Source organism: Mytilus californianus, unplaced genomic scaffold (assembly GCF_021869535.1).
Source record: "Mytilus californianus isolate M0D057914Y unplaced genomic scaffold, xbMytCali1.0.p SCAF_13, whole genome shotgun sequence".
Lineage (NCBI taxonomy): Eukaryota > Metazoa > Mollusca > Bivalvia > Mytilida > Mytilidae > Mytilus > Mytilus californianus.
Window position 1 is genome coordinate 5,821,893 of NW_026262615.1, and position 70,240 is coordinate 5,892,132.

General features: G+C 32.7%; 3 protein-coding genes and 1 long non-coding RNA gene across 6 annotated transcripts; 3 read left to right on the forward strand and 1 right to left on the reverse strand.

The window, feature by feature from the left end:
- Positions 1-6,959: 6,959 nt before the first annotated feature.
- On the forward strand, positions 6,960-23,132 carry LOC127723066 (delta-like protein C). 3 transcript variants are annotated; one of them, XM_052229506.1, is made up of 10 exons: positions 6,960-7,167; positions 8,933-9,040; positions 9,736-9,843; positions 14,226-14,333; positions 15,490-15,597; positions 16,126-16,233; positions 16,919-17,007; positions 18,293-18,386; positions 19,894-20,110; positions 22,283-23,132. In XM_052229506.1, the coding sequence occupies exons 1-10, from the start codon at positions 6,969-6,971 to the stop codon at positions 22,290-22,292; spliced, it is 1,149 nt and encodes a 382-aa protein (XP_052085466.1). In that variant the 5' UTR covers positions 6,960-6,968; the 3' UTR covers positions 22,293-23,132. The 3 variants fall into 3 exon arrangements, with proteins under 3 accessions (XP_052085466.1, XP_052085468.1, XP_052085467.1); XM_052229508.1 differs by lacking the exon at positions 14,226-14,333; XM_052229507.1 differs by lacking the exon at positions 9,736-9,843.
- A 9,436-nt stretch (positions 23,133-32,568) lies between these two features.
- Positions 32,569-34,300, reverse strand: LOC127723063 (uncharacterized). Its single transcript, XM_052229500.1, has one exon. It carries the CDS (start codon positions 34,167-34,169, stop codon positions 32,649-32,651), a length of 1,521 nt encoding a protein of 506 aa, XP_052085460.1. The 5' UTR covers positions 34,170-34,300; the 3' UTR covers positions 32,569-32,648.
- A 9,548-nt stretch (positions 34,301-43,848) lies between these two features.
- Positions 43,849-51,734, forward strand: LOC127723070 (methyltransferase N6AMT1-like). The gene is made up of 6 exons (XM_052229512.1): positions 43,849-44,017; positions 45,238-45,324; positions 48,591-48,681; positions 49,363-49,446; positions 50,396-50,537; positions 50,972-51,734. The coding sequence occupies exons 1-6, from the start codon at positions 43,884-43,886 to the stop codon at positions 51,082-51,084; spliced, it is 651 nt and encodes a 216-aa protein (XP_052085472.1). The 5' UTR covers positions 43,849-43,883; the 3' UTR covers positions 51,085-51,734.
- Positions 51,735-51,784: 50 nt separating this feature from the next.
- On the forward strand, positions 51,785-54,168 carry LOC127723075 (uncharacterized). The gene is made up of 2 exons (XR_007991841.1): positions 51,785-53,113; positions 53,616-54,168. It is a non-coding gene; the product is annotated as an uncharacterized LOC127723075 (long non-coding RNA).
- The last annotated feature ends 16,072 nt before the right edge of the window (positions 54,169-70,240 follow it).

Consider the following 70,240-nt stretch of genomic DNA (forward strand, 5'->3'; position numbering starts at 1 on the left):
GATGATATTTTTTCGTTAAAAAATAAAAAAAAAAATTCTAATTATACTGCCGAAATTTACCAAAAGAAACTTGAAAACTTTAAATAAATCAAATGTAAACAGTAATAACTGTCCTTTCCTAGATTTAGATATTTAAGTTTTACACGGGAAACTAAAAGTTACGACAAAAGGGACAATTTTTCGTTCCCTATTGTTAATTTTCCTTTTTTTGATGATGATGATGTTTCTGTGGCACTATCTTACGGTGTTTATATATCTCAACTCAATCGCTATGCCCGTTTCTGTTGTGACGTTTTGGATTTTAATGAACGTATTCTATGTATTACTGGTAAATTATTAAGTCATTTAGGTCAGTTTCAATTTATAATGTTTGTCATATTTTAATTGATTTTCAACTTTGATTGAGTAAACTATTCTTAACTTTAAAATGCTAAGGTAACTGTCAATAAGCCCTGTAGTTATTAACGGAAAATGTCACTTATGTGATGAAAATAATTTTGAAACTCTTGAGCATTTATTTTATCAATGTAACTATGTAACGAAAATCTTTTAACAATATGCATTCAATAGAATTTAAGAAGGATGCATACTCAAATTAGAACATTTTATAAGAAAAAGGATTTAATTTCTCAAACTGTTGTTCAAAATTCCTTGACCACCTTGGTGCTCTCGAAATTGGATCTGGTGTGAAATAAGTTATGGGAAAACTGATTTTCCGAGATTGGGGAGGGAAAGGCGAAAAAAAAAGGGCATACTTCAGTCTACTAGTTTTTGCATTCAATGATTGAAAGTAAGAGAGGACCATATCCCCCCATCAGAAAAATTACTGTATTACCACGTGACTTATTGAAGAACATTTTCAGATACTGTCCTTGTTATAACAAAACTAACTTTTTTTTGCGACATTGGTATTTTTAAATGACAGATTTTAAGTCTCAGTTTATGTTATCTGAATATTTCTTTGCTTCTTGTCTAGACTCAAGATTTTTACAGTTTTAACTATAGGCAATATAATATGGCTTCTTCAATATCCTACCCGTATCAGACCCAGACACCAATATAATCCCGAGAGCTCTGACTGATATTGATAGCATCACGATTGACTGATACAAAACACTTGCCGTTGATTTTATTACATATAAAATGTACTTGTATTTACTGCTAAGTATATAATAAATTGTATATAAAATCTACTTTTGGTAACTTGGTGTTAACCACAGCATGTCTTTCGAGTTTTATTGTCCTGTTTGGCTACAGCTTCATCGGTGTATGCACACTATCATAACCTTTGTTTTAAAATTAACAACTAGATCACATGCAAAGCGTTTATAATAGCCCACATAATTTCAATGGTTATTTTGGTGATGATGATTAAAATGCATCCGTCTAAAAGTCAAGTATTTTAACCAGAAAAGTACTTAAATTAATAAACAGGGTGATGATATATAATTTTGTTGTATAAATTTATGATATGATAATTAGAAAAGTAAAATTAGTAATTGAAGTATATTGCATAACTGCTGTTTATATTCATTATAGCTGCGCGTCATTAGAATATATCCCGATACTTAAATCAGAAATATAACTTCTTGCTAATAAAAGTTACATGTACAGTTCGCATGTGTTTATATCACCATCCCTGACAAATCTGTTTGACCGAGAGACAAAACGTCTTTGTCTTAGACTGCTCTTACTAAGAAGTAAAGCAGTAAATACCATTTTTTGGTATTAGATATGACTCATATTTAAATTTCTTTAATGATATAAGTCTTGGCCTTTCGACAAAAGAAGCTAATATGTAAGAAGGCGTCTTTAAAACCAATCGATTACAATTACAAATGTGAGATGCATATGCCTCTATTTAAAATCTCCAAAGAAAAAGAGGATTATTATCATTTAGATATTAAATAATTTTACTGTTATATAAATATACCGCTCGCATTCCACTTAAAAAATCTTTGAATATTTTTTGTAAAAAAGCATGTACGAGGTATTCCAGTTCTATCTTCTCATACACAAGCAACACAAGCTCTCTAGAAGCAACATGTGACAACAAATATATACGGAATATGAAAAAAAATCTTATTTTCAGATGAATTCAAAGAAAGGCAATTAATTAAACCTTGCAATTGAATATCTATCAAATAGGGACTAACAAATAAAAGCTACGAATTGTGGTTAATCCGAGTTAATAGGTCAGGTATTATCACCGTCCATTAAAAATTCATTTATATACCGTGGTAATTACAATGGTCATGAATAGCACAAAATAGGAAAGGAATCAGATGATAACTTACCATGGAAATTGTATTTTTTTCCTAAAAATTGAGAAGCGAGAATAAGCCACTTTGTTATGAAATTTGTAGAATGTACTTCATATTTGATTTATTGTCCCCCTCCTTTATAAAACTCTTGAAACTAAATTGTTTTGTTATGAAAACTTGAGAATTGGTGGAGTTTTTTTATATCTTTATTGGATGTAAACTTAAAGGCGTTATTGTAAAATGTGAGCAATATCCCTGATTAAATAACCCTATAACACTACAAATTCATACCATTTCGCTCATTTTGGGGTTCCATCGATTATAGCAGGTTATTTACTCGACTTAGGAGCGCTAACAATTTATTTATAGATTTAAGCGAAAATCAGGAAAACTATGAGTTATAACAAGTATTCTTTTAGTTATTTTCCTTTTAACATTTCTAGATTGTTGAACCGTTTCGATGAAGTGAATATGCAGTCTGACATATCACGATTCATAAGAAATAAAGCATCACTTTCAAACAACTACGAACAGTTCTTTAATGTACATCTTTTTTTCATGTTTCCCTCGCTCCATGTATTTGGATTCAGAACAATATGTCCGATATTAATGTACTTTTGCTTGTTAAATCCATCACGTTCTTAATGTCAGAAAAAATGTTGAATTTGAAGCCATATTCATGTTACGTATTGATAAAACCATCCAGCAAATGAATGATTTTTGTTAGTCTTTATATTATTAGGAATAATGTGGCTTTAAATTCAAATAAGGATTCATCATTTACTATTTTGGGAGAGCATTAACAATTTTATTTTTCTGACATTGAATTGTTATGGTAGCAGTGCACGCGGTATTGTCATGATGTCACAGAAGCAGGGGTTTGAATGCGAAAAGAACAAAAAGTTGCTAACGAAATATTGTAGATCAAAATTGTTAATCTAAATTTGAGACGGAGCATATATATTTTATGGTTTAAGTCCTGTATAACCAGGAGTTATCCGATGGAGATCTTCTGTCGTAAAGTTGTCACATGTTTAGACTTATTTGTATATATATATATATGTATGTGCTGGCTTGAAACAGTTTAGAATATAAATTGTACATGAATAACGTTTTAGACATGAATATGAAAGTTTCATTACTCTTGATTTCCATTTTGTAACAATTAGTATATTTCACGATATCTTGATTTATCATAGAGATTTACGGAAGGCGAAATTTCCTGTTTAAAGAGAAAGCCACTTTGCCTAATTGTTTTCTGTGTAATGTGATGATTGTCAGTTTGATATATCATATATCTATTTATTAAAACATAGATAAATTTTAGATTGAGAGGCAAATGAAACAAGGGGATTGTGAAATGGAGCACAATCAAACATTTATTATTTATGATAATAACACAGCGGAATTTAAAGAAGATGGTTATTATAGCGAATTACAAACACAAACTTCTTGTAGCTCTGACATATATGAAAGTGTAGATGAAAAGCAAACGAATATCACTCGTTGTACTTTACCACGTAAAGATTTGAACAGCAGTTATATAAAGACAACGACTTTTAAAGTTCAGCGAGGAAATGTTTGTTATTTCGTAAATGATTTTCTGAAGACTGTTTGTTGTAAATAACCTCTTTTTTATAATGAATTTTCTTTATTGTAACAAATAGACTAGCACAACATGTATGAGCAAAGGTATACAGAATGGCATATTCACACAAAGGAAGTATTAAATAATAAAACAACAATTGAATATATAATGGTGCAACAATAGGTTGAACATAAAAAATTATCTAATAACAATGGAGTCTAATTCGTTCTTGCAATATCTATTTGTGGTGTTTAAATCAAAATTCGACATTTATTAATTATTCTATAATAGGGGCCCAGGGACTCCAGTATTTGTTATATTTCTCAACAGAGAGGTTTTTAAATGAAATGTATATTTCTAAGTTAAGGTTTTCCTTTAAGTAGTTTTTAAAGCATTTAAATTTGGCAATACTTCTTGTTATTTTGTTCGGTAAATATAGTGTTTTGTAAGCAGAATAATCTTATTTTTAACAAAATTCAAATTTAACATTTTCGTAGTTACCAAATAGAATAATCTTAATATTCAAAGGCAGTTCAATATTTGTCATTTCAAAAATCCAGTTTTTTAGTACATGCCAGAGACTGGCGACCATCGGACAGCTCCAAAATAAATGTTCTATGGTCTCTGGTTCTTCTTTGCAAATTTTACATATGTTGCTACTATTTATTTTCATCTTGAAAAGTAGTGAACTAGTTCCTAAAATTCTATGGATAATTCTATATTGGAACCAGCGAAGCTTAGTTTTTTTAGTATACTTTGTACACGAAGTGTGTATTTTTGTCCAGTTAATACCAGTCATATTAAGATGGTTCTCCCATTTTTCCTTTGCAGCAAAAGTAATATATCTCTCATTCAATACTTTATACATGTCCTTTGAACCTTTTTTTGATTCAAAGAAAATACTTATATTGAAAGGTAGTATTGTTTGAAGTTTTTTCTCCTTTACTGATCGTGTTTAACCACTCATTTAGCGAGTGTGCTATTCCATAATAATGTAAAACATTTGGCCTAAATTGATATAATTAACCTCTTGATGCATATGAGTTATCATGTTATGAATCATATGATTTGCATTAACAATATCTACATATCCATGAATATGATTTGTTTGTTATTATTTCTTTCCTTGTTTTCCACACCAATTGCCGCGACTACTTTCATAAACCTATGTAAACACTGTGTCGATTTAACTTCCATTGATACATTCATACGGGATACACGAACGGTAAATTTATATAAAATAAAACCAAATGTTTGGTTTGACAATTATAAGGTTGAAACAGATTTTTCTACATGGTACTGACGTGTTAAATGGGTCGATTCACTCACAAACTTAACCTGGACTTTGTTTAATTGTTATGTGATTGGAAATCATTGCAAATTGCCTTATTTAATATCAATCATAAAACATAAAGTCATGTTTGTTAGTGCATCGGCCTAATTCACACAGCTTTTATATCATTGATTGCAATCAATTACTGTGACTTCCCAGTGGAATAAAAACCGATGATTTCACATGTGAACTTAACTCGATAATTTCACTTCTCTGACGCCAATTAACAATGGGTGATGGGTGTTTTCCAGACGTTTCAAGGCAAATTGTGTTATTCGGTCACTCGTTGAATCTTTTCTTTACTTGAACTTTTCGCTTAGTTATTCTATAATTACCTCTGGAAAAAATGTTGTTTATAAAGTTTTAGTTGCTGTTGCATTTATTGACTCATTTATGCATCTTTTTTTTCCATATCTAAGAGGGGTGGCCGAAGAGTCTAAGAAGTCAAACTACTGTATCACCAGCCTGTCAACACTGAGGTTGTGAGTTCAAACACCACACGTGGAAGCTGCATTCGACTTCAATCTTAAATGACTAGGATTTTCAGCTTTCCTTCGAAAGTCGGTGATTCTCTCTGGGTACTCCGGATTCCTCCACTAAAAAAAAATTACCTCCACGTGTTAAACACAAATCAATCAGTCAATCAATCCATATCTAAAAATAAATCTAACAATACAAATATAGCTTTGTACTGATTGAATAAACCTTTAATTGTACTAAATTATGTTGGTATTATTCAGTATAAAGTTTTGACTGATGGAGAGCCCAATACAAAACTGTGCCTCATGGTAAGAGTTTATCATAATTTGTTTAACTATCTTTTATCAGAAAAAACAAAAGATGACAGATAAATAGTTAATTATATAGATATTTTAATGTTTGTCGTCAATCCTAAAGGGACCACCATTTGATTTTCAGGAGCAGGTTGATTATTTTTGGCAAACGGGAAATGCGTTTTAACCTGTTGCTAGTTCGACTTCTATATTTTGCGCATAATTATCTGTTCAATCCAAACCAGGTTAGAATCCTCGTTTCCAAATTCAACCTGCCACCCACCTTTTTTCTTCCCCTTAAAAAACATTAAATTGTCGTCCCCTAAAAATGCTCTATCAACAGTCGACATCAATTCTGCTGGGTTATTCAATGTTCTAATTTAGGATTTAAAACTTCGCTTATCAATGAAAGAGAACATTAAAAATATGGATATGCGGTTTATTGAATTTGAAATTATAATTGATACACTGTGGTAATAATAATTGATACCCTGTGGTAATATCAACGTTATTGAAGTTCGAGTATAGAACAAACACAACAAGGCTTGCGTTTCACAGAAATGTGGAGGACTTGTGATTCCAATGAAGTCTTATACTCTATCAAATGATGAAAGTATCTCTGGTCATACAAAGCAACTCGTACGAACTTATTTGAAGCGTACGCAAGATGAACTGACAGTACATTAATTTTGTATTTAATATTAGACTGGAAACGAGCATAAATATCGCATAAATGTTTTTGTTTCTGTTCATATGAGAATCGCGATTAGAAAATGCACAATCATCAAACTTTGATATTTTTAATATATAGAGAGTTAGCAACTTATATGCATGTATAAAATGATGTAAAACATTGATAATTACTTTCCTTCTCTAGACTATTATTCTTTACAATCAAAATGATCTATGGAGATATATCTTGTAATTGGTTTGAGGAAAGAAGGAAAACGACAATTTCACAAATAAAAACGAATGCATTACACATATTTTATCATCTTAATCTTTTTACAATGAGAAAAAAATGTATAATTGTAGTGTTGAATAATACATCGGTATGTGAGTTGGCCATATGGTCTGCGTGGACAGATTGCAGTGTTTCATGTGGAAATGGTACACAATATAGACAGAGACAACAGAATGGAACATTACAGGAATGTAATCATAAAGCTGAGAATGATACAAGAACATGCACTAATAACTATTGCCAAGGTACGTGTAGTTAAGTTATTAATTATCAATAATTTGAATATCATAAATATAAGTGGAGGTCCAAGGAAACTTCAAAATGGACAAGTCTATAAAACTGTCAAAACAAAACGCTCGACTATATCAAACCACCTGGATAACTGGAAACCAAATGTTTTATTCCTGATTTGCTAAGACATTTTCCGTAGATAATAACTGATTAACCTTTGTTTTATAGCTAGCTAAACCGTCCACTTGAATGACAGTTGCATATAATTATGTTATATTGACAAAATTGTGTCAATAACCCAACCATACCATAACTGGACAAAGCGACAATACTTGAGATCTAGGCGTCAACATTGTGTCAAACTACACCTTTGATTTACAATATAACTAAATAAGATAATCTAAACAACCGTGTAAGTTTTTCTCACTGTTGAAGGTTATGAGGTTGCATATGATTGCTTACATCCACTTTATTTGAACTTTGGTGGATAGTTGTCTTAAAAGCAATCATACAACATTTCCGTATTTTTATATAGATACACAATTAAAAATATTTTCGTTTGTAGTTGATAATAAATATAATATATAAAACATAATGACATGAACACACACTGCCGAATATTTTCACATTAAGTAGAATTTCAATACTTGGGTACACGAAATAAATGAAAATAACACTACAAAAAATGCTTGCGTCCGAAGCGCTCTCCTGAACCTACCTGCATCAGATACTTATTCTTGTCGACTTGTTTCTTCATTCATATGAAACTGAACGTATACATGAGTTTCTCAGGAAAAATGAAAAGAAGCTAGCATTATCCTTTAATGTCACGTTCCGCTGTAAAGATGATGTCCTCTCACTAAATATTCCAAAGTTGATTGACTATGTTGAACAGATCGATCACATCAAATTTGAACTTGAATACTGTATTATTTCTCGTGATTTGAGCAAAAGTTACATGTTCGTGGGTTCTTAAATTCGTGGATTTTAGTTTCTTAAAAAATCGAGTAGACCATTGAAACCATCAGAAACGAAGATTCTTGAAATTAATCATCTGTGGTTTTATAATGATTCGGGACATTGCAAAATTATGAGTTCCAAATGTTAACTTCCTATTTGAATGTAGCAACATTCCAGAAGCGCCTGCAAATGGGGTATATCTCATTGTTGATACGATATCCTAGAAACTGCGTTTCGTATTATAAATGTCTTGATAAAAGGTTTCTGTTTACATGGAATCTATTCAAACAACGATTCCAAGCCGTAAAGTTGAACTTATCCCTACGACCATAAAGAAAAATCTGCGTCCTCTTTTCCACGGTCACATGAGATTTGTCCACGGAATTGTCCACATTATGAGCAACACCGCGGGAGCCATTAGTGGAGAAGGATATGCTTACGTCTGGAACACCTGAGACTACTCCCAGTTTAAGTTGGGGTCGTGTTGCTTTGGTTTTAGTTTTCTATGTAGCATTTTGTGAACTTTCGTCTATTTTAATAGTGTTTTAACCATGGCGTTGTCAGTTTTTTTAACTTATGATTTTTGAAAGTGTCTTGGTATTTTCTGCCTCTTATTATAACATAGGTCAATAGTTTGTCTTTTGAATTGTTTCATACTTTATTATACCGGCTTTTATAAGTAACTGTACATAATAGGATTAACAGATTGTAATTTGTCATACGGTATCATCATTGTGATTAGGAATTTGGTAGATAAATGTATCATGACCGCATATCACTTTTATATTAACTTCTTAATTAGTTAATAATTTATTACAGGAGAAGCACGTGTCAGTAGTCCGTGTTTAAATGGAGGAACTTGTATAACAGCCGGATGTACACATTCCTGTATATGCCCAGAAGGTTTCGCGGGGTTAATATGCGAAGGTAATTCTGATTTGAAGTTTTACACTGAGTAACATTCGGGAAACTTCCACTATAAAGTCTGATTTTTCAAAAGGCAACACTTTTCTGAAAACAAACGAAAGAAAGATGTAAATAACTCAATAACTTTTTGACAAAATAACCAGAAGAAATATTTAATGCTGGAAAAGTATACCACTTTTGCACGGTTTGAAGAAATAAGAAAAAGGCACAATTAATAGTTTAGACATCAAGGTAGAAATAGCAAAATATTATGTTTGCTTTAAGATCATCAATAGTGTTAAAAGCATTTATTAAATACTTATGTACTAAAGCAACGACTTTTCATATTTAGTTACTGGAATTATTTCCAGCGCAATCAGATTAGAAAATAAAGTTTTTTATTTGTCTTTTAGAATTAATTGACACGCCAAGAGAAGATCGCGTTGTTATGATAAAAAAAGAAATTCTAGTATATTTATGTATTAAACACAATTTTAAGTACAAAAAAAAAACATTAATAGTATAATAGATCATGTTAAACCTTTAATGGTGCATACATATATAACCCTGAGGTAACTGCAAAATTTTCCAAAATAATGATTATAAGTCTCCGCAAATTTGTGAAGAGGTCAAGGTAAAAGCGATTCCAATCCTGATATATCTAAGGATTTTGATATCGTGATTGCACTGCAATACTATTATTTTCTGTTTATTAGTCACACCATGCTCCAGTTCACCTTGTTTGAATGGGGGAACATGCAAACCAGCTGAAAGTAGTTATAAGTGTTTTTGTCCAACAGGATATTCTGGAAACCAATGTCAAGGTTTGTTACGATGGAATATTTTGTCAATATATTGGTCGACAGTGGGTGTGTTGTATTCACGATGGCACAAAATATACAACAACAAAACCATTGTTTCTTTGAAAATAAGTATCAAACTTTCATTTACGAAAAAATCATTTCGTTCATGTCAACGAATAATAATAATCGGTAGTAGGTACAGGCGGTGCGTAAATGCTGAAGTGCGCATGCAAAGATATATATCAGTATTTTCAAATTACTTAATCAAACATAAAAAGAGACGGGAATGCTCAGGTGGCAATAACAAATGAAAATCAATGAAATATTTAATTCCTTCTACGAATCATATTATATCTCTGAATCAAAAGAAATAAAAGATATTTTTATAATATTTAAAGCAGAAATAAAAAATATTGTTGAGGTTAATAATGCTAATAAAAGAAAAAATAACAGATTTATTTCAAAAACCCTAAACTACATAAACCAATCATGAAAGTTTTAACTTTGATATAATTATATAATAAAATATATTTATGTATTACCAAAACAACAAGTAGGTCACATGACTCGAGCATTCTAGGTGACTCACATATATGTTCTTTCCCAAACCAGACACATGTTTAAGAGAAAATTATAATAATGTATTCATATACTTATTTTCATTTTCTTGTAGCTTTGTGTTGTATATTTTGATGTATGTATAATCGTGTCTACCTGGGTATTTTGTATACTTAAACAGAACTTTACAACAAATCATAATACCTCACAGTCTAAAAAGCAGTGCAAACTTATTAAAGCTTATGCTACAAAAATGAATAAGAATACAATTAACTTACCGGTTAATATATGACAATTTGTTGATATATATTCCGTAAGCATTCAAATTATCCAGAATATCAAATTATAACTGATGATGGCAAACACGCTGGTTAAATTTACTAATGTGAAAAACCATTAACGGATGGAAATGAACTACTCCGGTTAACATGACATCTTTAATATTGTAATGTAATATATCGATGTACTTTTATTAGATATTCTCCCTGGATACCTTATAACTAATATATCAATTCTACTTAGTACAATGATGTACACTAAGTAAATTGTTAACAGCAATAGAGTGCAATAAAATATAATATGCTCTTATAATATACTCGATAATGGAGTGTGTGTCCGAGCGAGAACTTCTCTATGTTCATTACTTGAGGAATATTTATCTGAAACTCATATTTCACTATTCAGCCCCATTCTACTATTTAGTCAGACGTCAGGCGCTACCCTGATATACCTTGTCTTTTGTTTTTGTGCTCTGGTTTTGTGACGGATTGCTTTTGCCGTCTTTAGCCGAACAGATTTATCTTTTTTTACCTTATCCAACTCCTGTGTGCTGGTTCATATTCTGGACGCCAGTCTTTGCTCCTTTCAATTGGAAATACGGATAACCAAAAACAATAATGAAATTGCGAAATTGAAAAATACTAAATACTAAACTAGTTCAAAGGGTATCTACACGTCTCAATCTTCAAAATCGCTTATCTAAAAATACTACAATCGCTAACATATTTGATAATAAAAATCGTGGTACCCCTTCTATCAATGACTTACATGTCCCCGTCTTTCCAGCAACAATACGGTAAGGTCCACATTTAAAGGCCGCACATTTTCCTTACATTTTGAAACTGATATAAACTGAAAAACTAACAGTGTTATCTATTTACTCACATGAAACAAAGTGGGATGCGGTATTCAGTACGTAGGAGAAACTGGACGCTATTTGTCAAAACGCACGCAAAAACACCTTTATCGTTTTAAAAGACCCCATAAATTCAAAAGTATCATTTATCAACACCTTAAGAAGCACAATCGTCCTATTAAATATTTAACAGTTCAACCTTTAGAAGTAGTAAATAAGCAGCCTGGGGAATCTCATTCAAAGTTTGTACGATCACGAAAAATAATTGAATTAAATTGGATTAAAAAATTACAGACAGTTTATCCTCTCGGTCTTAATGATAATATCATTGGAATTGGTAATATATCAAGAACCGATTCTGTTAACATTTTGGATATAGTTTCTAAAACTGTTCGTAAAAGCCGTTCTCATGGGCGTAGAATAAATCGCAATCAAAGAAAATTTCGTACCAACAATATAAATATTTCGGACCTAATTTCTATTTAAAAAAACCACGGCAGATATTATCTGTTAACCAAGCTCTGTTCTTTACCTGTAAATAAATTACATCAAATATTAGAGGATTGCAAAACAATTCCATATTGCAGTCCTAAGTATGAAATCGTCCAAATTATAATTGCATATTGTTATTCAAAACTGTTTCCCAAGATTGATCGCCCTGAAGATCATAAAAAAAACATTTAATTAAAATCAAATATGTCAATAAAGGTTTTGATTTTGTAAATATTGCCGGTATTTTTAATGATCATTCTGTTAAGGAACAAATTCCTGGTTATTTTGATAATACTGAACTCCCTCTTATTTGTTATGTTTACAAAAAATCTACCCGTTTGTGTTTAATTATAGCAAAGTGTGTAAAGATGTAAATATCAGTGCCAATACACCTACGTCATGAAATTGCAGTATTTCCGAATACATTTATGGCCCCAGTTCCCATGTTATAACAGGAGACCTTAAGATCGTTCGTGACCGAGAGTTGAATTCATTCCTCAGTAAAGGACTTAAATATCGTCCCCCGTCAATTATTAATTGGAATAAGTGTCGTTACATCATCCACGACTCACTCGATTTACTTACTGCTCGAATGGATAAAACAAGAAAACGCTGACTAGAAATCCTTAGATTCTTTTTTTTTAATTCAGTAATGAACATAGTTGATATACGTATACAACATTTTAAAGAACATTTTACTCCTAACAACAACCATAAAAACCCTATTTCTCGTATCAAACATAAGCTAAAAGAATTCGCCAAGGAATTTTTATTTTGTCCCGGCTAATAAGGCTGCCAATAATATCATTATTGTTTGACGTAAATTTTACATTGAGGTTCTGCAAAATGAAAATCACGAATTCACCAACATTCCAATTGACTCCATTTTCAGAAAGTGACATCTGTTACAAACACAAACTAATAGCTACTTCTTTACAAGCAGAACCAAATACAATGAAAGTTCCAACCATGTACTGGCTTCCGAAGCTGCACAAAACACCTTACAAATATAGATTTATTTCATCTTCAAGCCATTGTTTCACTACTAAACTGTCTACTCTACTTACTAGTACACTTGGTACAATCAAAAACCTGGTAATAAATTGTTCCAATAAGGCCTTTGAAAATAGTGGAATTAATTACTTTTGGAGTGTCAAAAATTCGTTGGGAGTACTTGATAAATTACATGCTTATATTGGTAATTTCGAATCTGTTCAAAGTTCTGATTTTTCTACCCTATATACCACTTTGCCCCATAATCTAATTAAGAAAAATTCACACACCTAATTTAACAATAATCTTTACAAATCACAAAAATGTCGGCATTGACCTCAAAAGCTAACCAAACCTTTAAACAGACTTATTCAGAAGGGATATAGTTACGATACTGTTGTCAGTTCATTAAAGATGGCATATTTTGGTATTAACATTGATCCACTCATAGGGTCTTTGCATCGGAAATTAACACATTTATTCTAAAACCAGTTTTGGCATGATACGGGTTATGTTCTCATATATTTTATGATGGTATGATACTAAACCCCTAACGGGAGGGATTGTGCTTGATTTTCATATGATGAAGACATAATCTTTCAATCAGTTTAATTGAAGTCTGGAGCTGGCATGTCAGTAACTCCTAGTAGTCCTTTGTTAATTTATATATCATTGTCATTTTACTTAGTTTCTTTTGTTGCCTATTCTGACATTGGACTCGGACTTCTTTTAAACTGAGTTTTACTGTGCGTATTGCTGTGTGTTTGTTTTTTCTACATTAGCTAGAGGTATAGGAGGAGGGTTGAGATCTCACTAAACATGTTTAATCCCGCCGCATTTTTGCGCCTGTCCCAAATCAGGAGCCTCTGGCCTTTGTTAGTCTTGTACGATTTTTAATTTTAGTTCATTTATATGTTTTGGAGTTTAGTATGACGTCCATTTTCACTGAACTAGTACACATTTTTGTTTATGGGCCAGCTGAAGCCCGCCTCCGGGTGCGGGATTTTCTCGCTGTGTTGAAGACCCATCGGTGGCCTTCGGCTGTTTTTTTGCTTTTTTTATCGGGTTGTTGTCTCTTTGACACATTCCCCATTTCCATTCTCAATTTTAATCATGTTAAAAAAAGAAAAATCAGAGATCAAGATAACAACGATTCCAATCCGGAAATATCTAAGGATTTCGAAATGATGATTGCACTGCAATACTATTATTTTCTTTTTTTTAGTCACACCATGCTCCAGTTCACCTTGTTTGAATGGGGGAACATGCAAACCAGCTGGAAGTAGTTATAAGTGTTCATGTCCAACTGGATATTCTGGAAACCAATGTCAAGGTTTGTAACGATGGAATATGTTGTCAATATATTGGTCGACAATGGGTTTATTGTAATCACGATGGCATAAAATATACAACAACAACAAAAAAACATTGAACAACTAAATAAAATACATTTTTGTTTCCATGGAAAATAAGTATTAAACTTTCGTTTACAAAAAAAAAATCATTTCGTTCATTTTTTTGTAATTTCGTATAACCGGAAGATATATTTTAATTCTGGAAAAGTATATTATTTTTGGTCTGGAACAAAAAAAATTCTAATGCAAAGATCGAGGAATCTAAGAACACATGCTTTACAATTTTTAATCGAAAAAGATCAACTAAATAGTAATCAAAAAAGATTGTATATTGATTACATCATTTCGGATAAAACAGAGTAATCCCGAAACAGAGGTTCATATACAAAAAAACGAAGTCGCTGACCCCTTTTTTGATAACACTACCTTTTTTAAGTTCATGAAATACCTCGCCAAAACAATATTCATAATAATATACCGGTAGAAATGTATAGACTGGTTGGTCTGAAAAGGCCTTAGCTAGATACATCTTTTCATTAGCCGTTAAAGAATCTAAAATAGACTATTGGTAATTTCATTCTTCATATTTTAAAATGAAAATAACGCCAAATTTTTCTATTCAATTTCAATTGTTTAGGACATTGTCAGCCGATGACAACGTTTTTGGTGTATGCTTTGTGCTTTGGAAATATTACCAATAATGAAGTTGGTGTTTACTTAAAGGTCAGGTCAGACATAGTGTTAAAATCACTTAATGAATTCTTATTAACTAAAATGCCTAATTCCCTAATTGATATAATGGCAATTGTATCAATCTAGTTAGATTGAAAATAAAGATTGCTTTCTGGTCTATTAGAGTAAATATACACTCCGTTAGAAGAACGCTGTTATTGTTATATATCCATGAAAAACTTTCACTCAATAAAACGTAAATAGTATAATAGATTTTGTTTTGTCTACTTTGGCACATGTCCATTTATCATATTGAGGGAACTACAGAATTTCCCGATACAATTATTATTATGATCTTTAAAAAATTATCAATGGGTCGACGCAAACACAATTTAAATCATTACATATCATAGCATTTTGATGTAATGATTTCATTCCAATACTTTAATTTTACTTGCTTAGTTTCACCATGCCACAGTTCACCTTGTTGGAATAGGGGAACATGCTCACCAACTAGAAGTAGTTTCGTGTGTTCCTGTCCAATTGGATACTTTGGAAAACAATGTCAAGGTTTGTAAGGATGGAATGTTTGATCAATACATTTGTCGACAGCGGGTTGATTGTATTCACGATGGAACAAAATATGCAAAAAATCTTTTAAAAGAATGAAATATTACAACTACTTCACCCAACAACTTTCCTATTAAAAATAAGTATTTATCATTTCATGCATGTCAACGAATAACAACAATCGGTAGTAGGTACAGGCGGTGCGTAAATTCTGAAGTACGCATGTAAAGTTATATGCCTGTATTTTTAAATTCCTTAATCAAACGTAAAGACTGACGGGGCTGCTAAAGTGGCAATAACAAATGAAAAGCAATGAAAGACAGAGTAAACCATAATTAATAGAACATAACTTTCAAACAAACAACATTACGAAATCATTGGCGCATGACAAATAATTACCCTGAGGTTACTGGAAAATTTTCAGAAATAATGATTGTTATACTGTTAGCAACAATTTCAATCCCGATATACCATAACATCATTTTTATATAATGATAGCACTCCAATTCTATCGTTTTATTTTTCTAGCCACACCATGCTACAATTCACCGTGTCTGCATGGGGGAACATGCACACCAAGTGGAGGCACTTTTGTTTGTTCCTGTCAAACTGGATACGTGGGAAACCAATGTCAAAGTTTGTTACGATGCAATTTTTGCTAAACATTTTAGTCGACAGTGCGGTTTATTGAATTTACTATGGCACAAATGTTTAAAAAAAGACACCTAAAAGAAATAAGAAATTAATACTACTTTATCCAGCAACTTCATCAAATCAGCTTTTGGTTCTATTGAAAATAAGTGAGAAACTGTTTATAACAAAACGATTTATGCATTCATATCTACGAATAACAACAATAAATAGAAGTAACAGGTGGTAGGTAAATGATGCAGTACGCAAGACAGTTTTTAAATTCCTAAATCAAACATTTAAAGGATCGGGGATACTCAGATGTCAATTACAAACTAAAAAGCGACGAAAGGTAGTAAAGACCATTAGTGATAGAAAAAAAACAAACAAACAACATTCCACAAAAATACCTAGCAATTTTATAACTAAGAGCATTACAAAATCTTTAAGAAAAACAAAAAAAGGTGTGTGATATCCGTCTCGTTTTTGATGCTACATACGGTGACCTTGATGAACAGTTTATCGTTTTGGTTAGCGTTTGTGTAATATAGAAAGACATATATAAATGTATTAATAGATCTTTTTATTTGGTTTTTTTTTTTATTGTGCTCTCATTGTGGGAAAGCATTTTTCCTTTACTCATTCCGTCGACAATTTCGTTCTGTTCTTATTCTTGAATTGCATTTTTCAGTTAAACCCTCTTGTTCGTATGGTTGGAAGATGCATAACAACAACTGTTATTACTTTAGTGGTACCAGCACATCTTGGATAGCTGCCAAGGTTGTAAATATTTGTTTACTTTGAGTATTTACAATTAAACGTTTGAATACAATTATTCAAGCATTCGACCATCACTTGGAAACAACAGGAAACAAATGTATGAATCCATAATAAATGAATTATAAAATTATAAGATAAAAAGGTAATGGACCTTTAAAGAATCATTCATATACATCTAATTCTACAACTCTTGATATTTATCCACTCGAGTTGGTTAGATATTTATTCACTCGAGTTGGTTAGCTATTTAAATTCTTGAACGCGAGGTTTACCAAACATTTTCAAATTTGAAAGTTAAACTATTTAGCTTTATGTTGAGACTTATTACCTTCTTTAATCTTTATTTGTTTCTATAGTTTGGTAACAATTACACTCATAATTTGCTTTATCGCATATAGCAAGACATAACAATAGACTACACTTATACTGGAAATAAGAAGATTGGCATCTTTACTTGAAGATATGTGTAAAATACAATACAATACAGTTTATCTATGTATACATGTGCGTATTTCTGTGTGTTTGTTTATTCTGCATTGGCTAGAGATATAGGGGAAGGGTTGAGATCTCACAAAACATGTTTAACCCCGCCGCATTTTTGCACCTGTCCCAAGTCAGGAGCCTCTGTCCTTTGTTAGTCTTCTAATTTTTTAAATTTTAGTTCATTTTTATGTTTAGGAGTTTAGTATGACGTCCATTTTCACTTAACTAGTATACATTTTACTTCGGGGCCAACTGAAGCCCGCCTCCGAGTGCGGGATTTTCTCGCTGCGTTGAAGACCATTGGTGGCCTTCGCCTGTTATCTGCTCTTTGGTCGGGTTGTTGTCTCTTTGACACATTCCCCATTTACATTCTCAATTTTAATTTTATACATGTGTTATATAAAACATCCTGACTTTTGCTTGGCTGAACATAACACTTCTCAATGGTTGATCGATTTTTTTTATAAAAAAGAAGAACGATGAAAATCTCGAATGTTGTTTTTTTTTAAAGATAGTGATAACGGTAATAAACGTTTACGTTTCCTTAGGAACCAGATTTATTTTAACCACATTTAGGAAACCGACATTGCCACATTGATAATGTTTAGGAAAGCATAATTCTGTGGTCAGTAATTCGTTTATTATATTCCTTCTCATTATAGTTGTCTTTTGTTTGTTTGACTTTTGGTGGTCACCATTTCTCCTACATTTTGCTGTGGAATGCAAGAAACTTAACACAGATGTTTACTTTTACGTTGAGTTGTGCATATTTGTTTTAATAAATATAAGGATGTATTTTCAGAGAGCTTGCTATCGGTATAATAGTATGCTTGCAGAAGCAACAACAAGTAGTGAGATAAGGTTTCTTAAGACAAATGCAGAAAGGGATGGAAAAAGTAAGTACCTGCAATTGTAAAAGTGCACTGTTTAGTAATTTTTTTTTACCAAAAAACAAATTTAAGGATCTAGAAATGAAATCTACTAAAACACAAAAAATAATAACTATATAAACAAAATTAAATAAGTGTATATAAAATGTGTATTGGGAACTTGTCTAAAAGGTTTACGTTCTAAATACTAACTAATGGATAATCTGAAACTCTTAAATAAACATAATACATCTCACTATTTTAATGTTCACTTAAACCGCTTAAAGTTTGACAGTCACTTTTAAAGATTAAGTTTGCTCTTGGTAGCGAAGTCTATTAAATGGCATACACTAGTGTTTCAATAAGGTTTTTCAAAACTATCTGTATTTTGTATTCATTCCCATGATTTATCCATGTACCATTTAAGCCATGATCAGTGAATAAAAATGAATCAATTATAATCACAGCATATCTTTTCTTATATTTATTAAACTTTTAAACTTTGCATTGAATAATACTAAAATTGTATTGATTGCGTGCGTCCAAAAAGCCTTTCTGGTTTTATCTTCATTTAGAGCGTACTAAATATAGTTAGTTCTGGAATCATTCGTCGTAAACACTGACACTAGAACTTTACCATTATAAAACTACATCAGAGTACAGTCATAATTCAAAATAGTAGGCAACTGTAGTAAACGCAATGTTGTAAGATCATTTAATCATTCTGCTATTCCAGCAGGAGTTTTATGGTTTTACACTCGTACATGTTTTGTTTTAAGTTTGGCTTACAAAACTGGTCTAGAACGAACTTAACGTGCGCAATTATCTGTATATGTTTTATCTTCAACATAGTAATATTTTATTTGTCTTTGCAACTGTTTTGATTTGAGCGCCACTAATAAGTACAATAATCGCTAGTCTGTTTTGATTTGAGCGCCACTAATAAGTACAATAATCGCTAGTCTGTTTTGATTTGAGCGCCTCTAATAAGTACAATAATCGCTCGTCTATTTTGATTTGAGCGCCATTAATAAGTACAATAATCGCTCGTCTGTTTTGATATGAGCCCCACTAATAAGTACAATAATCGCTCGTCTGTTTTGATTTGAGCGCCACTAATAAGTACAATAATCGCTCGTCTGTTTTGATTTGAGCGCCACTAATAAGTACAATAATTGCTAGTCTGTTTTGATTTGAGCGCCACTAATAAGTAGAATAATCGCTAGTCTGTTTTGATTTGAGCGCCACTAATAAGTACAATAATCGCTCGTCTGTTTTGATTTGAGCCCCACTCATAAGTACAATAATTGCTAGTCTGTTTTAATTTGAGCGCCACTAATAAGTACAATAATCGCTAGTCTGTTTTGATTTGAGTGCCACTAATAAGTACAATAATCGCTCGTCTGTTTTGATTTGAGCGCCACTAATAAGTACAATAATCGCTCATCTGGCGTACCAAATTAAAAGCCTGGTATTTTTTATGAGATTTTATATTATTGAAATACATATATTACTCTCAAACAAATATTTTCAGCTTTTTGGCTTGGTGGATCAGATCTGGTTAGAGAAGGTGCATGGGTGTGGACAACAAGTGGACAGAGATTTACAGTAACGGATTGGCATAGACGTACTATACATGAACCAAACAATCAAAATGGAAACGAACATTGTTTGAATATTAATGAAAGATTGGACTATGAATGGAATGATGGACAATGTTCAGAAAGTAATAACTACATATGCAAAAAACCGTTAGTACATTCTTAATTGTTATACATTATATTTGTAAATAACATACCTGATATTTTGCCGCTTTCTTGTCTATCGACCAAAGTCGATCCAACAACAGACAAATTCGAAACGTCCCAAACGTTCCAGCCCAAGTCGATCCGGCAAATATTTCAAGTCGATCAAGCCCCATTTTGAAAAATATTCACAAAGAATAAAAATAATATATATGATTTGCAGTTCAAAAACATACAAAAATTTGTAAAACCTACTCAAATTGAGATATGTTGTCAGGAATATGACAGTTGTTTTCCATTCGTTTGATGTGTTTTACCTGATGATTTTGCCATTTGATAAGGAACTTTCCGTTTTGAATTTTCCTATGAGTTCGGTATTTTTGTTGTTTTACGATTTTCTAATTGGATTAATCATCATTACTAATTCCTAAAAGTAAAAATATTCCTTCGATTATCCATCGACGACATTTTCACAAAGTTTTCATTTCCTTTCGATTTTTGCGTAATTATCATTATTTTACTATGGGGGCCTAATCGACTTGGGGCCAGAACGACTTGGTCCGGATCAACATGTGCCGATTCAATGCAGAATTCAATTAAGAAAAAAAGTAAATGTATACCGGTAGTTATTACATCTACGTTTTGATCACACTAAGGATGATTCATAGTTCTGCTGATATTCATAAAAAAAATTAAAGTTTTAGATTGTGTATCCAACCATACTTAACAACATGTAAACTGTTTCTTAGAAATTTGCAGAATCGTGCGTTCTGTACGCTTCAGCTGTATCTCTATATAAATTTGAGTTGCCATCATACGATCTTTGCATCCTTTTATTGAAAAATTATATATTATTGATAAGTGGTGTTGCTAGTCTTCCTCACTCCAATTTTTGTTTTGTTTTTGGCTGCAATGTGTATCTTTGTCAGAGGCAAAACTATTAAAAAAAGTAAGACGAAGAATACCAAAGAGACATTTAAACTGATAAGTCGAAAATAAACAGATAACATCATGGCTAAAAAAGAAAAAGACAAAAAGACAAACAATAGTACACCAAACACAACATAGAAAACCAAAGAGTGAGCAACGCGAATCCCACCAAAAGCTTTGGGTGATCTGAGGTGCTCAGGAAGAGTAAGCAGATCTTGATTCACATGTGGCTTCCGTCGTGTTGCTCATGTTAGAACAAACCCGATGATAAGTCTAAATGGGTAGGTCACATTCGGGGAATAGGGGACGGGATTGTAGTAACGACCATTGGAACATACCCGTTCTCATTTATGAAACAGATATTCCATCACAATGAACCAACTCGTGATGGCGTTCGTAAAATATACACATCGACAAGTTCAACTTAACAACTTGGAAATCTTGGTTTAATATCTTCCTTGTGAGCAGCAACCCTATATAAAGGAAATCACGATAGGAAATACAAGCCCTGGAATATCGTATCAACTAGGAGATATATACTCCGTATGCAGGCGCTGCTGGAATGTGACTATATAAAAATTCACAATTGGAAAGCTGAAATCATCTCTTTTGTCGAAAAGTTTTGTTTTCAACCCACCATCATTTTCAATTTTTAGATGTAAGTCATGATATGACACAGACTTAACTGTATTAGTTGTATCCTTTATCTCCAGTTTGATGGGGTAGATGCGTTAAACATAGTCACCAAATTTTGAATTATTTAGTGAGAGACCATCATCTATAAAACGGAAAGTAAAGTTAAAGGATTCTGCTGACTTCTTTTCTTTCTTCCTAAAAAGTTCCTGTATGAAGTAAGCCTCTTATGAATAAAGGAACAAGTCAGCAAAAAGAGGAGCACAATTGGTTTCCATGGGAATTCCGATTGTTTGTTGAAAAACACGTCCTCTGAACGTAACAAATATGTTGTCAATCAAGAAATCAAGCATCTAGATAATGTCATTTTCAGAGAATGTTTTGTTTGAATCAGAATGATTTTTTACAAAGTACGATTTATCTATTTAGAAAGTTCAAAAAGACCATAACAATTAGTTCTCTATAACTATGACATAACAAGCTTTAAGTCAAACAAAGCATGTTCTTTCAATGCATCGTCTACGAAAGTTGACGACACAAAATGTTTCAATTGATTTGATTGCACAATCAATTCCCCATTAATACACGCCTATTTCAATGTTATTTTCATTTCAGATTGATGTGAGTTATATGAAAGAAAGAACACACAACGAGTTGAATTGTTTAAATTAGTTATAAATATTACTGTAAATAACAGATGGGAAGTTATATTGTTACTTTCTCTTTGCTCTTATCTCTAACATGCTACATATGCTCGATATGTATATATAAAACTGTTTCATAAAGCTACTCATATCCAGCCTTACTTCTAGACAAGAATAAACCTCCAAGAACCATGTTTTATGGAAACTATACATATTTGTATTGTTGTAGTTGGTAAATCGATACTCCAACTTAATCGTTCTGTGAAGGTTTTTTAGACTCCTGTAAACAGGATCTTTTTAGCAACATGAAGCACTTAAATATCAACCCGATTTATTGGTTGTATTCGTGTTCCTTAGACCATGTAGACTGTATGTAGTGTTTTGTGAAATTTTGCATTATCGTCGTTCGTTTTTCCCGTGGTGTTGTCAGATTGTTTTCGACCTACTAGTTTTGAATGTTCTCCTGGTATCTTTTCTCACTTTTTTAGCATCAGACTTTAAGGACTAAAAGAGAAGCGAAAGATAAAAAAGGGACATTCAAACTCATAAGTCGAAAATAAACGGAAAACTCCATGGCTAAAAAAGAAAAAGACAAACAGACAAACAATAGTACACAAAACACAACATAGAAAACTAAAGACTAACAACACGAACCCCACCAAAAACTGGGGGCGATCCCAGGTGCTCCGGAAGGGTAAGCAGATCCTTGATTTGAGTTTCCATTAAGATGATTTGTATTACTTATGTACATTGACATGCTTTAGATACCATTAAATAAATGTATCTGAAAATAACTGATGTGAAATTCTTGATAAATAAAAATAATGTTCAAACTGATTGTTATTTTCTTTTACGTCTCCTCGAGTCCATTACTAGTATTAAGAAGCACTGGAAGAACTGTATCGTCCTGTATTGGATACCTAAACTAAATAACTGTCCTTACAAACAACGTTATATTGCTGGGTTTTCCAAGTGCTCCACGAAACTTCTTTCTAAGTTATTAACATCTATTTCATCAGCAATCCAAGCCGGGTATCAAAGTTGTTTTGAAACTACCTATTCTAGAGGTGGCGTGAATCAGATGTGGATACTTAAAAATTCAAAAGATCTTTTAGAGTATATACAATCAAAGTCTCTTTCATCTTGCAATAGTATTAAAACATTTGACTTTTATATGCTTTATACAAGTATTCCCCATTCCAAACTTAAAGGCAAATTAAAAAAGTAGGTCCAGCTTTGTTTCGTAAAACGAATTACATACGTAGATACAAGTTTCTTGTCTAAGGAGGGATACATCGTACTTTGTAAAAAATCACTCTGATTCAAACAAAAATTCTCTGAAACTGACATTATCAAGGTGCTTTATTTCTTTATTGACAACATATTTATTACGTTCGGAGGACGTGTTTTTCAATAAACAACTGGCATTCCCATGGAAACCAATTGTGCTCCTCTTCTTGTCGACTTTTTACTTTATTCATATGAGCCTGACTTCATACAGGAACTTCTACGGAAAAACGAAAGGAAGTTAGCAGTATCCTTTAACTTTACCTAATAATACTCAGATTTAAGTATTCGATTAACCTGAAGCTGAAAAACAAAGGGAAATCTAATGAAAAAATATTACCTCCTCTGTAAACACTGAAAACTAAATCTTTTCAATGTTTGTCCCATTTTAACAAGGACGCTATCAATTATAAACTGACGAGAAAACGTTCTGGCAAATAATAAGAATAAAAATTAATTGAAATAAAAACAAAATTTCCAGTTAATGTTATCATTTCCCTCCTTATATACTACAAGTACAGCAGGCTGTCGGGGCTATGTGTGATATAAGTTTGAAGTGTTGCTATGCGAATAAATTCCTGGAGTACCAACTTCATTTTATTTCCTGGCTGCATACCTCTCTGGAACATGCCAAATATCCGTATAGGTATACAGATAGATCAGAGAAGTGCAAGTCAGCAAATATTATCACTTTCGAAATCAAGATACTAAGCAAATTCAAACGGACCTTATCCCGATGTAAACATGTGAATAGATTAAGAAGACCGTAAATATATATATACAGAAACAAGACGACCTTTTCTTAAAATTTTATGGAAAACAGCAAAACTCTTATATAAATATTTATCTTTAATGTTTTAACCTGCACAGACACGACTTTTAAAGTGGTATATTCACAAAATAACAACATTTATATATTGAATGTTCACGTAACAAGAACAGACCAGTGAAAAATATGTATACTTTGGGATTGTAGCATGCTAAGGACTAGTTGGAACACTCCGAAAATTGGTGACCTGAAAGATCTTTAGATTTTGTATGTATATGATTTTTTCCATTTCTTTTTTATTTATTTGTTTTTTATAAATGCAGCAAAGATTAACATGTTTTTATATTTTCATTCTCACAAGCTTTTCCTGTAATTATCTCGATAAATAATGAACATAAGATAAAACATTGTGTATTTGTATGTATATTTCTAAAAACCCAGTTTAACAAATATTTTTTTTTTTGTTGTTTACAAACAAACTATTCATTAGTTTCGTCACCGGTATTTTCTTTTGTTCTCAGTCATCGGTTTAGCCATTTGGATGTGGAAAAAAAACCACACGATATAACATGCTCACAAGAATGTTGACAACTGTCAAGCTCATTCAATTCGTAGTTCCAGAGAAAAATGTGACTGAAATCTCATATTTAGTCATTTTGTGTAAAAATATGTAAGTATTCGCTAGATTAAAAGTTTAGTTTATCGATGTTCAAATCTCGTATTTCAATTGGAAAGAGACAAGACGAGAAAACTAAGAGAGTCATGATAGGGGAACTTAATTTCTGTATTCTTTAAATTTAATGTTTTATGTCAAGTTTCTTTATCTTTAAAAATAACGCTTATTCTGTCAAATTCTGGTGGAAAGGATTTTACTTACAATATTCTGTAAATAGATGATTTCTTAATCTGTACATTGTTCATTTCTGAAATCAGTATTATATCACTTAAGTCTTTTCTTTTTCACAATTATGCTTTATTTTTTTGCATTTGATTATTCTCTAATCTTTTCTTTTTTTCTAAGTTTTCTCTTTTCGTTATTTTTCTGGCCTTTTTCTCTATTCTGTTAACCCCATCTGGTCCCTCAAAAAACAAAAAAAACTGAGGGACAAAAGATGGCAAATGTTTGGATACAACTATAACCATTGCAGCGTTTTGAGTTTATTTGTCCCAATTTTGAAAAGAAATACCCATGGAAAACTTTATATAAATACCTTTTGTTTCATTTTCTGATCTTAATATGCTTAATGTAAGTTTTGGTAGTCGTCTCATGGACAAATTTTAATCATAATAATGTTTTGAAAATAAAACGAAAAATAAATCAGTATGCAAATTGATTTTGATTGCTAGTATTAATGCACTTTCATCACTATTGGCTATATGGTAATGGTCAGCTTTTATAAGTTGAGGAAGCCAAAGTGCTCGGAAAGAACCACCCGACCTTCGGCAGGAAAGTTAACAATCCTAGTCAATTAAGATTGGAGTCAAACTCACCTGCCACGTGCAGTTTCGAACTCACAACCTCGGTGCTGACATTCTAGTGATACAGTAGATGAACTACTTAGTCCACTAAGCCACCGAAGCCCCTTAAATTGGTATGAAGCAAATGTGATGTGGGAATACATCAATGAGACACAATTCAAGATCAAAAGTCAACAAATGACGTCTACAGGACAACACAAAGTATAGAAAAAAGAAAATAGTCAGGTGACTATACAATTTGTCCAGCTCTACATCGTCCTAAGTCTTGCACAACTCGAAAGGTACCACTGGTGGAGCAGGATTTTCTTCCTTTTCTCATGTTTTTTAGATGGGGTTTGTTTTGCTAAGTTTGTTATTCAATGTAGTTTTTTGTAGACTGTTTGTCTTTTTGTCGTTTTTCTTTTAATTATAGTATTGTCTGTTTTTCTATGACGTGTTCTTCCGTACAACTTATGCCTTTTTAATATGTAAAAGTCAATATTGTTAGCAGAAACAAACAAAGATCTGTCAAAAAGACCCAATGTTTTGTTATCACACCAGATACAACAAATACACGGGTCCCACTGAGTTATGCAGTGAATCATTTAGAAATAACAAATACATGCATTTAATTTTTGGGTGTGTTTTAATTTTTGGCTATGTTTCATTAGCCCTTTGATATAATTTGTAGAGCCTCGTTTACACCAGAGACAGTTTCCTGATGAAGGTAAATCCAGAAAAGCGCTTCTGACGCATGAAATTATTAATATGTTGATTTCATTTTTTCCAAGTTATTCTTTATCATAAATATTACGATGGATGTCACTGGTGGAGCAGATAATGCTGGTTCTTTCGAAGGACCTGATCTTACTCCCTCCTGTGTTTGGTGGTGATTCTGATGTGTTTTTTCTTTGTTTGTTTTTAAATGTGATGATTTATCGACTGTTGTTTATCTGATTTTTTATTTTATTTTGTAGTTTCTTGGGATCAGGGGTCTATTTTTAACGTTTTTCTCTTTTGTCTGTGTGTGTATGCGGGGGGAGGGGTACTATGTCCAGATGAAATGTTTATTCATGTAAGTGTAGAACTATGACCCGTTATAAATTGTTCTTCATTGCCAAAGCATATTCCATACACTGGTATACCTGGTAAATTCAATGTTTATAACAAAATCATCTATTATACATATTCCTTGTCCAGGAGACGATACCGCAGCTTAGAATTAAACACATCAATATCCTCAGTTGTACCTGGAAGGGCCAATTCTGATAGCAAACTTTGTCCATCACTGCTGTATTTCACTATTTTCTTCTTCTCACGAATTGTAAAAAGTAGAAGGTTATGTATAAATATACCAGACGTAGAGCCCGCACCATACACACGTCGATAACTTGTAGAATGTTAATATTTCCAGTGCGGAAGCTTACTTTTTCTATCTCAAGGTTATCACTCCAAGAAGTTTCAGAAAATTCATCAACTTTAATGCTTCCAAAGGTTTGGGCATTCCTGATAAAATCTGCAATAGGAGAGGAAGAACTGAAAACAACTGAAACATTCTTGTTCAAGTTCCGAGATTTTAGGTTCGATTTTATTAATTTCCATCAGGCATTGCTGTTCGGATCCGTGTTCTAGAATACTGTCTATCACTGCTTTCCATTTTTTGACGGCGCATCTGTAAGAAGAAAGAATATCTACTTCGTCTTTTAATTCTATTCCATCCTGCTTCTTGGTTGAGGTCAACTCGACTATTGTGGTTTCTTCTATTCTGTCTAAATGCTTTGAAATTTCCGTTTTTATATCAGCCACTCTTCTCTTATTCTCTTCTGTTGAATTTTCAACATCAGCTAAATTTTTATTTCGTTCATCAATAACTTCACTGAACTGAATAACGTGCTCTCTAAGTCTCTGTGATATACCAGACGCTTTCGTTGACTGTTTGATACCGGATGCGGCTTTTTGTATTAAAGTGACATTTACGGTGTGAAAGTGAAGCACATGACGTGCAACAAGGCTGAGAATGATCCAAACAATAAAATTCGACGATCTTCTCTGAATGCTCTTCACAGCTTTGTATCTCACATACTTCGAAAGGTGTACCCCCGGACTGCATTTCTTGAATGTTGAAAAGATTATGCCTTGCTAACATCTTAAAATTTTTGTGATATTTCTCGCATTGGTCACAGAAAGCCTCCTCACAAATCGTACACCAAGATTTTGCTTTTTTGCTTTCTTTGTTTAATAGACACAAATCGCATATTTTTCTGCCTTTTGTATTGATCGTTTATCTAACATTGATGTAACAAAATGATTGGTTGGGAGCGACGGCGCCAATAATTCTGGCCTTTCAAATGTTTCTCCTACTGATACAATTTTTCGACACACAGGACATTTGAATTCCTCGGTTATCTTTCATTTACCGCAAGTGACACAATGTAGGTGTTAATACACGATTCACAGAAGGTGTGAAGACATGGTAGATATTTCGGAACTTTGAATATTTCCAAACAAAACGTGCAAGTTGACAAATCATCGAAATGATCAGTATCCTTAGTGGGTGTCGCCATTCTAAAAAATAAACTTTGACCGTTAATATTTCCGTGTGTGTGTGTAGATATAGTTGTTGATTTACAGTGCATTTACCTTGTTGCCACAGGTTTTAAATAAACAGTCACTAAAAGATACCATCGATCTGTAGAAAAAAATGTTTTAATAATTTTTACATTATGAAAGATAACATCTAGTGTCAAACTTTAGACATCCTTTTTGCAGTTAACACATGTAACATCAATACAAAGTTTGAAGCTTAAGTAATTAAGACTTTAATTAATTTGAAAAACTAATATGAAATTATATGACACATTGACAGACACTTTTTTCAGGACCAAGAGACGGTATCTGTAGCCAAATTTTAGAAATATTTGTTTATTTCCTTTAGTTTCCTTTCATTGCTGATTGCAGTTTACATGTAAATACAGTGTGGCAATATATATAAACGAGAACGTGGTAATCCTGCTGTTTATTTCAGATTCAGCGTATTACGTTAAATGTAGAGGTCTCTATCCCGCCAGCTCGCCAACCAATCCCCTAAACTATCTATTATAAATGTTTTGTATTGACCATTCATTTGACACATAATGTTCAGATATTTTTGTTAATGTACAATCGGCGGATTAATAAGTACTTGTATGAAAATATTACAGCTAGTACATGTATTCTGTGAATAGTTATCTACTTTTAGCCTCTTTTGGGGTGATACTTAATATTTATAGATATTTTGATTTGTTAACCGGCTGGTTTTAAAATATGATAGCAATGTTTCATCTCACAAAAAAACAGCTTGAGAATCTTACTAATATAAATACAGTTAGATTGCAGTCAAATTAGATTTTCAGGAACACTCAAAGTAAAGGGAGATGCAGGACAAAATATACATTACATAGCGTAAGCTGTCAGGAATCAAGGCACATAAATGATAACATTATGACAAACCAGAGAGTTTATGTATTTCGCTACAGTAACATATATTTTGTCAAATCGAATGTCGTTTACATATCTTAATTGCAAATGAAAACCAAAACCTTTTGAAATATTCCTACAATCAAGTACCTTAAGTAATTAACTCTGGAACGGTAAAAGTGAAAACTACGAAAATCAAATTTCATCTGTCTTCAGTGATCTTAAACATTCCATTCAATTAATTTCAAGAAGAGGTTCTCTATTTCTCATCTTAAAAAAAAACCCAAAAAATAAACATAAAATTGGTACTCCATTTAATATCCAGAAACCACAAAATCTTGAATATTTCCTAAAATCAAATCCCAAAACTCCCGAACAGTAAAAACGACAAAAATCAAACTTAATCTGTATTTAGTGGTCCAACACATTCCAGTAAAATGTCAGTTCATTTCAAAAAGCGGCTCTCTAATTTTAATCTGGAAACCAAAATATTTTAAATTTTTCAAACAATCAAGAACCATAACTCTGGAAAAGTAAAAACACAGAAAATGGATACAGCTCACATTTTGTGTCTTCACAAAAAATCTGCAGTCCTTGAATTTCCACTCTCTACATTTAGACAAGCTTTTTAACTTATGATACAAAAAGTAAAACTATTGTTACGGTCATAAATCACCTTTAAATTGTAGCCAACAAAAGACACAAATCAATAATAAAATTTAACAAGATTTATTATACACAAGTTTACAAGAACTATTATAATAATTGAAATGTCAATTTAACTGTTAAAATATATGTCCGATCCTTTTGTCCTTTCTTTATCGGGAATTCTTCTGTTCACAGAATATTATGTCCAATAAGTCACAATCTAGTATGATGTAGTTTACGTAAATAAAAAGTGTCAATCCAACTGAGAGAACTTCTGAGAATACCAGTTTATTAATGTCTAATCTGAAAGTCTAACTTTAGTGTCTGTATATATATAGTTTTCACGGAAATCTCTAGAACACTTTCGAAGGGAAACTCCTAGAAAATTGTAGAACGGAATCTTCTAGAATACGATAGAAGTTTAAATTACACATCGTAGATTATGATCATTCCAGAATCATTATGTAAGTCAAATAGAAAGTTTTAATCATTTCATCAGTATCTATGATTGTTCCAGTGATTTCTAAACTGCACAGTTATAACATTATTATGTTAACAACTATAAATATTATGTAAACATATTATACATATTATAAGGCCACACAAAACAATTCATAACACTATCAATACGCTAACTCAATAACTAGTAGACATTGATCAATCAAGTCGACAGATGGTATTCCTGGTGAAACAAACTAAAGTCACGACCACTACTTAGTATTTTTTTTTAATTTTTTGTTATATTTCAACGAGCCAAAGTTGTATACAAAATTTTACCAAAATCTAAGACATATCACATTTACTGTTCCTTGACCTTAACTAATATGTCAGGATAAAAGACAGTATAGAATTTGCTGTCTTAAGACACCACTTATTATCTCGCTACCAGGATGAACACTTTGTACGCCAGACGCGCCAGTGACGCTCAAATAGAAAAAAGTAAATGAGGCCAAATAAAGTACGAGTTGAAGAGCATTTAGGACCGAAAATTCCGTTTTTGCCAAATACAACTAAGGTAATTTTTCCTGGGGTAGGACATCCTTAGTATTTTGTAGCATTCGAAGTTTTGTAAACAATTTATTTATAATTGTGACCATATTAATGATAATGCAATTCAACACAGAAATGCTGACTGTAAAACATAAATCTTTAAATGTGAGGGACAGGAATTACAGGAAATATGAATAAGATGTTTCCATCAATCTTATCCGTGAAAGAATGGATATGGATTTTTCCACGAATGGTAACACGACGGGTGCCACATGTGGAGAGGATCTACTTACCATTCCGGAGAACTTTAGATCGCCCCAAGTTTTTGGTGGGGTTCGTGTTGCTTAGTCTTTAGTTTTCTGTGTTGTGTTTTGTGTACTATTGTTTGTCTGTTGGTCTTTTTCTCTTTTAAGCCATGGCTTTGTCAATTTATTTTAAACTTATGAGTTTGAATATTCCTCTGGTATCTTTCGCCTCTCTTCTACAGTTGATGCTTAATGTGATATCCGAAGGAGGAAAATGTTATTTTAACGTTTATGCGATCTTTGTGGCGTCAAAAACATAATAAAAGTAATGGTAAAATACAAATTGATTTTGTGGTTATTCTCCCAAGAAAAGTCGATTAAATTATTTTAATTAATGCTATAGATCTTGATTTTGTGTCCCGAAAATGTTACTATGTTCGGGGTTTTGTTTTGTTGTAATTGGAATGAGTAATATTAGTACTCTCCAAAATTCAATTTACAAATATGTTTGATGTTATACTTTATCGATACAATACAGTTTATATTAAGCGCCTCGGTGGTCTCGTAGTAGCTTGCTTATCTCCAGTCCGCGAAGTTTGTGGTTTTCAAAGACGGTTCAAAGGAAACACTTATTTACTAACAATTTTCTGCTTGTCCGCTAAGTACACGGTATTTAGGAATTAGACCAAAGACTGGTTGACTACAAGAGAAATGTCTCCATATACACTGGAATTTCTTCTCGTGTACTGTTATCTTCGAACTATATAGCTGGCTAGAAATCCGTACAGGGGTAAATTCAGTAAATAAATATACGTCATCAGGGACCGCCCATTTTGGGGAGAACTTTCTGTATAACACTGAAGTCATGTGCTCTTTTGATTGGTAGATAATGAGTTTCTATTGTTGCAAAAGATGGGGCTACATTTGTACTTTAATGAATGATAATTGAAAGCTTCTGATTTCTAAAGGTATGAATTTAATTCAAGACATAGATTTGCATTAAAGTCAATGGGAAATTTGTTACTGAATTTATCCCTACAGAGTGTCAGTCTAATACTGGACGCACCAAATGAAAAAAGTGATATTTTCTTTATTTTACAGCACTGTGTCAATACCACTACTGGTGTACTTTAAGCTTCGATGGGTTTTATTATCCCAAGAGTCAGTGATTTTGGCACTGCTATGATTTATTACATACATTCCTTAAATTTTCGTTAGTACATTTTGAAATACTCAAGTATTTATACATCATTGGCTTTCAATTTATAGGTTTGAACGCTTATAATGAAGTTATATTTTATTGTTATTTCTTCTCTACGGTATGTAAACTTATGTCGCTCCTCAGGTATTTTTTCATGTCGAAGCGTGTTTTCCTCAATCATATATTAACAAAATTAAGACAAATGAATATCAAATTTAGTTTTATAATTTAGACAAAAACAATAAGTCGACAAATATTATATAGAAAACTATATGAACTGATGTCAAGCAATTTCACATAGTGTTGCCTTGCCAGAATTCACGCATGTAACAAGAAATTTGTTGCTACCCGGTACAAAATGTAATGTCCATGGAACCTCAACTCCTATGGTTGACGCCGGAATTATTCTTATTAATTGCCCCTCTTTCGTTATTTGATGGATGTTTTTAGAAATATATGCAGCTATGTATATATTGCCTACAAGATCTTTTCCAATCCCTCTTGGACCTTGAAGTTGGTCGTTTGTATAAGTAAACTTTGTCGTATTACCAACAGCATAAGTGACTGATGTATTACTGTCACCATAAATATAATCTTGCTGCTCTGATGATAAAACAAAGTACGATTGACCACTAGTCTTTATTTGGTTAACTGTTTGTCCCGATAAATAGTTGATCCATGTCAGTGTTGAACTATGACTAGTTATAAATTCTTCTTCATTGACAAAGCACAATCCATACACTTTAACCCCGGGTAATTTCAACGTTTGTAACAATGTCATCTTATCACCATCCACTATACATACTCTCAGCACGGGGGAAGATACTGCAACTTTCAACTCTTTAATCCTAGCAATGTCCTCAGGTGCACCTGGAAGTGCCAATTCTGATAGTAAGCTTGTTCCATCGCTGTTGTATTTTACGACTTTGTTACTTTGACGAATTGTAAAAAGTAGATAATCATCTATACATATTCCACTAGTAGTACCTCCGCCATCACAAACGTTGATTACTTGTAGAATGTTGATATTTCCAGTGCGGAAGTCGACTTTTTCTATCTCAAGGTAACCACTCAAAGAACTAACAGAGGATTTATCAACTTTAATGTCTCCAAAGGTCTGGGTAATCTTGATAAAATCTGCAATAGAAGGGGAAGGACTGAAAACAACTGATACACTCTTTATATTTTTCACCAAATCTTCAATTTCTTGTTCAAGTTCTGATATTTTAGGTTCAATTTTTTTAATTTCCATCAGGCATTGCTGCTCGGATCCGTGTTCTAGAACACTGTCTATCACTGCTTTCCATTTTTTAACGGCGCTTCTCTGAGAAGAACAGATATCTACTTCGTCTTTTAATTCTATTCCAACTTGCTTCTTGGTTGAGGTCAACTCGGCTATCAGGGTTTCCTCTATTCGATCTACATGCTTTGAAATTTCCATTTTTATATCAGTCACTCTCGTCTTAATCTCTTCTGTTGAATTCTCAACATCAGCTAAATTTTTATTTCGATCCTCAATAATTTCACCTAACTGAATAACGTGCTCTCTTAGTTTTTGTGATAAACCAGACGCTTTCGTTGACCGTTTGATACCGGAAGCGGCTTTTTGAATTGAAGTGACATTTTCACATTTACGGTGTGAAAGTGTAGCGCATGACGTGCAACAAGGTTGAGAATGATCCAAACAATAAAATTCGACTATCTTCCCTGTATGCTCTTCACAGCTTTGTGTCTCACATACTTCGAAAAGTGTACTGCCTGGCTGCATTTCCTGAATGTTGAGAAGTTTATGCCTTGCTAACATCTTAAAGTTTTTGTGATATTTCTCGCATTGGTCACAGAAGGCCTCCTCACAAATCGTACATCAGCTTTTCGCTTTTGTACTTTCCCTGTTTAATAGACACGAATCGCACATTTTTTCTGCCTTTTGTATTGCACGTTTATCCAACATAGATGTTACAAAATGATTGGCTGGGAGCGATGGCGCCCATAATTCTGGCCTTTCCAATGTTTCTCTTATTGGTACCATTTTTCGACATACAGGACATGTGAATTCCTTGGATATCTTTTCCTTTCCCGCAAGTGACACAATGTAGGTGTTAATACACGATTCACAGAAGGTGTGAAGACAAGGTAGATACTTCGGAACTTTGAATGTTTCCAAACAAATCGTGCATGTTAACAAATCATCGAAATGATCAGTATCCTTAGTGGGTGTCGCCATTATCAAAATAAACTGTGATCGCTAATACTTCCTTGTGTGAGTGTAGACATAGTTATTGATTTACAGTGTATTTCCCTAGTTACAATAGTTAGATTAGATAAACAGCATCTAAAAAGATACCATCGGCAAATTTTGTTTTTAAAGGGGCAGTAGCTACGAGATATCAAAAAAATTAAAATATGATCAAATAAAATTTTATGTTAGTGAAATAATTATTCGCTTTTAGCAGCAAGTTTGGTTCAATTTTGCCAAAGTAAGCTAAGAAACATCGCTGATGAATAAGTGAATAATTCGACCTCATTGCATCCGTATTCATGTAACCTTCAATTAAACCCCTTAGCCAGAGATGGGTTACGCATGAATTAAGCGTGTCCAGTTATTAAAAGGAAAAGAATGTCAACATTGAAAGTGAAACCAGGGTAAACCATTTGATTGACTGATTCGATCCACAAAAACTCATTCTTATACGGGTAAAAACGATGATTAACATATATTTTTAACCTATAATACTAAACCAATTGCAAACTGAGCTAGAAAATCCGATTGCACGAGTTCGCTATCTATTTATATCTATATTTATTTTTATATCGGGTTAAATGACCGTCGTCAGTCTTCGGAGGTCACCTCGATGGTTAATTAGATGGTGTCTAGACTAAAATACACACGAAATGCTGGTACATAATATCGAGCCAATGCATTGTAAATTGTTTATTTTAAACTTCTCATAAATTGGATACACGTTTTAGTATGTTATAAATCAAATATGAGAATTTGAGTCAAATCAATGAACTTGACAGCTGGTGACCCTTTTAAAGTACAAAAGTTCTTATGAAAGGAGATTTACAAGCCAAATTCCCTATTTTAATTGTCAATGTTGCATTTCATCTGAACATTTGTGTGTATTTAAGTTGGGTTTTTTTTTTTTTTTCTTTTTTCTTTTGCTGTATTTTCTTTACTATTTTCATTATTTTTAAATTATTTTTTCCATTCTTTCTTCGTTATGTTATTATTTATTCATTCTTGTTCCATATCATTGTTACATAGCATTCTACGTTTATTAGATTGTTAATTGGAGTTATTACTGTAAGGAACCATATCAGTATAAGCTATGTACAGCCTGTTTCTGAATCCTAATAGTATAGTGTGTTTTTGTATTATGATAAATGTGTGATGATGACGAATAAAAATGTTTAAACAAACAATGCTTTATATAAGTTTCTTAAAGCACCATCTAAGAATATTAAACAAGGAATTACTGATATTCTTCAGAGAGCGAGTAAATACGACCGACAACTCATATAAACTATCGTTCTACCCAAAACTTGCAGAAGACTACACTACAAAAGTCAAAAAGTCTGAAAAGACCAGTTTTTGTCTGAATTTGCATGAATTTTTACTCGACATTCTTAATTTGTCTGAATAATTTTTAAAAATTCTTGACATAGTATGAATTTGTCTAATAAGGTTCTTGATTTTTCTTGACAAGTGTCTTGACAGTATGAACATTGTCTTAAAATTTCTCGACACTTCCTGTATCATCTGATAAGAGTCTGGATTAGTCTCGACCAATTCTTGACTGTCTTAAATTTGTCTCGATCTGTCTTGACATATTCTTGACATTCTTAATAATGTCTGAATATGTCTCGACATATTCTTGACATTCTAAATAATGTCTGAATATGTCTCGACACATTCTTGACAGTCTTAAATATGTCTTGACACTATCTCAACAGTATAAATTTCGCCTGAAATGTGAACAGACTTATTCTGCACTGTTTATGACATTCTATTGCTGTTATATACTCCTTTTTATTATGGCTAAACTAAACTTTGAAGAATCAAGGAATAATTTGGTATAGTAAGATACCCTTTTGGTGCAACTAAGTTGGAATACCCTGAATAATCCCCCATGTAGTTTAATTTTGATTTATTTTTATTAAACATTTAAGTAATTGTTTTCACTTGGAATATAAGTCGAAGGTATTGACAAACAGCATTTAGATTTTTGCCGTTTGCAAAACTGCCAGTCAAATTTGCTTTACTAAAATAGGTGTCTTGTATCTCTTTTGGACCCCACAATTCATCTTTTGGGTTTGTGTGGCTAAAAAAAAAAGGGGGGGGGGCTTTCGTTTAGGTCAAAGAATTTGTTCCCATCTTGATTCAAAAACCTTATTCATTTTTATTTCTATAGAAATCATTGATAGGACCCATTATAAATACATTTTTTTTATTATTCCTGTAGTAGATAATAATTTTCTTTTAATCTTTGGGAATTTTTCAATTTGTTTTTATGTTAAAATAATTAACTTCATAGTTTTGATGAAGAAAATCCATTTCAATTCAATTTTTTTTCATCAAAATGATGATTTTCATTTTCATCTATCAACAAACTTTTTAAATTGTAGTGGCATGGTCGGTCAACTGATAAGTTGTATGGCTGATTACAGGTAAAGCAATAACTTCTATTTGACAGTTGCGTGTACTCTGGGGTGTGGAATACCTTAATTTTATGGGGAACATCCTGTCCATGTGTAATACTTAATATATTCCAACAGATGACATTACACAAATTTTTCTTCTGTTAAATGAATGATTTGTATATCATCATAATTTGCTATTTATATAAACCACATTTTGGTATAATAATTATTTACCATATCGACATTGAATATTATGAATGTAGAATGAAATATGTCTACAGTATGATTGGTTTGAATCATTTAATTTATAAGATTTAGGAATCAAAATTTGTAATTATTTAAAAACCCACACTGAAATTGTTTTATATCAACACACCCACATTTGAATTATTTTATACTTTAGATTTCATAGCCATATTTGCATTTGTAAAAATATGTATATACCCAAATTTTCAATTATTTTACATGCCCAACTTTTTTTTTTGTTGTTGTAAAGAAGTGTAACTTGAAACAACAGTATATCATATAAAGAGAAATAAAGATTAAAGTTAAATCATGAATATTGGTCATGATTTGTAAAACTCAGAACTGTCAAGTAAATTTAAGACACGATTCAAAATGTTCAGAATATGTCAAGCCATACTGAGAAAAAATAAGAATGTCGAGAATATGTTGAGAAATTTCAAGACAGTATTCAAATGTCAAGAATTTGTCAAGAAATTTTAAGACCATATTCAGAATGTCGAGAATATGTCGAGTAAATTTCATACAAATTTAATATAAATGAGAATTTGTCAAGAAAAATTAAGACACAAGTCATACTTTTGGAGAATGTCGAGTAAAAGTTCATGCAAATTAAGACAAAAACTGGTCTTTTCAGACTTTTAGACTTTTGTAGTGCTAATTCTGACTCATTATTTTAAATTGTTTTAATCCTTTTATTGTTCAAGGCTCTTAAACTTCGATATTGATTTGACCTTCCAATTGTTTGATTAAAATGCCACTGGCGAACTTAATTATAAGTCTGACCAGTTTCTTTGATAATTTTAACGATGACTGGACCTATGCCACGGCTGGGGGACGCTTCATCCCAAATGGTTTCACCAGCATAGTACAGTTTGTGCTGACATAAATTATCATTGATACGGTCAATTTTTGTAAATGTAATGTTCATTAAAAGCAAAATTCATTCGAAAAGCATTCGAAACACAAACCGTGTTTTACCCACAACGCATAGATGGCCTAAGCCATATTCGACAGAACTTAATGGAAACTTGACACCTCACGTTTGTAACTTATTTGGCTTTCCAACTGTTTGATTCGACGCCACTGGTGAGTCTTATGTGGACGAAATGCACTTCTGACGTACTAATTAAAATCAAGCCATTGCTTTTCTCGTTTGCATTGTTTCTCATTTTGTCATATATATGTAGAACTCGGAGTTGCGATGGGGACGCTGGAGTTTGGTGTCACGCTGAAGTGCGATGATCTTCGCCGAAGTGTGATGGTTCTTTCGCTGATGGTCTATATGACGCTTGAAAGCTAGCTTAAAATCTACAGATGTGCAACTATTATGAGAAGTAGATTTTTTTATAAGTTAGTATATTAATTTGCATTCATCATTGTCCATAAATCATTTATGGCATTTAGGTATCGATGATATGTAGGTGTATAGTTGAAATAATATAATCGTAAAAACAATTATCATCAGCAATAATTCTGTTTACCATGCAAATTATGATTATGCGATAATCGTATGATGTTTGAATATATTCTGTAAGTTCCCTGCTAATATTGTAGTTTCATCTATACCTTTAATGTGCATGTCCTTAAACGGTGTTTGCAACACTTGAAATACAAAAAAAATTATTTCATACTATGAATGTTCTTAGTTGCAGTTTCATACTAAATGAGAGATCGTTCTATTTCATTTTGCTGCATACTCTCAATGATTTACTTATAAACCTGAAAATCTGCTTCTAACAAACAAATTAACTTCTACATCGACATGTGAACATGAAAAGCATTGAAAATATAGTTTATGTAATATATCGCACTTCAGCGTTACCACCAATTAAAAAATTCAACAAACGCATGAATGGTCATCGAAGTGACTACACCTGCAAGCCCGACCTCCCCGTAAGTCGTCATATGAGATCACCTGGGCACGCCCAAGCTGATCTCAAAAACCTTACCATCACAATCATAGACCACAACGAGGGTTGGTCAAGGGCCGACAGACTTGCTCGGGAAAGGTTTTGGATATTAAAGAAAGCTAAGGACAGTTTCCCCAGAGGGCATAAATGAAAAAAACATAGAATGTTTCACTCATTTTCCCTACCATCACTCATTTTCCTGCCATCACTTATTTTCCTGCCATCACTTGTTTCCAGTAACTCCGGCTTCTGTACTAGACTCCTACATTTTTAAGGAATTTTTTAATATTAATTGTTTTAATTACAGGGCTCTATTCATTTGGGGTGGATGTAAAAGTACGCAGTCACGTTCAATTATTTTTCTTATCATGATCAAACTGCTATTTATTTGGGGTGTTTAAATACGCAGCCACTGTTTGAATAACTCTACCGGCGTTGTCAAATTTGAAATATTATACAAGCTTAGATCGGTTAGTGCTGTTTATTGGGAATGTATTTCCACGCAGTTGTTGTAACATCTTAACTGTCGTCACCTTTAGAATTTTAGAATTGTGCAAGCTCATATCGCAAATTATTACTATTTTTATTTTAGGTATGTCGTTGCGCCGGGTTTGGAAATTTTAGAATTGTACTAGCGTCTCTATGATGTTCTGGTAAAACTGTTTTTTTTTTGTATAGAATTCAAGATTGCTATAGTTTTATAATCATAATAGGTTGATAAGAATCATTTTACATCGTGATCATACTGATGAAGGATATCTGTTATCCGAAATATTTATAGTTACATTTGTTCATTTTATTGTTATTTTTGGTGAAGTTGTACCCTTTTAGACTGGTTATATATTATATTTTATAGTGTACTGTATCATAATTATATGATCCATCGCCCAGTAAGATTTATCGTTGGCTATTATTCAGTCATTTTATATATATAAAAGAAGGCTATTTGTTAAGCCGAAATGTTTGTCAACACGATTTAATAACAACATCTTCGTATAATACCATCTTATATTAGTATCGTTGTGCAAATCTCTAGACTTATATTATTTTTTCCTTATCTGCACAGTATCGTCTATTCTAGACGATCCGGTACTTAGTAAATTTGCTGGTTGGTCCTTTTTATAAACTTCTATATATATGATTAGATATACTTTTTTTAAAACCCAGAATAAATTGTTGCGTTCGAAGAGCTGTGATTGATTTACCTTCAGTTTGAAGTTGATCTCTCAGCCCAAAACATTGAATGCAAAAGAAGTATACATGTATAGATTATTGAATATTTTAAAAAGCTATATGATCAAAAATGACGTAAGATGAATAGCCAATTTCACCTATGGACAATAATGCTTGAGTGAGTAGAACCTTGGTTTCTTAAACATTTATATTATTATCAACGGAGAATTGAAAAAAGGTATGAACAGATATATAATAATCAAGTCAGTACCAAAGCAATCACTACTGAGCTGATGATATCTATTTAGACTAGCAGTCAACCAGCAGCGGAATCGTCCGAAATGCTTTTTCTTGGATTTACCTTCATCAGAAATCCTCAATTCCCAAAAAATGAAAACAATGTGTATACACACTTAGGAATAGATAGCAAACCTATGTAAAACACTAATTTAATGTTTTGTATAGGTTCGACAATATTTCTAAAAACAAACGCAAATTATGTAAATGATTGTCTGACAATATCAACTAGAGACTCTAAAGAGCCTGTGTCGATCACTTTGGTCTATGTGCATATTCAACAAAGGGCACTCTCCAACAGTGTAGACGAGAATAGAATTCATGACAAAAATCTCTTTTTTGTTGATCTTGTATTTCTTATCATTTATTCTGTTTAGTTTCACTCTATCTTCTGTAGTTTTTGCATAAAACACAAAAGAGGGTAACACAAATCCTGGTTTAAAGGCAATCAATCCTATAAAGAGTGACAGTCTACTAACTATATTGGCAAATTTTCACTTGTTAGTAGATCTTGCCTTGTGTTATTATCATCTTATAAATCAATTAAATCCTTCCTTATTTTATCATTTATGTGCTCAAATTTTGTGTTAATATGAAATATAAATCTCATATGTTTTTATTTATTGTTAAGGTCTTTCCACTCCGTTAGGAAAGACCTTATTGTTTTTCTAATGTTTTTTTTTTTTTTTTCTTTTTTTTCTTCCAACATTTTTTTGACATGCCCTCATCTTGTTTCTATTGGAGTTATCAAGACCAAATATGGACCATCGGTAGACCTCATCATGAAGTTTTACCAGATGACCCTGTTAAGGATTTCATCATCCCCTTTAGAAGTTATCTCCCTTTTATTGGTTTTTTTCAACATGGCCCCCCCTCGTTGTTTTTAAAGATATCATGTCCTTATTTGTACAATAGGTAGATCTCATCATGATATATTACCATATGAGGCGGCGAAATATTTCATCATCCCCTTTGAGAGTTATATCCCCTTGAAGCAATTTCTTTTATTTGCATTTTTCTTAAAAAGTATTAGACATAGAATCAAATTGAAAGTGGCAGCATCAACAAGAACAAATGGCAATGTTAATAAACATGAACAATTAGTTTGTTATCAACCCTTATAAGGAGTTATTTCCCTTTCAAAATTATACACAATTTTTGAAAAATTCTATTTCGAGAACCGGAAGTCGTAGAGACTTGGGACCTTCACCAATAATCTTTAATTTGTGTGACCTTTAATTTGCATTCAAGGTCAAAGGTCACTGAGTGCAAAAAAAATTTACGCTGCAATTTCAAGCTTACATATTAAGAAAACGATAAGAGTTTGCTGCATACATACTGCGTATAAAATGTTCCTCTCGACGAGCTCTACATTTTATACATTAAGCTCAAAACTGTCCGACCGTCTGTTCAAAAGTTGCAACGAGATAATTCTTAAAAGTATAATATTGTGTTTATATCTTTTTAAAGGTAACAGATATCTACCTACTATAAATTGGAAAAATGATCAGTATTTTCAGACCTTCAATTTGAGGTCAATGTCAGGTCATGATGAAATTTTACCTTGACCTTCAAAGTGTAATATGACCTTGATCTTGTGATATTTGAAAGGTCAAGTGGTCCTGAGTTGAATGGTGGTAGTCCCATGTCTCTACGACTTCCGGTTCTCAAGTTTGGTATTGCATCATATATTTGATGATTCATTATGACCTTGATGAACTTCGGAATTGTCCCAACTTTTTTCTGTAATGTTGTCCTTTTACTGTAGATCATTTTACTTTTAACATATTTGAGATAACTGTTGTCGTTTTAGAGATAATGCACTTTGAAATTTTGCGAGCGGCGGCATGTATTTCTGAATCAACAACAGGTAACCACCTGATATTTTCAGAAATTGAAGAGTTTAACATGGTTATATGTTTGACAAAATACCAAAAACATTCAATGAAAAAAAAACCCAAAAAATCAATTTGAAGTTTTCATGTTTTGCATTTACTTTGTAAGTTTCATAAGTTCTATTTATATAATTGATATTGCATCATTTTTGGCACTTTGCCAAATGGGGTCATTTGATATATCAAATTGAAGGTCTTAACGAGCTCTACTCAAAAATGAAAATGTTAAACCCCTTTTTCATCCTAGGGGGAAGGGTGGGGTCATTTAGTGCAAAAAATTCAAACTTCTCAGATGGTTAGGTTGTCGCATATCAAATGAAAGTCCATAAAGCGTACATTTCAAATATCAAATTGACGTCCCCAAAAAATGGGTTGGGTGGGGTCATTGAGTGCAAAAAATAAAATTTTCTTTTAAGGCAAGTTTGTTGTATTTCAAATGAAAGGTCGTAACATGTACATTTCAAATATCAGATTCCTGTCCTCAAAAAATGAGTTGGATGGGGTTATTTAGTGCAAAAATCAAACTTTCTAGAACATGGCGTTGTCGCATATAAAATGAAAGATCATTAAGTCTAGATTACATATATCATACTTCCGATCTCGAAAATTAAGGCGGATGGGGTCATTAAGTGTAAAAAGCGAAAAGTTTCAGAAGGTATGCTTGTCGTATATCAAATGAAAGGTCGTACAAAGTACATTACGAAAACATCACTTTAACAGGAAAGACCTTTCAATTGTTTTACAAACAATTGAGATACTAGTTTTATTTTTATTTTTATTCTGAAATATATAAACAAATATTTGGTAAATAATGAAAATTTGTACGCCTAACAAAAAAAGGTTTATAAAACAGTAATAAAATTAAACATTCCTTTTATTGTGGATTTGAATGATTTAAAAAAAAAAAGGAAAAGAATTATGTGGACTTTTTCAACTAACATTGATCAAATTATAGTTAGATTCAAAACATTTATAAAATATGTAACTATAAACTAGACATAATAAATTTATATACGCTCAGACACATTTTACTCGCAGAACTACTTTGTTGCTTATAAAAACTGTGGTATTTTTATTTTTTTATTATGTGTGGGGAACGTTTGTGTGTGTTTTTCCCCCTAATGAATAGGGTTAATTTACTACACATGTATTTTGCAGGGACTAGATGTGATTTTTGCGTCTTTTAAAGATATTTTATTCGTTTTTTATATGGTGGTTTAAAGACAAAAGTAAGTTAAATGGAGTTTAACCTAAACGAGAAAGAGCGATGACCGGGACTAGGTACGAATTTCAATACCTAATTTAGGTGAATCAGACAGAGTTGCTCCCCTTCAAAATATAGAATCACAACAAATGTCACGTTTTGCTACTCCAAACTTTTCTCATCTAACAGAGGAAGATTTGAAGCATGTTTATGAACCAGCAGAAGATTCATTTTTACTCCTCGATGCTATAGAAAATGATTACGAGTATCTTAGAAAACAAGAGTTAATATCTTACTTTATAGATATAACAAGTGACCACAAAAGGAAAACAGTAACAACAAGCAACAAAGAACTTTAAAATTATTCATGTTGATAGCTTATGTTTCAACTTTTAAAATTTCATATGTCTAGTTATCCTATTACAAAATAGTGTGACAACTATAACACAACAATGTTACAAATATTGCACATTATTGTGACAAACTATAAACAAACTCATACAAATATAAAAATTAATCAGGTTCTGGACAACCCGCCAAATGGGGAAGTATTCCCCAAATGAGTAACAATCCCTCATTTGAGTAATCATTTCATAGTGCTTAAAACAAAATTTTCTTCGAATGGGTCTTTTTACTTAAATGGCACAAATTTGTAGAAAATGGAACAACTTCTTCCAAAGAACTATATTTTTATTATGGGTTTTTAAAAAGTTAGTAGCCTTAAAAGTTGTCAATTTTTCGAAGTTTTCATTGGCTTGTAACTTCTCAGTGAATCAAGATAGGGCTATTCATCTTTTGGAAAAATTTGCTGCATTTTTCATGAATATATGCCTTATTAAGTAAAAAGACTCGGTCAAGAAAATTTAGTTTTTTAGCACTACCAAATGATAATCTTACTCAAATGAGGGATTGTTACTCATTTGGTAAATAGTTCCCCATTTGGCGGGTTGTGCCCAACCAGTTAATATGAAATTAGTAAAATAAATTTGTAATTATTAACTAAACTGTTAAACAAAACATGTGCCAGGAAGTAATCATCAACTATTGACACACATATGGGCCCTTTGTCCTGTTGCCAGTGTTGGCTAAAATGACTGCATTTACACCACAAAATTTATGCTTGAGTGCAGATAAACCTGTGCATCTGGAAAAAAATTAAGAAATAGCATGCCCTTGATATATTGATTTCAAATGCATGTTCCATTTTCTTTGACACATTCCCCATTTCCATTCTCAATTTTATGTTTCAGAAAATGAAAAACTTAACTTGGATTTGCCGTCCGCTTTGTTATATATTCCGGCAGAAGTTGCTATAATAATTGCACTCAAAGTAAATTTTGTGTTGTCCCTATTTTAGCCATAGGGGCCTCATGAACCTTAAAATTGTGCATGCAAGAAGTGCATTTTGTCTATTAAATACTAATAAGTGATTCTTGAATAAAAAAAGTTGAAAAGGCCATATAAAGTATCACACTCAAAAGGGGCCCCTGTTTTTCATTACAGACCAAGCATTTGTGTGGAAGTAGGAAGTGGATCAGGAGTTTGTATTACATTCCTAGCTAGAGTCCTTGGACAGTCTGCAGTTTATTGGTTTGTACAATTCAATAATAGACTCTTCTTGAACTTAAAAATGTATTCCTGTTTTCTCATCTTAGATTGCTCACGATTTTTTTCATTATTTTTTGTCCATAACCATTATGACAGACATTGTACAACTTGTGATCAAATTGGCACTAAAATTAGTTTATTTAAAAATTACTCCAGTTTACAAAATTAAATGTTCATCTATATATAAGTATTCCCCCACTCTAGGAGTGTCATATGGCTATATTACAACCACCTTGTCTGATCCAACAAACAGCTTCATCACACATTTATCAAGTAACACTGAACATAATGACTTCATATTTGATCGACAGCTCAAACAGTGATGAGTCCTAAGGTGTTAGTGCTTTTAAGATCTGTTAAACGCATATCTGCTGATACTACATATATTTTTATATGTTGTGTTGAATGAACTTATTATTTTGTCACACATTTCCCTATTTCTATTGAAATATCCCTATTTCAACTGAAATATGATTAATTCACATCTAGTCAAAATGCTAGTCTGCAGCTTGACAGTGACTAATTTTAATGCGTAAGTCATGTAAGTGCTGTCTGACACCTACTTATAAATACTTTGAATCTTGAGGGGGTATGCTTAGGGCAACAACTATTGCAATTTCTTGTTTAATGAAACTTGGCAATATTCCCTTTTTATTGGTTTAAGAGCAAATTAAGGACAGTAAATACTTTAAAATTTAAAAATAACAAAAAATATAGCAATCGTGAGTGTCAATAACTCACTACATGTTCATGAATAATATTGAGCACAACTCTCGCCAAAAACATATTTACAGAGAAAAAGTACATGTATGCCTTGTTTTATCTTTTCACTGGCCAACAAAAATATTTTGGGCAAGGCATGTACTGCTTGTTACAGAGAGTAGAATGAAGCATTGTCAGATCCTTGTAAGCAAAGAATGAACACAGAATAGTTATTGAAATTAGATTGAGGACATTGCTAAGTTAAGCTAATCAAGTCATTGACATTAAAACACAAAAGGTCAATTAGGTACATTTATAACAATATTTTGAGAAGTCATATAATGAAATAAAACTGGCAACCTGACAACAGGATGTAGTTAAAAATGAATACTGTAAACCAACTTATTTTCCTGAATACCAAAATTATTATTTAGTGCCCACTTCCTAGCAATTTTTGAATTTAAATAAGGCAAGATCAAAGTTTTACATATTTGTAACGATTTATATTTGGGTTATTTTTCTGCTTGCAAAAGTCACGAAAAAATAAATTGCTAGCGATAATTAGTTGGTTTACAGTATAATGTAAATTTATCTGAAATGATCTGCAAGAGACATTTCTTACTTAAAAGTGGCAGATTCAGGGGTGGCATAGAGGGCATATGTCCCCTTTGATTGGAAAATTTATATTTTTTTAGCATAACATTATCCCAAAAAAATCCTGGATCCACCCCTGATTAAACCTAAGGGAAATGACATACCAAAATTATCTTAATCATACTTTTCTGTTATTATTTCTTTTTAATGTGGACATGGTGAAATGATAAACCTATACTTTATATCACATGGAATTTATGTAAAAAAATTCACAATAAATCGACTTATAAAATGCTGTCATGTGCACTTAATTGATCAAAATTCTATAAAAAATCATTTTTATATGACTACAAAAATTTTTGCGGTCGTATATTGGTACAATGTATAACGTTGGCATCGTTGTCCGAAGACACATTGGTTTTCGCACAATAACTTTAGTTTAAATGAAAAGATCTCTATGAAATTTTACCATAAGGTTCAATACCACAAAAGGAAGGTTGGGATTGATTTTGGGGGTTATGGTACCAACAGTTAAGGAATTAGGGGACAAAAAGGGGCCAAAAATAAGCATTTTTGTAACTTCCAGACAATAACTTGTGTTTAAGTGTATGGATCTCTCTGAAATTATACCACAAGTTTCCATACCACAAAATAAATTATTGCGAACCCAATGAAAGTTTTCCACAGTGCCATCTCTATCTTGACCAGGTATTTAAACTTTTGCAAGTTCACCTGTCCTATTGAATGAATACAATAGCTATTTTTCTCTGTGTAGTTTATTCTCTGGGACCTTTAAATTTCTTCTAAGAGAAATCTATCATTCATTGATTAAATTACCTGTGTAAAAAAAAATTCTTATATATAGACAAAAATACTTTTTTTATACTCATTAATTGCGTGTGCTGATGTATTTATTCAATATTAATAATATATTTTCATTCAGTTTAATATAAACATTGATTCAATCATAAAAAGTTGATTTCTAACAAAAGTTTTATCAATGTTCCTATTGAAATTTGATTTTTTTTTTTTTAGTTATAGAATACATTTAAGAAGATCTTAATTTGAAACATCATTATTTTCAAATTCTTATTCATGTCAAACAATTTTTTTTTTAAAAGGAACAATGTTGAAAGTTTTGTCAGAAATCAAATTTTTATGATTGAATCAATGTTTATATTAAACTGAATGAAAATATATTATTAATATTGAATAACAATATCATCACACACAGTTAATGAGTATAAAAACAGTATTTTTGTCTATATATAAGAATTTTTTTTTACTCAGGTAATTTAATCAATGAATGATAGATTTCTCTTAGAAGAAATTTAAAGGTCCCAGAGAATAAACTACACAGAGAACAATAGCTATTGTATCTATTCAATAGGACAGGTGAACTTGCAAAAGTTTAAATACCTGGTCAAGATAGAGATGGCACTGTGGAAAACTTTCATTGGGTTCGCAATAAATAATTTTGTTGGGGGAAGGGGGGTCGATACACAACAGCATAGTGTATTGCACAAAAGCAAAAAATTGAATATAAATTCAAATCATATAACCAATTCTAAGTTTTTTGACTACAGTTATTTGGTGTCAGAAACCTATTATGTGTCAAATATTTAATTACAATCTAAATTCAGACCAGTATCAAGTGCGAATATTGTGTCCATTTTCGCCCCAACTGTTCAGGGTTGCCCTCTGCGGTCCTATCCAGCTGCGCTCGGCAAAGCATTTTGTTATACAAAGGTCACCTATTTTTTTTTTCTCAATATTGAATTTTATTTATACGAATAACATGTGGAGGAATAGAAGAATTAAATGATTTATAAATTGATAACAGAAAAAGAAAAAGAAAAGTATTTGCCGTTCAGATTTCATAAAAGTTAGTATATATATTGCAGATTAACAGATATAAGTATTTTTTCACAATGTGTCTATGAACATTGTAGGTCAACAGATATTAACCCAGTGGCTGCTAGAGTGACCAGAAAGACAGCAGAATGTAACAGTGTACATGTGGAACCAGTTATAACAGATTTGGTAAACTTTAAATTTGTTAGTGTATATTAAGGAGGAAATTGTATTTCATATTAACATTTACCAATCCTCTCACAAATAAGGTCATTTTTTTCATTGATTGATTGATTATTGGTTGCTTAACATTCAGTAGCAAATATTTCATGCATGTTGAGGATAATTTTTGTAAATTTGACAATTCTAGCATTACATGCCTATGGTATATATGTCTTTCAGCTGAATATTTTCCATTTGTTGCAGATACATCAAATCTTTCTAACCTCATTTATATTACATGTACTGTAAATTAAGAAATTTAGCCAATGTTTATATTATTGCAAAAATTGTGATGAGATAGGTGTCGCAAAAATAAAAAATAAAAATAATAAATAAATGGAATTATTTTTTTGAATTTACAGTATCATCAATTGCAACTAATAAAAAGCTTTTTCTAAAGAAGGAGAAATTGCCCTTCTATAGCACCTGTCTGACCTGATTTACACTGCTTTGTTATCGGATGAATAATGTCTCAATCTAAGGTTGTTTTCTGTGTAGTGTCTTCTGGACGAAGCATATTTTTTACTTCTTGATGCTCATTTATGACTATTATATATAAATGCTATTTTTCTCATCAGGTGACATGAATGTAATCACAGATTTGTACATTTAATACTGCTGTTTAACTCTCTTATTTTATGTTATCAGGTGACAGGACTACTACCAAGGTTATATAAGAGTGTAGATGTACTACTGTTCAATCCTCCTTATGTTGTGACTCCTCCTGAAGAGGTAATTAGGACTTAAATTATTCCTCTATAAATAAACATTTGCAAAATAATCATTTCTAATTACCTCGAGTATTTCTATTGTTTAACTACAAAATTATATGGATTTTTATGCCCTACCTAGGGTCATTATGTTTTTCGATCTGTGCATCCTTCCGTCTGTCCGTTCGTTTGTCCGTCTGTCTGTCCTGCTTCAGGTTAAAGTTTTTGGTTAAGGTAGTTTTTGGTGAAGTTGAAGTCCAATCAACTTGAAACTTAGTACACATTTTACCTATGATATGATCTTTCTAATTTTAATGCCAAATTAGAGTTGCGAAAACTGCAAAATAACAAAAAGGCGAGACATATCTCTGTTTAACATGGTATATGATTGAAGCAAGAAAATAAGTTTGGTGACACCATTTTTTGTTTTTATTTTCTAAAAGTATACTGTAAATAAAATTGAGAATGGAAATGGGGAATGTGTCAAAGAGACAACAACCCGACCATAGAACAGACAACAGCAGAAGGTCACCAACAGGTCTTTTATGCAGCGAGAAATTCCCGCACCCGGAGGTGTCCTTCAGCTGGCCCCTAAACAAATATATATACTAGTTCAGTGATAATGAACGCCATACTAAACTCCAAATTGTACACAAGAAACTAAAATTAAAAATAATACAAGACAACCTATTATCTCATATCTATCTGATAGATTTATTTCTATTCTCAAAAAAGTTTTTTTCAGGAATAATCTATGCAAGTTTGGGCAATTTTGCACAACTTATAGCTTGAAAAATAGCACTGTGACCATACTTATTATTATATTTTTGGAAAAAGCATGGTAAAATCTACAATTTCCCAAAGTATAAGAAAATTTTGAATTTAGGCTGTGAAAATAGACACAAGAATATGAACATGAGTAGGTGTGTTGTAAATATGTTTGTTTGTTTGTTTGTTTGTTTGTTTGATAGGTTGGTAGTAATTCCATAGAAGCATCATGGGCAGGTGGCACTGATGGACGACAAGTCATGAACAGATTATTTCCCAAGGTCAAGGACATCTTATCACCAAAGGGAGTCTTCTATCTGGTTGTAATTAAAGAGAATAATCAAGGTGCTTACATTGTTAAAATACAACTTTATGGGATTGATGTAAATGATTTATTTTTTGTGATTTGAAAAATACGGGAACTTAAAACGTAGCAAATATTTAAAACTTTTATCTTCTCTCCATACAAAAACATCAAATATTTCAGGAAAATGAATCCCAGCATATTAACTTATAATGGCTAATCATAAAACTATGAAATTACAAAAATAACTTGGTTTATAGTACTTCTAAATAGAATGCAAAAAGTACATTTTTCCATTATGTTGGTTGGTACCTTTTATGTGCCGATTTCTTTGCAAGTTTTTCTGTTTAGTTGGTGTAGAAATTTAGGCATTTAGATGAGAGAGGCATACATTTTCTATGATAAGCCTACTAATAAACAATTTTTTATTAAGTATATATAGTATTTATGAATGAGAAAAAAATTCTTATTGCAGATGACATAGAGAAGATAATGCTAAATGAAGGCTTTAAAATGGAAAATATAATTACAAGGAGAACCGGACCTGAGTTACTGTCTGTGTTAAAATTCACTAGGTTAACTAGATAGTGCATTGTAATCCAGGTGGAAGGCTCACCATTATGTGGTCAGAGTTACAGTAATGCATTATAATCCACAAAGAAGACTCACCATTATGTGGTCAGAGATACAGTGGATCATTATAAACACAAAGGGGACTCGCCATTATGTGGTCAGAGTTACAGTGGTGAATTATAATCCACAAAGGGAACTCACCATTATGTGGTCAGAGTTACAGCAAAGGGGACTCACCATTATAGGGTCCAGAGTTAAGAATTCAGTAATTAGGTACACTTCTCAACTATGTTCTAGCAAATGAACCACTGGTGGTACAGCATCTATGTTCCGGCGGTATAATAAACCAGTTCTGAGAAGGAAGTGCTGCCTTTGAGATCTAAGTTTAAAGGCAGATTTGATGTACATCACTGGCACAGAAATCAGCTGTTGCATAGTATTTCTAAAAGTCTGTGAAGTCATAACAAGACAAATTGATGCATATTATCAATTCTCCTAACTATTTATTACAACATTTATAGAACTTGAAAGTTAATTCCATCTATCATGACTTCAATATGATGATTTTGAATGTACTTGTTTAATAAACTTTATACATTCTCTGGTGACATTGAATTGTACCAAGTTACATTCAGATATTTTCAATAAAATCTGTTTTGTAGGCATATAACAAAGAATTCTTCAATGGAAGGGAACAGTGAAGAATAAATTAATTTTTCCTTTTTAGCTCACCTGACCTGAAAGGTCAAGTGAGCTTTTCTCATCACTTTGCGTCCGTCGTCCTGCGTCCGTCGTCCGTCGTCCGTAAACTTTTACAAAAATCTTCTCCTCTGAAACTACTGGGCCAAATTTAACCAAACTTGGCCACAATCATCATTGGGGTATCTAGTTTTAAAAATGTGTGGCGTGACCCGGTCAACCAACCAAGATGGCCGCCACGGCTAAAAATAGAACATAGGGGTAAAATGCAGTTTTTAGCTTATAACTCAAAAACCAAAGCATTAAGAGCAAATCTGACATGGGGTAAAATTGTTCATCAGGTCAAGATCTATCTGCCCTGAAATTTTCAGATGAATCGGACAACCCGTTATTGGGTTGCTGCCCCTGAATTGGTAATTTTAAGGAAATTTTGCTGTTTTTGGTTATTATCTTGAATATTATTATAGATAGAGATAAACTGTAAACAGCAATAATGTTCAGCAAAGTAAGATTTACAAATAAGTCAATATAACCGAAATGGTCAGTTGACCCCTTTAGGAGTAATTGCCCTTTATAGTCAATTTTTAACCATTTTTCGTAAATCTTAGTAATCTTTTACAAAAATCTTCTCCTCTGAAACAACTGGGCCAAATTAAACCAAACTTGGCCACAATCATCATTGGGGTATCTAGTTTAAAAAATGTGTGGCGTGACCCGTTTAACCAACCAAGATGGCCGCCACAGCTAAAAATAAAACATAGGGATAAAATGCAGTTTTTGGCTTATAACTCAAAAACCAAAGCATTTAGAGCAAATCTGACATGAAAAAAATTGTTTATCAGGTGAAGATCTATCTGCCCTGAAATTTTCAGATGAATCGAACAACCTGTTGTTGGGTTGCTGCCCCTTGAATTGGTAATTTTAAGGAAATTTTGCTGTTTTTGGTTATTATCTTGAATATTATTATAGATAGAGATAAACTGTAAACAGCAATAATGTTCAGCAAAGTAAGATTAACAAATAAGTCAACATGACTGAAATGGTCAGTTGACCCCTTTAGGAGTTATTGCCCTTTATAGTCAATTTTTAACAATTTTTCGTAAATCTTAGTAATCTTTTACAAAAATCTTCTCCTCTGAAACTCCGTGGCCAAATTAAACCAAACTTGGCCACAATCATCATTTGGTTATCTAGTTTTAAAAATGTGTGGCGTGACCTGGTCAACCAACCAAGATGGCCGCCACGGCTAAAAATAGAACATAGGGGTAAAATTCAGTTTTTGGCTTTTAACTCAAAAACCAAAGCATTTAAAGCAAATCTGACATGAAGTAAAATTGTTTATCAGGTCAAGATCTATCTGCCCTGAAATTTTCAGATGAATCGGACAACCCGTTATTGGGTTGCTGCCCCTGAATTGGTAATTTTAAGGAAATTTTGCTGTTTTTGGTTATTATCTTGAATATTATTATAGATAGAGATAAACTGTAAACAGCAATAATGTTCAGCAAAGTAAGATTTACAAATAAGTCAATATAACCGAAATGGTCAGTTGACCCCTTTAGGAGTAATTGCCCTTTATAGTCAATTTTTAACCATTTTTCGTAAATCTTAGTAATCTTTTACAAAAATCTTCTCCACTGAAACAACTGGGCCAAATTAAACCAAACTTGGCCACAATCATCATTTGGTTATCTAGTTTTGAAAATGTGTGGCGCGACCTGGTCAACCAACCAAGATGGCCGCCACGGCTAAAAATAGAACATAGGGGTAAAATTCAGTTTTTGGCTTTTAACTCAAAAACCAAAGCACTTAAAGCAAATCTGACATGAAGTAAAATTGTTTATCAGGTCAAGATCTATCTGCCCTGAAATTTTCAGATGAATCGGACAACCCGTTGTTGGGTTGCTGCCCCTGAATTGGTAATTTTAAGGTGATTTTGCTGTTTTTGGTTATTATCTTGAATATTATTATAGATAGAGATAAACTGTAAAAAACAATAAATGTCGGCAAAGTAAGATCTACAAATAAGTCAACATGACCGAAATTGTCAGTTGACCCCTTTAGGAGTTATTGCCCTTTATAGTCAATTTTTAACCATTTTTTCGTAAATCTTAGTAATCTTTTACAAAAATCTTCTCCTCTGAAACTACTGGGCCAAGTTAATTATAGATAGAGATAATTGTAAGCAGGAAAAATGTTCAGTAAATTAAGATGTACAAACACATCACCATCACCAAAACACAATTTTGTCATGAATCCATCTGCGTCCTTTGTTTAATATTCACATAGACCAAGGTGAGCGACACAGGCTCTTTAGAGCCTCTAGTTCAATTCTAAGAAATAAACATACTATGTATAGTCAGAGAGGGTACACAATAATAATAAAGATCTACAAAGCTTTGGATGAAATATGAGTAAACTGTATGAATTAGTATAGAAAACAACATTGAGTAGACTGTATGAATAAGTATAGAAAACAACAATGAGTAGACTGTATGAATAAGTATAGAAAACAACATTGAGTAGACTGTATGAATAAGTATAGAAAACAACAATGAGTAAACTATATGAGTAAGTATAGAAAACAACAATGAGTAGACTGTATGAATAAGTATAGAAAACAACAATGAGTAGACTGTATGAATAAGTATAGAAAACAACAATGAGTAGACTGTATGAATAAGTATAGAAAACAACAATGAGTAGACTGTATGAATAAGTATAGAAAACAACAATGAGTAGACTGTATGAATAAGTATAGAAAACAACAATGAGTAGACTGTATGAATAAGTATAGAAAACAACATTGAGTAGACTGTATGAATAAGTATAGAAAACAACAATGAGTAGACTGTATGAATTAGTATAGAAAACAACAATGAGTAGACTGTATGAATTAGTATAGAAAACAACAATGAGTAGACTGTATGAATAAGTATAGAAAACAACAATGAGTAGACTGTATGAATAAGTATAGAAAACAACAATGAGTAGACTGTAAGTATAGAAAACAACAATGAGTAGACTGTATGAATTAGTATAGAAAACAACATTCATTATGTAGTGATGAAATTGAGAATGGAAGCGGGGAATGTGTCAAAGAGACAACTCGACCAAAGAGCAAAAAGTAGCTGAAGGCCATCAAAGGGTCACAAAAGTCATCAAAACTGTATTCGCTGCAATAGAAAAGCATAGAAACATTACACAATATAAAAATAATACTAAGAGGTATGAAAATAGCAGAATAACATGAGGGCAAGATTATCATATCTCATGGAAATTTTGTAAATACAAAGAGCAAACAAAGAAGACAGCAAGGGGGCAATAAAAACCGACAATACTATGCCCAAAACGAAAAAAGGTAAAAAGGACTACAGCCCACAAAAACACCACGCAAAAATTAAAGATTGGTCAACACAAACCCTTCTAAAAGCCGTTGGGGACTCAGTTGCTTCAAAGGGGCCAGCAGTTTCTTCTCTTATTAGTGGCCACAATGGTGTTACTAGTGATTAAATTCTAGAGCATTTCAGGTTTGCATTTTGGTGGGGGAGGGTGGGGGGGTGTAATGACTGAATGGAGGTAGTGGTCAAGAGATGCCATGGAGTAAAATGCTCAAATTTAGAATTGATTGGGATAATTAGAATCCCAGCATAAAGTAGAAGTGAGTCTTGTAAGTTAGGAGTAATGTTGGAGTCTGAACATTTTCAGGCCTGGGTAAATAAATTTTGAATAAATTTTATAGGACTCATGAATAATGGTTAAGTGTCTTAAATCCATCTTGGTTTTCAAGTTAATGGAATTTTACTTCAACTAAATTATCCATACATACTGAATTGAGAACTGCAGGTCACAGTGACCAGCTATTGTCAAACTATATTAAATTGAAAAGTGATATTAAAGGGTTACTGGATGCATATTGGTAATTATATATATAAGGCATATTTTTATATTGCATGAGCTTGCAAGTGCAATATATCTTCTTCAAGTGATAATATTAAACACAAAGTTGTATATCAAATAAAATTGAGAATGGAAATGGGGAATGTGTCAAAGAGACAACAATCGACCATAGAGCAGACAACAGCCTTGATAGATTGTTTTAAACAGTTTTGTCACTGTTTACATCACTAATTTGAAGTTCCTTTTTTTTTTGTACTAGTACAATATGATATATTATTGCACGCTTTTGGTTAGGGTCTAGAGGTGGATTTAGAGGGGGCCCGGGCCCCCCTTTTGTGGGAAAAATTTGGTTGATTATTCAGGTAATCACTGGAGCGAGCCCCCTCTTGTGGCAGTCAGTGGCCCCACCCCCCTTTATGAAAATTTCTGGATCTGCCACTGGGCTCTGTATGAAATATGTTCGTGCTATACAAAGAATAATATTATACGATATTCTTTTATTTGTCCATAGTGTAAGTTTCAGAAATAATTCCATTTAAGAAGTATGTCCATTGGAGAGAGGTTGGAATTGTTGTACAGATAACTTGTTGTTTTGTGCAAAAAGTGCTTTAATGCATTTACTTTCATCAGGAACGCTCAAAGCCGAATATTTGAAGATATTGGATTGTTTGTAATTAAAAAGTTATATTTTCAGCTGGATATATAGTTAACAAAATGTATTAGTCCGAGTGTTTTGGCAGCTGTTTTAGCACTGTGTTTTTTTTTTCTGTTTCCAGACATCGGGAATAGCATGTTCAACTTTGTAATAGTAACCTATATGTTTGAATCATGAATAATGTTCGGATGGCCATTCATTCAAAAATACTATTTGATTCTGATTGTATAAATTCATCTATAAACTAAATGGCAATTTGTTTTCTATTGTACTAAATGGGAGACCTTTTGTAATTATTTTATAGATGTCCTAGCAGTGTGACAGCTACAAGACATGCATATTTGTTTGCTGATTTTTAGAGAACACTCCAACATTGAATTTGTGATGGATTTGATTTTTAAATATCCCTATCATGAAATTATACAAAGACATCTCCAATCGATAAAATCCAACTCCCATTAGAAATGTATTCCAGTGACTGTGTAACCGGAGAGCATGATTCTTATGAGAAAACACAATGTCTCCAAATGGACCTCTGTGTTACAGGGCAGCGCTCTAACCGACTGAGCTAAAGAAGTACTTCCCTAGCTCAACTGCTTACGCCTGGCTAAGTATGCTCTAAGGGAAGCAATCCCGTCACACCAGTAATGTAATGATGGCCGTAATGTGCATGCAGATGAGTACTTCAGCTGTAAAAATGTAGTGATATACCGTACTACCCTTTCCTGTATAAAAACAGTATGCAGGTGGTGGTGTAATTACTGTTAATTTCGTCAAATTTGTTGTAAGTCCAGTGGCTTGGCTGCCTCATTTAACTCCATAAGGGGGGGGGGGGGGGGGGGGGGGGGTATGGTTTTTTTTTGTCTGAGTCAGAAAATCTGGATTAAGAATTTTTTTTTGTCATCTGCTTGACCACAATATTTTTTTCGTCAAATTGGGGATCAGAATATTTTTTTAGGAAAAAACCATTCCCCCCTTCCTTTGAAATTAATTAAATGGTCGTTCCCTAAACTCTATATGCCAATGTGACTTTAGATAATTGAATCTTTTTGATTGGAATCTGCTCTGAGACCATTGGTTCAACTTGGGATGGGAATTTAAAACCTCGTGTATTTTGTAGGGTGAGTGCCACGCTCTTTGCATGTTTCAAGGCAGCATTTCTGCCCCAGCCCGGCAAAATGCCATCTTTTTACGTGGCAGTCATATTTTTTTTTTCATATCACCCCTATTGTATTATTATTAATGACTAAATTGTTCTATAATCTTGAATATGCAATGAAATAATAATCAGCCGCCGGACGTTAAACAAGCAGCAAACAATCAATCGATTTGAATGGAACTTAAAGACTTTTAACAAGTGTAATTAGTAGAATGTCTTTCAATTTGTTGAAAGAAATCTTTTTCTTCTTCGTTGAATTAAAAGTTAAAATTGTCAATAGCCTAGCTTTTCGAGGAACATCATCTGAATTTGGTATCACGTGTTTCATAACAAAAGAATGAAAAATTGTAAGTTAGTCCAGAGTCCGTGATTGGATACAGCGAATTAATCCCGTTTACCCCGTTAATCCCGGTCGCCGGAAACAATAAAATTCCGAAATCTTCGGCCTAGGATTCTAATTGATCACTGTAGATTGGTCACAGTTTAATAGGATTACATCTCAAATGGTATATATATATATATATATACATTGAAAAAAAAAGAATAGAATGACCAAAAATATTGAACAATACAATAGAACACATGAAAATCGCCAACAATGGACTCCGGGAAACATTGTCTTACAAGCAACAGATAGCCCGACTTAGTAAAAACACAAAATGTGAGCTGACCAGTTTTACGTGCACAGAAACCTCCCAATTTGCTTACTAGTATCTATCTATATATATTTACCATATATGCATGTCGTAAGAGTAAACCCGATTATATCTTTAACAAAAGACTGCACACAACTCGTCTATTTAATGATAAAGGACCTCGAAATGTAGAACAATTGAAACGAGAAAAACAACGGCCAGATTTATGAACCAAACAATACAACGAAAAATAACACCCTGACAATTATGAACAATAATATTTTCCGACAAGTGGGACTATACACAGATGCTTACTTCTCAGACTTGAACCTTGAAACAATATACGTAACATTTCTTTTTTCATGTTCTCGTAAATTATCTACGTTGGATACTAGTATGCAATGTTGGTTGGCATTGACGAAGTCGAGGAGGTAGGACTAACGCCTGTTGTTTTAGACAGTGTCGTCAAAATATTTGTGAAAGTTTCTGATTCCGTTAGTTTACGAGGAATCATTAAACGTATTTGAATGATATTTGGAAGGTAATTGTATAAACATTGTAATACCTAATTTCTATATGGAGATTATTTTGCCTAGCTCCCACAGTTTTGACTTTGAAACTTTTGCACATTTTACATTTTAAAGTTTGTGATTATGTCACTGTAAGGAACACCACTTATTCTACCCCATTCCCTCAGTCATGCTTCATCGACTGAAAATTTTGCATAGTTTATATGTTCTGTCGTTCATATTAAAACCCTTGCATTATACTATCAAAAATTATATACAGGCGAGACACCTCGATGTGTCAACAGTTCATTTACATTTTAAACATTACTTGAAATATAATAAATTCATTAAGACCACACAAATATTTTTATAAAAAGGATTCTAAATTTTAAATATTCTAAAAAATCCATAGAATGTTCAATGTGATTACTTCATGGTGAGGATGCAATGTCAGGAACTTTAAAAGAATAAGAGAGGGTGTGTATGGGGGGTACATAATAGAGAGTAATGGGCAAAAAGTATAAAGAGTAAAGAAAAATGGACTAAAAATATAGAAAATAATGAGGTGCTAAAATATAAAGAATAGAGAATAATGGGCAAAAAGTAAAAAGAATAGAGAAAAATGGCATAAGAAATTAAAGAATACAGAAATGAAGGACCCCCACCTGTTCCAGACCCTGATAAGAGTTCAGCAGTTTAGAGCCCCCTTGTCATTCTCAAGTGTTCCTTGTAGGACTCCACCCATTCCAGACCCTGATAAGAGTTCAGCAGTTTAGAGCCCCCTCGTCATTCTCAAGTGTAGGACCCCTACCCATTCCAGACCCTGATAAGAGTTCAGCAGTTTAGTTTAGAGCCCCCCTCGTCATTCTCAAGTGTTCCTTGTAGGACCCCACCCATTCCAGACCCTGATAGGAGTTCAGCAGTTTAGAGCCCCCTCGTCATTCTCAAGTGTTCCTTGTAGGACCCCACCCATCCCAGACCCTGATAAGAGTTCAGCAGTTTAGAGCCCCCTCGTCATTCTCAAGTGTAGGACCCCTACCCATTCCAGACCCTGATAAGAGTTCAGCAGTTTAGTTTAGAGCCCCCCTCGTCATTCTCAAGTGTTCCTTGTAGGACCCCACCCATTCCAGACCCTGATAAGAGTTCAGCAGTTTAGAGCCCCCTCGTCATTCTCAAGTGTTCCTTGTAGGACCCCACCCATTCCAGACCCTGATAAAGAGTTCAGCAGTTTAGAGCCCCCTCGTCATTCTCAAGTGTAGGACCCCTACCCATTCCAGACCCTGATAAGAGTTCAGCAGTTTAGTTTAGAGCCCCCCTCGTCATTCTCAAGTGTTCCTTGTAGGACCCCACCCATTCCAGACCCTGATAAGAGTTCAGCAGTTTAGAGCCCCCTCGTCATTCTCAAGTGTTCCTTGTAGAAGTGTTTTGTAGAGTGTTGTTTGTCTTTTCGTGTTGTGTCTTTTTTTTTGCCACGGTTTTATCAGCTTCTTTTAATTCGACTTATAAATTTTGATTGTCCCTGTGGTATCTCCGCCTCTTATTCGTTTGACTTATATAGTAAGTTGTGACTACGTGCAAAATTGTTAGACTTGTAACATGAAATATGCATATTATTACATAATAAAAACACAATTCCTCATTCATAAAAAAAAACCCGAATGAATGAAAGTATTGTTACGTCATTTATTTTTTGAATATTTTAATTTGCTAGATGTCATTGATGAAAATCAACGTGTTTAATTTCCCACTGTTAAATCATAGATTTTATCTATACAATATGCAATGTAATGAATAGTAAAAATTCTTTACATACTTATAGTTGTGATAAACATTAAAAAGGTTATACAAACGGAACTGTCAGCGAAAAAAAAACAGACGGAGAATTAAACTTGTTGGCTGCCGTGGGATATCATGTTTATATCCCCATCCTTTAGGAATTTCGATGGATAGTCGTCTAATTGGTAACCATACCACATCTCCATATTTATATATAGAAAGTTATTTTGGGAAAGGTATGATGTTGGTACATCTTTTAATTTATTTAAACAATCTTGACATTATCATATTGGTGTACAGTATGTGTTGACCTCTAGGACAAACACTATCAGTGGTGGATCCAGGGGCGGAGAGAGCGTACGCCTCCTGTTTGCATGATTACCAAAAACAAGAAAAACATCATGTTTTTCATACGTATATCAATTGTTAGTATACAATTGTCGTAAAAAAAATCGCCACGCTTCAAACGGCGCTATATCTTTAATTAGCGGGTATTGCGCCCCCTTTCAAAAATCATGGCCCTGGCTCCGCCCTGTACAGTGTTCACCCTCAGTTTGAATAATTGCAGAGGAATAACCGGTAAGCCATGAAAGGGAAGAAAAACTTCTTGTGGTTTACAGATCGCCTGTTTTACCTTTTAAAAACAGTAACCAAACTGACAAAAAGTTATTGTGAAACAAAAACTTTTTTATTTTTCATTTATTAACTGTTGAATTGTAATTTGAAATTTCGAAATATACAAAGATAATGGATGACGGATTAAAGACTTCGTTGCAATCAATAAATCTAACATAATACACAATGTCATGGAATAGAAGTTCCTTCATGATACAAGTTCCAAACGGAAGAAATTATATCATTTCCACTGAAAGAAATATTACAGTATTTGTTTCGGACGGAACAAATATGAACAGATAGTATAGCATTAATTGTTGAAAACAAATTTTCAGAGGAACTTCTGTTATAGGATGAACAAATATATGTTAATTTAATCTTATATTTGTGTATCAAGTTTATTGGTTATATATATTAGAAGATGTGGTATGAGTGCCAATGAGAAAACTCTCTATCCAAGTCAAAATTTATAAAAGTAAACCAATATAGGTCAAAGTACGGTCTTCAACACGAAGCCTTGGCTCATACCGAACAGCAAGCTATAAAGGGTCCCAAAAATTACTTGTGTAAAACCATTCAAACGGGAAAACCAACGGTCTAATCTATATAAAAAACGAGAAACGAGAAACGCGTATGAACCACATCAACAAACGACAACTACTGAACATCAGATTCCTGACTTAGGGCAGGTGCAAACAATTGCAGCGGGTTTAAACGTTTTAATGGTACCAAACTTATTGTATTCTTGTTTTTACATGTATGTATCTATCTATTATTGCTCGACTCGTATGGGTGTAATTTTGCAAGAAAGATTATATAAAAGATAAAATCATAATTAGTTTAACTTTAGACTGCTGATGACAATTTCTGATCGAGCAAGTTTATCATGTAAAAATATGAAGGACAACAGTGGCGGATCCAGAACTTTTCATAAGGAGGGGGGGGGCCTCCAGTCATGCTTCAGTGATTCCCTATATAATCAACCAAATTTTTCCCACGAAAGGGGAGGGCCGGGCCCCCCAGCCCCCCCCCCCCTGGATCTGCCTATGGACAATACTCTTTTTAGATAGTACAAAATAAAGATACACAACTTTCACAAATTTAGTGATATCACATACCCCTCACTGAAACGCTTTTGAGGTGAAGAACATTCATATAAAATCAACTGTCTGGTATCTGTCACCAATAGAACATCACCAATACTAAAATGTTATACTTTTGTTATCACTTGGCGTCCGCCATCGTCCGTCGTCCGTCGTAAACCTTTTCAAAGATCTTATACTCTGAAACGAATACACCAATTTCATCTAAACTTTGGGTAAATGGTCCTTATGGTATTTAGTATATTTTTTGGGTTTTTGTATTAGGACTGGGCGTTGTTCTATGAGATATACATAATCCTTTACGTTAAGATATGCAGCCTGCATTGGAATCAATGGAAACGCACGAAGAATAGAAAATATTACAACAGTGCATGCATGTTTAAAATCACGGTTCGAAAAAAATTCATACAACGCAATAACGTCTTTTTAAAACTAACTACCGCATTGGTAGCACTGTGAGGTCTTTAATGATTAGGTTAATATAAAGGGGAAATTACAAATTAGACAACTTTGCTTTAAAATAGAGTACAAAGATGTAAACAAAAATACAGGTTACCATAAGGCCTCAACCTTTAGAAAAACTAATACCGTATAGTAAGATATACAAAGCCTTGGAATAACAAAATCTGAAACACTGAATTCAAAAGATAAATCCAACGGCTTGATTAACCGACAAAATTTGTTTTGTTGAGTTTTGTGGGATGATATTTCAACAGACGGTCTGTATTTCAATGGGTACTAATTGTGCACCCCTATTTTCGACGACCTGTTTTGTACTCATATGAGGGAGAATTGATTTTTATATACATGATGATGTCCTGTCACTCAGTAACCCACATTTCAGTGAGAGCTTGCAGCTTGTATGTCCCATTGACTTTGAACTAAGGGTTTTATCGAAATTAGAATCTTTATATTTTTAGGAATATGACACAGATGTGCAACTTTAAACTAGATGATCTACGACAATGATATGATTTCAACTTTCCAATTGTCAACTTCTCAATTATCAGCTCTAACATACCCTCTGCCCATCGTATGGAGTATACATATCTCAATAGACACGTCACGCTCGTGCATGGTCCCACTTTGCTTTTCAACAGAGTTATGAATAAAAAGACAATAAAATACATCAAACTTACGATCATGAACACAAGCGACATGTTTTCTTTAGATGTCAGAATAGTCGTCTTATCTTGAAATTTAGTATTTTCTGATTGTGACCTATTTCGAATTTATCTTTTCAACGGATTTATGAGATATGAACATCGGTTATCAATTTTTTCCTCAAATTTATGCTTCAAAAATAAACGAAAAACAATTCTGGCAACCACTTAAACATGAGGTTAAGCGTGTCTGTGAGCGCTAATGCCTCCCATAACGTAAGACGCTAGAGTAATAGCGCACCTGTCATGTAAAATCAGTTGGAAACGGTTTGACCCATAAGATCATGCAGTACTATAAGCACAAAAACAAATAAGTCCAAGTTAGCTTTTGGAAAAAAGTATTTAATACTAGATTCCGTTTAGGCCAGCGATTTTTTTTTATCAATATGACTTACAAATTTTGAAAACTTCTAATGAAAAGTAAACATTAAAATGTTTTAAAATAATGAAAATTTGTCGATGATGTCGTTTTATCTAATTTACGGACAAGAACAGCATGCGTTTTGTTTCAGTTACTGACTTGAATAGCATGCGTTTTATCTCAGTTACGGACTTGAATAACATGCGTTTTATCTCAGTTACGGACTTGAACAACATGCGTTTTATCTCGGTTACGGACATGCACAACATGCGTTTTATCTCAGTTACGGACTTGAACAAATACCTTTTATGTCAGTTATGAACATGAACATCATGCGTTTTATCTCAGTTACGGACTTGAAAAACATGTCTTTTATCTCAGTTACGGACATGAACATTATGCGTTTTATCTCAGTTACGGGCAAGAACAACATGAGTTTTATGTCAGCTAAGGACTTTAATAAAATGCCTCTTATCTCATTTACGGATGCCTTTTATCTCAGTTAGAACAACATGCGTTTTATCTCAGTCACACATCCAAGTTACGGACAAGAACAACATATCTTTTATCTCAGTTACGGACATGAACATCATGCGTTTTATCTCAGTTACGGACTTGAACAACATGCGTTTTATCTCAGTTATCGACAAGAACAACATGTCTTTTAATTCATTTACAGATGCCGTTTATCTTACTTACGAACAAGAATATCATGCGTTTTATCTCAGTTACGGACTTGAACATTATGCGTTTTATCTCAGTTACGTACATGAACAACATGTCTTTTATCTCATTTACAAATGCCTTTTATCTCAGTTACGGACAAAAATATCATGCGTTTTTTCTAAGTTACGGACATGAACAACATGTCTGTTATCTCATTTACAGATGCCTTTTATCTCAGTTACGGACATTAACAACGTGCTTTTTATCTCAGTTACGGATATGAACAACATGTCTTTTGTCTCAGTAACGGACATGAACAACATGCCTTTTATCTCAGTTACAGACATGAACAACATGTCCTTCATCTCAGTCAAGGACATGAACATCATGCGTTTTATCTCAGTTACGGACTTGAACAACATGTCTTTTATCTCAGTTACGGACATGAACATTATACGTTTTATCTCAGTTACGGACATGAACAACATGTGTTTTATTTCAGTTACGGACTTGCACAGCATGCGTTTTATTTCAGTTACGGACTTGCACAGCGTGCGTTTTATTTCAGTTACGGACGTGTAAAACATGTCTTTTGTCTAAAGTGCGGAAATGAAAAACATGTCTTTCGTCTAAGTTATGGAAATGAAAAACATGTCTTTTGTCTAAGTTACGGAAATGAAAATCATGTCTTTTGTCTAAGTTACGGAAATATTTTTTTTACATTTTACTACATCATCACGGTCGATTGTTAATTATCACTTTCTCTGATATAATCTCGTGCAGGGCCAGTTCTCTTTCATGTTAGATAAACGCTTATAAAACTTTTCGGAGGATTACTTCTTATTCTAACAATTAAATTTTGACAAAAAATTATTTGTATCGAATTCTTCATCCTGCTTATTTGGGATTAACTCAAAACATGATTTTCGACAGCACACCCCAGAGGTGGATACATGGTCCGAGGAAAATGGGTGTATTTGTTCAAGTTGGGCGTAACGAGGCGAACATTTTTTGACAATATTTTAGTAAAAAATATATTTTTCCGAACATAAAGGGTTGGGTGGCGTTATCAAATAATAAAAAAAGCACACACACACACACCTAACATTAAGACACAGATAAAGAAAAAATAGGTACCTCGATCTAAGAGTACTCGCACTTGGTAAACTAGAGGCTCTAAAGAGCCTGTGTCGCTCACCTTGGTCTATGTGCATATTAAACAAAGGACACAGATGGATTCATGACAAAATTGTGTTTTGATGATGGTGATATGTTTGTAGATCTTACTTTACTGAACATTCTTGCTGCTTACAATTATATCTATCTATAATGAACTTGGCCCAGTAGTAACAGTGGAAAATATTTTGTAAAAATTTACAAAAATTTACAAAATTTATGAAAATTGTAAAAAATTGACTATAAAGGGCAATAACTCCTTAAGGGGTCAATTGACAATTTTGGTCATGTTGACTTATTTGTAGATCTTACTTTGGTGTACATTACTGTTGTTTACAGTTAACTCTATCTATAATAATATTCAAGATAATAACCAAAACCTGCAAAATTTTCTTAAAATTACCAATTCAGGGGCAGCAACCCAACAAAGTTTGCCTGATTGGTTTGAAAATTTCAGGTCAGATAGATCTTGACCTAATGAACAATTTTATCCTTGTCAGATTTGCTCTAAATGCTTTGGTTTCAGAGATATGGGCCAAAAACTGCATTTTACCCTATGTACTATTTTTTAGCCATGTCGGCCATCTTGGTTCGCGGGCGGGGTCATCGGACACATTTTTTAAACTAGATATCCTAATGATGATTGTGGACAAGTTTGGTTAAATTTGTCTTAGTAGTTTCAGAGAAGATTTTTGTAAAAGATTACAAAAATTTACGAAAAGTGGTTAAAAATTGACTATAAAGGGCAATAACTCCTTAAGGGGTCAACTAACCATTTTGGTCAAGTTAACTTATTTGTAGATCTTACTTTGCTGAACATTATTGCTGTTTACCGTTTATCTCTATCTATAATAATATTCAAGATAATAACCAAAAACGGCAAAATTTCCTTAAAATTACCAATTCAGGGGCAGCAACCCAACAACGGGTTGTCAGATTCATCTGAAAATTTCAGGGCAGATAGATCTTGACCTGATAAACAATTTTACCACATGTCAGATTTGCTCTAAATGCTTTGGTTTCAGAGATATAAGCCAAAATCTACATTTTACCCCTTTGTTCTATTTTTAGCCATGGCGGCCATCTTGAATGGTTGGCCGGGTCACCGGACACATTTTTTAAACAAGATACCCCAATGATGATTGTGGCCAAGTTTGGTCAAATTTGGCCCAGTAGTTTCAGAGGAGAAGATTTTTGTAAAAGTTAACGACGACGGACGACGACAGACGACGACGACGACGGACGACGACGGACGACAGACGCCAAGTGATGAGAAAAGCTCACTTGGCCCTTTGGTCCAGGTGAGCTAAAAATATGTACCTCGATCTAAGAGTACTCGCACTTTGTAAACATTAGGTACCTCGATCTAAGAGTACTCGCACTTTGTGAAAAAATAGGTACCTCGATCTAAGAGTACTCGCACTTTGTAAACATTAGGTACCTCGATCTAAGAGTACTCGCACTTTGTAAAAAATAGGTACCTCGATCTAAGAATACTCGTACTTTGTGTAAAAAACACTATGATTCAAACAAAATATTCTCTGAAACTGACATTATCAAAATTTTTGATTTCTTGATTGACAACATATTTGATACTTTCGGAAGACGTGTTTTTCAACAAACAAATTAACTGTGTTCCTCTTCTTGTCGACTTGCTTCTTTATTCATAGGAGACAGGATTTCATACCAAAGACGAATGAAAAGAATCTAGTATTATCATTTAACTTCACATTCCGCTATATAGATTTTGTCCTCTCCCGGCCTAAATAATTCAAAGTTGCTACAACAGATACAGGTCAGTCAGTCTGCCTCATTTCTCAACTTATATCTGGAAGTTGACAATGAGTGTCGTTTGAGAACAAAACTAAATTTACGACAAATAAGATGATTTTAGCTTCCTAATTGTAAACTTTCCATTTCTATGTAGCATCATTCCAACAGTGCCTGTGTGAGCCAAAATTTGTTCCTGTGAAAAAAGTTCCAGTGGAACTTATATCACAGGAAATATGTTCTGGGAGAACTTTTTTCACAGATAATTTCTATATAATTTGTTCCATCTCTATAAAATAAGTTCCACACTTTACCTGGTGAAATAAGTACCGGGTTGGTGAAATTTGTTCCTTACCTAGTGAAATAAGTTCTGGGTTTATGAGATTTGTTCCTTACCTGGTGAAATAAGTTCCGAGTTTGTGAGATTTGTTCCTCACCTGGTGAAATAAGTTCCTTGTCTGTGAAATATGTTCCACTGGTTAAACAAGTTATCTTATATACTGAGCATTTGTCATCAGTCAGTTTGAAGTTATCATTCAAGTGCATTATAAAAATAAGTAGTATATTAATAATATAATAGATAAAAAGTGTAAATCATCCAGTTTGGATCCTATGGAGTATAGCAAATGTTTGATTATATATTCTGTAAAAAATATCTAAATGACACTTTTGAACCAGAAAAGATTAGAATAAGAAAAATCATTCAGAAAAAAAGTATAGTTTAAGAGGAACATATGTACTAATTTGAAAAGGACAAAGTGACTTGATCAAAAGACATGTAGAAAAAAAAGACACACTCTTTTGAAACTGTGCCATGTCCTAAGTACATGTATGACTAGAAAAGGGGCCATGGCAGTTAACAGGAACCAAGGAGGAATACCGCATAAAACATAAATACAAATTAGAACAAGGGGCCATGGCAGTTAACAGGAACCAAGGAGGAATACCGCATAAAACATAAATACAAATTATGATACATTACCATCGCTTTTATTTCTTATCTTCATCCTATAGTTACAGTCATGCCTTCAATTGCAAATGTATCCCATGCAAGTACACTCAGTACAGCATTTAGCTTGCATTATAATTTAAGTGTAACAAGAAAATGTTTCGGTGTGCAATAATGATTGAGCGGAACTTATTCATTAGTTTCTATGAAATATTTACATGTTCGTTTAAAACTAATGTCACAGGAACTTATTTAAAACTTTTTAATATTAATTGAAACAAAATTCATGGAGCTATGATTTTTGTTCCGGAACTTATTTCACATTTGGCCAAAAAATTAGTTCTGGAACAAATTTTACAGTGCTGGAACATATTTTCTGTGATATAAATTCCGGTGGAACATATTTCCTATGAAATTTGTTCCGGCGGAACAAATGTCACGCCGGAACAAATTTTTTGTTACACCTGCATATGGAGTATATTTATATTTATTTTGTTTATATTATATGATGCATGCTCATGTTCAATTTGTATTGTTATATATATTGTATTGTGGAGAAGACTTATAAGTATGTTTTACTTGTGTCTGATCCTTTTTTGCTTTGAGCAAATAAAATATGTTTAAACTAAATATGGAGTATATATCTTCTTGTTCTTGTTCTTGTTGGTCAGTCTTTAGTTTCTATGTTGTGTTTTATAGTTTGTCTTTATTTAGTTTTGTGTTATTTTGTTTTACCATGGCGTTGTCAGTTCCTTTTCGACTATCCCTTTGATATCTTTCGCCTTTATTTTACTGAGAACTAGTTCAAAACCAACTAACAACTAATAAACAATTTAAAGCATGCTTTCCTTTCAATCAGTACACACAGTATTTTAAGTACACATTTCACCGATTTGGTGTAAAGACGTCATAAACAGTCTGAGAAAAGAACTATCCAACTGTATGGACTTGTATGTGTGGAATTCTTTTTTTTTTACCGACATTTCATAATTCTAATTGTTTAAATTTAATTTACTCTATTATTATATTTGGCATAAATTTCTTTACATATTTTGTTATTACATAATTTTTTGCAAGTTGACACATGAGTGTGTAATACGGATTGATTGTCATAATCTGTGACAGTTTGGACAATAATTCCCGAATACGTGACATACATGACCTATAGCGGAAAACTAATTGCTCTTTTAATCTATTGTTATTTCTACCTGCATCTGTTAATTAATTTAAATCCCTTAATTGCATACATATGTTTATCTATTCATGTACAGAAACGGTCATAATAAACAAGTTGGGAAATATACTCACTGGTCGTCAGAATGGCCAAAGCAACATCGTCGTACCGTTTAAAAGAGAAAATTAACAATAGGGAACAAAAAATCGTTTCTTTGACGTAAATTCTGAATATTATTTGTTTATAAATAAATTTCCTTTGGTTAATTTACAGGACTCATTCTTCGTTTTTTAAAGAAAACATATGCTCAATTTAACGGTAAAGGTTTTTGAATTTATCAATTACTAATGGAATTTAGACAGTTTGGTCGGCATATAAACAGTGATGCATAACTACACAGGAACAAGTCTGCTACTAAACATATGGCAAAATCAAAGGTACTTTATTTAAATCATTTGCACCACGTGACTTTGTCCCTTTTGTTCAAATTACTTCCCTTAGCTTAAGATTGAAAATATGATTTATTATAGATTTGCGGATAATCCAGTCCTTTTCCGTCATGTATCTAAAACTAATGTATCTTTAAAAACTTCCTTTGGCGGATATTTACAAAAATGCTGTGTAATTCTAAGGGAAAATGCTTAAAATTTGACTTTTTACGAAATGGGAAGGTTGAAATCATCATGTTTTTAAAAGAATTTGGCCGAAAACTTAAGAAAGCAGGTAAGTTAAAAGTTATTTAACTATAAAATTCAACCTACAAGGTGTTTCCCTATATGCGAACAAATCATGAACAATATCTTCTTGCATGTGTATTTCTGTTTTGAATCTTGCTATTTTACGATTTTACGTCATATTATT

What these genes read in the sequence shown, in the direction of transcription:
- LOC127723063 (XM_052229500.1), bottom strand. Translation starts at nt 34,169, where the DNA reads ATGTTAGCAAGGCATAAACTTCTCAACATTCAGGAAATGCAGCCAGGC.
- LOC127723070 (XM_052229512.1), top strand. Translation starts at nt 43,884, where the DNA reads ATGTCACGTTTTGCTACTCCAAACTTTTCTCATCTAACAGAGGAAGAT. An exon ending in GGACAGTCTGCAGTTTATTG is followed by an intron (nt 45,325 to 48,590) that starts GTTTGTACAATT and finishes TGAACATTGTAG; the next exon opens with GTCAACAGATATTAACCCAG. An exon ending in AACCAGTTATAACAGATTTG is followed by an intron (nt 48,682 to 49,362) that starts GTAAACTTTAAA and finishes TTATGTTATCAG; the next exon opens with GTGACAGGACTACTACCAAG.
- LOC127723066 (XM_052229506.1), top strand. Translation starts at nt 6,969, where the DNA reads ATGAGAAAAAAATGTATAATTGTAGTGTTGAATAATACATCGGTATGT. An exon ending in CACTAATAACTATTGCCAAG is followed by an intron (nt 7,168 to 8,932) that starts GTACGTGTAGTT and finishes AATTTATTACAG; the next exon opens with GAGAAGCACGTGTCAGTAGT. An exon ending in TTCTGGAAACCAATGTCAAG is followed by an intron (nt 9,844 to 14,225) that starts GTTTGTTACGAT and finishes TCTTTTTTTTAG; the next exon opens with TCACACCATGCTCCAGTTCA.